The sequence below is a fragment of the Euleptes europaea genome, chromosome 19, assembly GCF_029931775.1.
Source record: "Euleptes europaea isolate rEulEur1 chromosome 19, rEulEur1.hap1, whole genome shotgun sequence".
NCBI classification, from domain to species: Eukaryota; Metazoa; Chordata; class Lepidosauria; order Squamata; family Sphaerodactylidae; genus Euleptes; species Euleptes europaea.
The window spans coordinates 12,123,756-12,195,468 of NC_079330.1; the positions used below are offsets into that span (position 1 = coordinate 12,123,756).

Here is a 71,713-nt window from a genome sequence, read left to right on the forward strand (position 1 = left end):
AGAACCGGGTTGGATTCCCCACTCGTCCACATGAGCGGCGTAGGCTAAGCTGGCGAACTGGATTTGTTTCCCCACTCCTCCACATGAAGCCAGCTGGGTGACCTTGGGCTAGTCCCAGCTCTCTTAGAGGTCTCTCAGCCCCACCTACCTCACAGGGTGTCTGTTGTGGGGAAGGGAAGGTGATTGTAAGCCGGTTTGATTCTTCCTTAAGTGGTAGAGAGTCAGCATAATAAAAACCAACTCTTCTTCATCCAGATTCAGCGTCAAGAAGAGCAAATTTCTGCAGCTTGGATGCATTATTGAAACTGGGAATATCTGTATAATTTTTACCTGATTTAATTTGGTTTTGCTAATCCTGGGGGGAGGACCAAGAATCTCGGCGACACAATGCAGCTCTCCATCCTGCCCACTGGAAACCTTATTCAGCAACTTCCCCAGCTTCTTTGATTTCAGGAGGCATTGTCTGCTTTCCATCCATACAGAAGAGGGATGGAAGTTCCATGCTTGATCAAGCTCACCCCCCAATTAAAAAAAAAACACATTTTGGGACACCAGCTCCTAGGCGAAATTAACAGGGGTCAGGGAGGAAAGACAGAAGATGGGAGTCTGGAGAAAGTAGCAGGAAGTACTCATGTGGAGAAAGGTGTGGTGAGGATAAAAAATAAGATCAGGAAATGACTGAGTAATTAAAGGGTCGATTGCAGTTATGCCCAGTGACCAGGAAGCAATTGTTTGTTCCCGTTGCTCCGAATGGGACCTCCTCCTGAGTAAATGTACTAGGGGTGGGGCTTAGAGATTAAGCAGAACAGCCAGTCTAGCCAAGCTCGATCAAGCTGGGCAGTAGGGAGTCCTTCGGCCCTCAAATCGCCCTCTTGGATTCCAGACTAGAGGATCCAGCTTGAACCCCCTCCCCCACCCAAGAACAGAAGAGTTTCCATCTAGGCATTAGGAAGAATTTTCTAACAGAGCGGTTCCTCAGTGGAACAGGCTTCCTTGGGAGGTGGGTAACCTCTTCTTCCCTGGAGGTTTTTAAGAAGAAGCTAGATGGCCACCTAGCAATGCTGATTCTATGACCTTAGGCAGATCATGAGAGGGAGAGCATCTTGGCCATCTTCTGGGCATGGAGTAGGGGGTGTGTGGGGGAGGAAGTTGTGCAATTCCTGTATTGTGCAGGGGCTTGGACTAGATGACCCTGGTGGTCCCTTCCAACTCTATGATTCTATGAATCCCCCCCCCAAGACTGCAATGAAAGCACAAGACACGGTTGCAGGCTCTCAAATGCTCATGTCATTTATTCTGTCCGTACAATCTTCTCCTCTCTGTACGTTTATTTCCCCCCCACCCCCTCCTATTGGCACTTTAGAAAGGAGTTTGGGACAACACTGCCTCAGACACAGCAAAATTAGGGGGTCTCCCCCCCGTTGTTGCAATTTTTTTTGTTCTTCCTAAAAAGTATGTTGTCTTTTGAGTATAGTCGCACACACGCTTTAAAAACAGACAAATAAATAAAAAAAGTTGATTCTTAAATAGCTGGGACCTTTTTTTTCTTTTTCCTTTTTTGCAAACTTTCCAGGCGCTTCTAGCAAACACACTCGTTCTGGGAGCCAGGGACCTTTAAGGGCTTGGGGTGTTTATGCTAAGAGAAAAAAAAACACATTCTAAAAATTCAGTGCATTAGTTGCCACTACAGTGCAGGTAAGTTATCTATACAAAACAAGGTCATTGTACAAGTCTTCCATAACAGTTGCTATAGAAACTACATCTGTTTTATCATACAGTGTTGCATATAATTCAAGAATATTTACAGTAAGTTGCTTGTCAGTCAGAAACCACACTATAATTTAGTGCACTATTAACACGGTGGAACAAAAAATATATATATAATATAAATATTTTCCAGTCTATACACAGTAAGCAGGAAATGTACGCAGCCATTTTCACTGATTCTTTTGGTTCAGCGAGTCCAGGGTTTAACGGGCCAGGAGAGGACGCTTACAGAGAACGTCCCGGCCCCCGAAACAGACACACTAGAACTGTGTCTTTATGGGACCTTTATGTATGGCGGGGTGGCCCTCTTGGGGAGGGGGCAGCTTTCAATATTTCAATAAGTGAGGTTTGGGGCACATCGTTTGTTAGGGCTCCTTCCCGCTGGGAGGAATTCTTCACACAGTTCATAACGAACGTATGGAACTCGCCGCCACAAGAAGCGGTGGTGGCTTTAAAAGGGGACGAGACCAATCCACGGAGGAGTGGTCTGTCAATGGCTATTACCCATGACAGCTAAATGAAAACGGCAGGCTCAGACAGTGTCCTAGACAATGATTCGCCCTGACCTGGATGGCCCAGGCTACCTCGATCTCATCAGATCTCATCAGATCTCAGAAGCTAAGCAGAGTCGGCCGTGGTTAGTACTTGGATGGGAGACCACCAAAGACATCCAGGGTCGCTACACAGAGGCAGGCAATGGCAAACCACCTCTGTTCACCTCCTGCCTTGAAAACTTTAAGGGGTCGCCACAAGTCAGCCACAGATTGGATTTTGCAGGTGATGGGTTTGAGAACACGGTGGGGCGAGAACCACGTTTTCAACGAACAGTGACCTTTCCCACCCCTGCCGGACATAAAGACCAGTTTATATCATTTAATAAAAATATCACTGCAGGATCAGAAGCAGCCATTTTGCTCAAAGCAACCTCACGATCGTGGGGGAAGGAATCAGCACAGAGTCCTTTGAAGGGAGCTATCAAACTCACTTCAAATTCCCTGTGGGAGGGCACTGGTCCCGCCCCAGAGAAACTCATTTGCTCTCTCACAACGCCTAAACACCCCCCCCTTTTATTTATGTGACTTCTACCCCACCTTTTCCCCAACCAAGGTTGGGAAACTTTGAAATGGTAGCCATTTATTTTATTTTTTAAAAAAAACATCATTTAAAAATCAAATTTGGATATATGAGATTTCATCTAAAAATAGTTTTCTTTTGCTTTTCACGATTAAAACGGTTTTGTTCCTAGTGCTGCAAATGCCACGTGCAGTCTTTTTCCTGCTTTATTTTTTCCCCTTAAAACGGGGCCGGGGCGGGGGAGAGAGAAGAGCCGCCTCCCAAGAAGAGGCGGCTCAGCCTGAACGGGAAGCGGTTGCTTCTGAATTGGTTGGCATTGAAATCCTGGACGTGAAACCAGCTAACCGTTCCTAGCGAAGGGGGTCAGTTCATTACCCAGAAACCAGGCGGCTGCCCCGGAGAAGCGGGCTCAGGTGCCTCTTTCACCTCGGACCTGGCTTCTGTTACAAGCATCAAGAACAGACAGGGAAAGAAGAGTGAAGCATGGAGGAGGAAACAAAGGTCTCTTGGGTCCTAGACTTGGGAGTCGGCTCCCAAACTATGGAACTCGTCCGGCGTCTTGTTGTCAGCCTGCCCGGCGCCCCCCTGGCGGAACCCGGACGCTATCTCGTCAAAGGTTCGGCCCTTCGTCTCGGGCACCTTGAAGTAGGTGAAGATGAAGAAGAGGATGAGCAGCACCATGAAGATGATGAAGACGTAGGCTTTGCAAAGTTCCTGCGGGGGAAAAGGGAGGGACACTGTCAGAAGGGAGCCCTTTGCGCGGGGCGAGTCAGACCCTTGGTCTGCCGAGGCCGGTATCGTCTGCTCGGACAGGTTAGCAACTCTCCAGGGCCTCAGGCGGAGGCCTTCCATGTCTCCTGCTACCTGATCCTTTTAACTGGAGATTGAACCTGGGACCTTCTGCATGCCAAGTAGATGCTCTACTTGGGAATGGAAATCCCTAATCTCAACCAATCTATGGATCCCACAGCACACCTTTCTGTCCCAGGTACATTTGTGCACACATGCGTTTCTGGGGTCACCTTCCCACCCTGTGTTTTAACTCAATGTGCAAAAGCCTTCTGTACTCACACACTCCTTCCCCTAGGTTTGCCAACCTCCAGGTGGGGCCTGCAGGAATTACAACTGGTCTCCAGAATACAGAGATCAGTTTTTCTGGAGGAAATGACACCTTCAGAGGGCGGACTTTATGGTATACCATAGTGGCTAGGAGAAACAGAACTCCCAGAGCTACATTACATCCCTGCTCAGCTCCCTCCCCAAACTCCATCCTCCCCAAATCTCCAGGAATTTCCCAACCTGGAGTTGGCAGCCCTACTCCTTCTTCTGAATAGTCTTATTCATTCCCCATTGCCTCACTGTTTCCCAGTTCCCTCTTGCTCCCTGGCTCCATCCTCCTCTCTGCCCACCTTCTCCATGCCAACCACCTCCCCCTTTGCCACCACCTCCATCCGCCAAACGAAACAGCTGTAGAGACAGGGCCCTTAATAATCTAGCCATCCTTCTCTTAGCAACGAACGGGAGTTTGCAAAGTTACCTCGAGGTATTGAAAGCCCATCCCCACGATGAAGTTTGACGTCCAGTTTGCCAGGCCGGCAACGGCGAAGGCAGAGGGGCGCGGGCCTTGGCTGAACAACTCCGCCACGATAAACCACGGAATGGGGCCCGGGCCGATCTCAAAAAATGCCACGAAGCCAAAGATGGCGATAATGCTGATGTAGGACATCCAGCTCAGTTGGTCCTGGCACCAGGAGAAGAAAAAGAAGAAAGATAAGACGGGTACAGACACATGAAGTGCCCTGGTGTTCGTTCTCACCCCCTCCAACATCATCTCTATCATTTTTCTGTCGCTTCTTCCCTCCGAGATCAGTGCAGTGTATCTGCTTTTTTAAATTTTATTTTCCAAGCCAAGGTGAAAGATAGCTATCAGCCCAAAGTTTCCCTCTGATTTTGAATATTTGTACCCAGGTCACATGAACAAATGCAGCTGGTTTATACTGAATCAGATTCTCGGTCCGGCACGGTCAGTATTGTCTACTCTGGGTGGCAGCTGCTCTCCAAACCACCGCTCTTAACCACTACACCACGCTGGCTCCTAATCTGGCCCTTCTCAACAGCTACAGATCAAGGTGCCCGTCCCTCTACCCAGATCATTCAAGGAGTTTTTTCCCCAACCCATAGTTATGCCTTCCCCGCTTACCAGGAGAGCCAAGGCGATCGTCATGAGGACCGCGCAGCCTGCCATCCCAGCCAGGCCGATGAGATGGAGCGTCCTTCGCCCAGCCCGTTCCACTACAAACAGCTGTCAGAGAAGAGACAGAGAGAGGGAGGAACAGAATGAGTGCCTGGTTTAGTAGAGGGAAAGACACGGAAAGGCCAAACTTGGTTCTTCCCAAAGGTGCTTCAAGGAAACGGCTAGAGGGCTGTGAGAAATGATCTCCGTCAAATAACTAAAGGCATCAAGGAGCCCAAATTGCCTCTTCTGTAGAGAAGTTTGCCTGCTCTCTCTCTCTCTCTGTGCATGAAAACGTTGGCTTTAACCCTTTAGCCTTCATATCTTCAACTGAAATAAAGGTGACGCTCCCTCCATTCATTCACCTCCTCCCCTCCTTCTGTTCACTTCCCTGTCAAAAGCCTGGCTGTAAGATCCTTATGAGCCCCATGGCATAGAATGGTAAGCTGCAGTACTGCAGTCCAAGCTCTGCTCACGACCTGAGTTTGATCCCAACAGAAGTTGGTTTCAGGTAGCCAGCTCAAGGTTGACTCAGCCTTCCATCCTTCCGAGGTCGGTGAAATGAGTGCCCAGCTTGCTGGGCGTCAAGGGAAGATGACTGGGGAAGGCACTGGCAAACCACCCCATAAACAAAGTCTGCCTAGAAAACGTGATGTGACGTCACCCCATGGGTCAGGGGACCTTTACCTTTTTAAGATCCTGGGGGCAGAGACCTTGTTTTTTTTTCCTTTTTCAGTCAGGTACCTTGGTAGTAACATCCATCATCACCATTTCAATTTAAACACAAGTTCCAGTATTCAAAGTTGGCCAGGGCATGAGATAACTCCCCCCGCACACACACACACACACACAAACAAGCACCATTCTCCCAGCTACACCCTCTCCAACCAGCAAACTTAGGAGACACTCACTGAAACAACTGTGAAGGCTGTGTTCACAACCCCAGCGCCTATGGTAGCGTAGACCGGCTCCGGCACCCCAGCTTTCGAAAAGATTTTTGTAGAATAGTAGAAGACCTGAAAAAGATAAATGTGCAAGCTGTTAAGGAGCATACGGAAAGTGCTGGCATCAGGCGGAAAGGACCGAGGCGAAAGAGCCTTCATAGCCACCAAGCTGGCTCGGACCTGTGATGTTTCCACCCCGCTCTCCTGTGCTCGGCAAGCGATCAGTCCCAGATGTCTTTCGGGGCCCTAATCCAAAGTTTCCGTGCCATCATTCAATTTTCATCCGTTTTTCAGATCTTGTTGGAGAACCACTGAGGTCCTGTATTACTATTTATCTACTATGGATTATTTGACTTGATGCACTGTGGCTGAAGAAGCCCACAGCGAAACGTGTCTAAAACGATCTAGGCAACACGAACCGTTCTTCTGCTTGTTTCCGAACCTGAAGGAAAGGTTCTCTGCTCTTTTCTCTGCGATTTGCGCAAGAGCACAGCAATGGTATAGCGCACAGCTATGGAATAGCGCAACGACATTCAGTATTTTCATCTATGGCCGTTTACTGTGGACTTTTGGCATTAATCTACTATCTATAGAGTAGTTATATTGTTTATTTCATCAGGCTTGGAACAAAGGGATTTCCCCCCCTAGTTTTTTGTGCATGTATATTTCTTTCTTGTAAGTGTTGGTTTGTTCATTTTTGTTTTGTCTTTGGTGCTTTGCATTTGTATATTTGTCCAACTGATTAATTACAATTTATGTGTTTATTTAACATTATATTGTGAATTTGGTGCTGTTTTTTCCTGTTGTATCATTCAGTTTCAGGCAAATCTGCCAAAGCCCTCCATCCACAGAAACCCGTGAGATGGGATTCAGCAAAAGGGATCAAACTCTCAGCCGCTGTCTCAAAAGAACGCCCAGTGTTTCTTATAAGAAGCCAGGGTTTTCAAGGCAGGAGACTAACAGAGGTGGTTTGCTAGTGCCTTCCTCTGCATAGCGACCCTAGTATTCCTTGGTGGTCTCCCATCCAAGTCCTAGCCAGGACTGACCCTGCTTAGCTTCTGAGATCTGACGAGATCAGGCTAGCCTGGGCCAACCAGATCAGGGCTCTCATGAACACATGAAGCTGCCTTATACTGAATCAGACCCTCGGTCCATCAAAGTCAGTATTGTCTACTCAGACCGGCAGTGGCTCTCCAGGGTCCCATGCAGGGGTCTTTCACATCACCTACTTGCCTAGTCCCTTTAACTGGAGATGCCGGGGATTGAACCTGGGACCCTTCTGCATGCCAAGCAGATGCTCTACCACTGAGCCACAGCCCCTCAGCAACGTGTGCATGTGTATGTAAAGTGTCATCAAGTTGCAGCCAACATGGCGACCCCTTATGGGGTTTTCCAGGCAAGAGAATAACAGAGGTGGCTTGCCGTTGCCTTCCTCTGCACAACAACCCTGGTAGTCCTCGGTGGTCTCCCCTCCAAATACTAACGGGGGCCAACCCTGCTTAGCTGCTGAGATCTGACAAGATCAGGCTAGCCTGGGCCATCCAGGTGAGGGCTCTCTGCAACGTGAAGCATGGTAAAGACAGATGAACTCGTTTGCATGGCTGTACTTACAGCGTTGATCCCTGAGAGCTGCTGGGACAGCTGGAGGACAATGGCGATAAGGATGGGCTGGCGGTACATGGGCGAGCGGAAAAGTTCCAGGATTGTCACTTTCTTCTCCCGCATCATCTGCCGGCTTTCCTCCTTCATCTCCTGGAGGTCGCTGCTGACGTCGGTCGTCCCTCGGAGCTTCTTCAGAACTGGGAGAAGCAGTAGAGAGGAGAGGTCAGGCAAGGCGATCTCAATCTCACGCACGTCAGAGATGCTCTAGGCTGATCCTGCCCCAGGATGTGGTGATGGCTGCCAGCTTGGAGGGCTTTAAGAGGGGAGTGGACATATTCATGGAGGAGAGGGGTATTCATGGCTATTAGTTAGAATGGATGCTAGTCATGCTGCATACCTATTATCTCCAGGATCAGAGGAGCATGCCTATTGTTTTGGGTGCGGTGGAGCACAGGCAGGATGGTGCTGCTGCAGTCGTCTTGTTTGTGGGCTTCCTAGAGGCACCTGGTTGGCCACTGTGTGAACAGACTGCTGGACTTGATGAGCCTGGGTCTGATCCAGCAGGGCTTTTCTTATGGCTGCCAACTTGGAAGGCTTTAAGAGGGGTGTGGACATGTTCATGGAGGAGAGGGCTATCCATGGCTACTAGCAAAAATGGATACTAGTCATGATGTATGCCTATTCTCTCCGGGATCAGAGGAGCATGCCTATTATATTAGGTGCTGTGGAACACAGGCAAGGCAATGCTGCTGCAGTCATCTTGTTCATGGACTTCCTAGAGGCCCCTGGTTGGCCACTGTGTGGACAGACTGCTGGACTTGATGGGCCTTGGTCTGATCCAGCAGGGCCTTTCTTATGTTCTTATGAGCAGGGGGTTGGACTAGATAGCCTGCATGGCCCCTTCCAACTCTATGATTCCGTGAGGCTGGTTAGATCAGGGTCCAGCAAGATCGAGTCCTGCTTCTACCAATGGCTAATCAGAGCCAAAGCATAAGCAGAGCCAAAGGACACCGCCCTCTCCTGGTGTTTCCCTCACCCTCTGAAATGGAGGTTCCATTTAGCTGTCATGATGGACAACCATCAACGTCCCTCCCCTCCACAGTGAATGGCCTCTCAAGCTGCCTTAGACCATGTCATGCCAGAGGTCTGTCTAGCCAAGAACCCGCATTGGCTCTCCAAAGTCTCAAGGTGATCTTGCTCAGCTCTGTTTCCCAAGACTCTTTGAGAGGGAGGTACCGGGGACTGAACCTGAGACCTTCCACATGCAAAGCAGGTGCTCCACCACTGAGCTGCAGACACTGACAAGAAATTGCACCAGCCAACCCAGACTTAAGCACTTGCAGCCCATGATCCATATGACTCCGTGAGGATGCCTTCTAATGAGTCATACCCTTGGTCTTTCAAGCTCAGCATTGTCTACTCAGCCTGGCCAGGCTTTCCAGGATCTCAGGTGGAGGTCTTCCCCATCACCCGCTACCTGATCCTCTTAACCAGAGACTCCGGGGACCGAACCTGAGACCTTCCTCCTACCAAGCAGATGTTCTTCCATTGTCCCACAGCTTATTACAAGTCCAGCTTACCGCTCTTGGCTTTGTTCTCCTCATTGCGGTTGATGAGGAGGAAACGAGGGCTCTCCGGGGCGAAGGGCAGCATGATACATTGCATCAAGGCAGGGACGAAGATGAAGCCCAGCAGAAGCGGCCACAGCGAGTCGCTCCCCATGATCTGCTCCATGCCAAAGATCTACAGAGAAGGCACAACCAACAAGTTCACAAGGGGTGGTGGTTTCTCCAAACCCAGGATTTCTTCTAAGGTGCTTGCCTGCCCCCTGACAGCAAAGCCCTTCTGTGTTTTGGGGGCCATATATTTCTTGGGGCAGTGGGCTGGATCCAGCAATCTGTCAACAGAAAGTGCTGAAGGTCATGGATCCCTAGAACTTCTTGAACTAGCAAAGAAAGGTTCTCAAATTACGGTAGGAGGAGTTGGAGTTGGTTTTTATATGCCGACTATCTCTACCCTTTTTAAGGAGAATCAAACCAGCTTACAATCTCCTTCCCTTCCTCTCCCCACAACAGAACACCTTGTGAGGTAGGTGGGGCTGAGAGAGTTCAGAGAGAGCTGTGAGTAGCCCAAGGTCACCCGGCTGGCTTCATGTGTAGGAGCGGGGAATCAAACCTGGTTCTCCCGATTACAGTCCACCACTCCTAACCACTACACCATACTGGCTCTCTCAAAGTGGTCCCTGACGTGCCTTTGGTCAAATGTTGAAGAGCCAAAGGCAACCTACAAGGCTTTGTATCACTTGAATACATGAAGTTGCCTCATGCTGAGTCCGCTAACTGGCCTACCGTGGTCAGTATTGTCTACTTCGACTGGCTGTGGCTCTCCTGGGCCACAGACCAACCTTTCACAAACCTGTTACCTGAGCCAATTAACTGGGGATGCCAAGGACTCAACCAGAGACCTTCTGCACACAAGGCAAATACTCTACCACTGCACCATGGCCCCTCCTTAGGCTGAAGAGGCACTACTGTTCGGCTTAAAATATGAACAGATTGCCTCTGCAATGGGGGAAGCATCTGCAGTGAAAATTTATAAGATCTGAAAGGAGCCCTTTCCTGGCGTTTCCCTCAGCCTCTGGTGTTCAGTCATAGCTCCTCTGAACATGGAGGCTCCATGTAGCTGTCATGACTGACAGCCATCAATCTCCCTCCCCTCCATTGTAAATGAAACCACTCTCCTCAGTAAATTCCACTCTTTGCTCTAAAGATGAACAGGGCTTTTCAGTGGTCTTTTTTGGTGGTTTTTGCAGTTCTGCCTCTTTAACAAAGGCACATGTGCCGGTGGGACAGATGTTTGCCCTCATCAGCAGAGACCTGTATCCAAACGTCTATGATGGGTCCAGCCTTCCCAGTCCCCAGCAGGGGGCGGCGACAAGAGCCGCTCACCTGTGCTATGAGGATACCCACGACGACGGCGAGCTGATGAAGGGTCCCCAGAGCCCCTCGAAGGGCCGTGGGTGACACCTCGCCCACGTACATGGGCACGAAGCCTGTGGTGAGGCCCGAGTACACCCCGATTACGAAGCGGCCGAGGATCAACATTTCGAAGGAGCTGGCCATCTTGGAGAAGCCCATGAGCGCAGAGGCGATGAAGGCGAGGCTGTTTGACATCAACATAGAGTTCCGCCTGGGAGAGGAAAAGGGTCAGAACTTAGTCGGGAGATGCTCCAGGTGACGCTCTTCCTGCCTGTATATTCTCGGGGCAGGGCCTGACGCGGGAGCCAGCGGATTACGCAGGTTGTCCAGGAAAACACCACCAGAACTCCTTGCTACTAGAAAAGCAGTGCTTGTTTATTTTACAGTGCACAGGTATAATACAAACTCCTCTTACACTCTTACACTCATAGCATCCTGACACATAAGCTTCCATTCTATACAGCATTATACAATATGCCATCTCAGGCAACCAATCACAGTAGATGCTAAGTCATTCACCTGTTGCTAATACATTGCATCAGCCATCTGGCCCAAACCGGTTCTGGCCAGATCCCACAGGCAATCCAGGGACTTTCCAGACTTATGACATCATTACAGATCTACCGTATTTTTCGCTCCATAAGAAGCACCTGACCATAAGACGCCCCTCCCCCAGCTGGCCGTTGGATCGGGGAACGCCAGCTCGCGCCGTCCCAACGTGCCCAGCGGGCTCTGTGCGGGCCCGCCCGCCTCCCAGCTGGCTGTCGGGGCGGGGAACGCCTGCTCGCACCCTCCCGACGTGCCCAGCTCTGTGCGCCCCGCCCGCCTCCCAGCGCGCCGTCCCAATGAATCCAGCTCTGTGCGCCCCGCCCGCCTCCCAGCTGGCCGTCGGGGCGGGGAACGCCGGCTCGTGTCGTTTCAACGCGCCCAGCCGGTTCTGTGCGCCCCGCCCGCCTCCCAGCTGGCCGTCGGGGCAGGGAACGCCGGCTCGCGTCGTTCTGGCGCGCCCAGCCGGCTGGCGGGAGGAGAGGGGGTCCCTCCGCCCGGCTCTGGGAGTCCCGGATAAACCAGGCTAGGGTCCATAAGATGCACATTCACTCCTTAAGACACACAGACATTTCCCCTCACTTTTGAGGAGGAAAAAAGTGCGTCTTATGGAGCGAAAAATACGGTACTTGATCTCAGTGCAACCTGTCAAACTAATCTGACAGCCTTGCATCTCTGACAGGGCCTGCCTTCATGCACTTTGTCAAGTACCGTGCATGTTGGTATTGCATCATTATTTATTAGCAACTCTAATTGCCCGTAATGTGCATAATTAATATAGTCAATACAATAAAACATTGTCATTGTTGTTGTTGTTATTGCCCCAGAAGGTCAGACCAGAACCAATGGATTGAAATTTTGACTTAATCAAGAGTTTCCGTCTAGATATAAGGAAGAACTTTCTAACAGTTACAGCGGTTCCTCAGTGGAACAGGCCTCCTCAGGAGGTGCTGAGCTCTCCTTCCCTGGAGGTTTTAAAGAAGGGGTAGATGGCCATCTGTCAGCAATGCTGATTGTATGACCTTAAGCAGATGATGAGAGGGAGGGCATCTTGGCCATCTTCTGGGCATGGAGTAGGGGTCACTGGGGGTGTGGGGAGGGGAGGTAGCTGTGAATTTCCTGCATTGTGCAGGGGGTTGGACTAGATGACCCTGCCAACTCATATAAATAATAACAATAATAATAAAATTATAAAAGAGCACGCAGTCATTCTTAACTTTCCACAGAATTTAGCTATCAAAATTTTCTTCCAGCGATCAGTTTTCCTGTTATATATTTTTAGTTCTCCATCTGATGCTGGTTGGATCCCACCAGCATTTCAGCTGGGGGCGGGGGAAGGAAAGTGACATCTTCTTTGACCACCCCAAAAGGCTTTGCTAAGGGTCATGGGACCTGCATGTAATATGGGTCTGTAATATAGAGAGGACCTCACCTGGATGGCCCAGGCGGACCTGATCCACCAGGGTCGGCCATAGTTAGTACTTGAAAGGGAGACCACCAAGGAAGTCGCTACACAAAGGCCGGCAATGCCAAACCACCACTGTTTACCTCTTGCCTTGACAACCCTATGGGGTCACCATAAGTCAGCTGTGACTTGACGGCACTTTACTCACACAATATGGAGGGGAACTAGATGAGACTGAGTGAAAGCAGCCGGCTGGATCGAACCCTAAATCTCCCAAATGATTTATTTGAATATGTTACATGATGGTTCTGGAGAGGGGAGGGGGAGTGTAGAAATGAAAAGTCTGCCCCAAGAGTAGAAACAGAAAGTTATGATACGGATGGAACCACTTGTAAAATAGGTCCGGCACTCTGTAGGACCAGGGTGGAGAAAGAAGGCCTGGAGGGAGGGAGACTGTTGTACGATGTTGAAAATAAAATGTTAATTCCACCCCGAAACAATGAAAAGCGGTAAGTTAAACGAACGGACAAGAAAGAGGGTTATGTGCTCACCGTCCAAAACGGTTGACAAACAGGCCAACGGAGAAAGCTCCAACCATCCCTCCGATAGAGAATATGGACACTGAGAGGGACCACAAAGTAGTGAGGGTGCTGCGGGTGATGTACTCCCCGTAGCGGTCGTTCCACGTCCGATTGTAAAAGCTTTCAATCACCTGTGAAGGAAAGCCAAGTGGGGGGGGGGAGGAAGAAGAAGAAGAAGGAGGAGGAGGAAGAAGAGTTGGTTTTTATCAGCTGACTTTCTCTACCACTTAAGGGAGACTCAAACCGGCTTACAATCGCCTTCCCTTCCCCTCCCCACCACAGACACCCTGTGAAGTAGGTGGAGCTGAGAGAGTGTGACTAGCCCAAGGTCACCCAGCTGGCTTCATGTGTAGGAGTGAGGAAACATATCCAGTTCACCAGATTAGCCTCCTCTGCTCGTGTGGAGGAGTGGGGAATCAAACCCGGTTCTCCAGATTAGAGTCCACTGCTCTTAACCACTACACCACGCTGGCTCCCAATCCACTGAATTGGACTGCATCCACTGGGTATGTATGCATGACTGCTTGGCTTTTAACGAATGAAATGAATTTATGTACGATTGAGGGGCGGGTTGGAAGCTAGCGGGTTTCTTGGCCACTTTTCTCCTGGGTGAGCTGAGACACCAGGAAAGGGCTCTTGCCAGCTGCTGGTTCACAAGCAAGACCCCTGGCAAATGAGGGTGGGCAGTACACTGTCAAAATCTCTGTTGCCGTTTCACATTGGGGGAGATAAAGAGGCAGACAGAGGGTGAAAGTTGTCTTTGGCATACCCTCAACCTGGCTTGCCAGCTCCGGGATGGGAAATACCTAGAGATTTGGGGGGGGTGGAGCTTAAGTAAGGAGGAGTTTGGGAAGGGGGAGGGACTTCGGTGGGGTATAATGCCATAGAGTCTCCCTTCCAAAGTGGCCATTTTCTCCTGATGTACCAATCTCCATCGCTGGGAGATCAGTTGTAATCCCAGGAGATGTCCAGCCACCACCTGGAGGTTTACAATACCAGAAGGGGAGTGGTACCTGGGACACACATATACATAAAGTTCCACTGCTGCACATAATATAATGGTTTATGTGGTTTCAAAAACACTGTTGGGATTTTTTAAAAAGATATACGTAAGGAGTCACTACTTTGATGTAAGGGAGGAGTATAGGAAAACTCTGGTGTGATACAGACATAATTAAGAGAACAGCTGCAGTCAATTTGTGAGTAGATGTATGGAAACTGAATGTTGGTTATCGCAGACCGTCTAAACAGAGGCTTGAGGACAAAACAGCATGGTCTGCTGATATAGTTAATCTGCTTGGGTAAGTTAAAATTGTGTTACGGTAAAACTATATTGACTGATGTTAAGTTTTAAGGGATTAATGTATCCATGTCTGTTTTAAATTCTGTTTTCAAACAATAGGAGCAAAATCAGAAAGTCAAGATTTTCCTGTACAGTAGCAACAGACGTCTGATGAAGCTAATGCAATTCGAGAAACAAGGAAAAGATTCGCGAAACCTTGTAAACTTGCATAGATTGTTGCGACTTGTATAAATTGTTTTGTCGCATAACTTGAATCATTCATTGGAAATAGGGTTGCCAAGAGCCTGGTGGTGGCGGGTAAAATCCCGCCAATCCACCGGGCACTGTGGGCATGCGGGCACGCGTCACTTTCGGGTAAACCCAAAAGTGACGCAGACATTCTGGGAATCTCGGAGAAAACTCTATGGGAAGAGTTTTGCCCGAGATTGCTAGAGCGTCCACGTTGCTTCCGGGTAAACCCGGAAGTGATGCGGGCGCGTCGCGCAAGGTGCACGTGCACATCGCGCACTACAGCCATGGCCCCAGAAAGCTCCCGCCGGTGGAGCTACGAGGCCTGGCAAGCCTAGTTGGAAATCAAGTTTTTTAAACCACATAAACCACTATATTTGGTGCATCAGTGGTACTTTATGTATATGTGTGACCACCTGGAGGTTGGCAACCGTAAACAGACACCACCAAGGTCACCAAGTCTCACCCCGTTCAAAATAGAGTGGAAAGAAAAGTTATGGATGTATATGCGGATGGCCAAACTTACAGATTCTTTACATGGTAAAGACATGGATGGATTTTAAAAAATATGGTCAAAGGCCGCTGCATATTGGGATAAATTGGCAAAAATTGATTTTACAGGTATAGTTAATCAATTATAGATTAATGTGTTTTTTAATAAATGATTATAATAATAGGTTTTTATATACTGTCATAACACCGCTCCAGAAGTCCAAGGGTGGAGGGCACAAAGGTGGGTGGTGGAGGTTTGGGCACTATGTATTTTACAAAGGATAGTAAACAGTGTATTAGCAATGGATGTAATAGTGCTCTGTGCGTGTTTTTGTATATTTTATGGTTTTTTTGTATTGAATTATGATTTTGTTTTTTAGTGTTTAATTATAAAAAGCAATAAAATTTAAAAAACAAAACAAAAACAAAATAGGATCCAAACTTTAGAGGCGAGTAGCCGGCCGGAGCTCTGCTCTGCCCGCCCCACCGGAGGCATTCCTTTCTGGTTTCATCACCCTCCCCGGCCACCGACAGTGTGCCGCAGGCCTGCCTATCTGTGGACTTTAACCTACTTGGGGATCTGTCAGCCTCAGCCGCCAGACGAGACAGAGAGAGACGGAACGTATCGCCCCCAAGATAACACCTCGCTGCGAGATGGGGAGACGCTTTCTCCACTAGGTGGTGGCGAGAGTCGAACCGGCACCAGGCCAACCCATTTCACCGTGACCTGTCAGGAAATGTGGGCTGTATGAGGGGGCAGCACGTGGCTCAAAACTGAAATATGCAACATCAAATGCCAAAAAAATAGCGGTTGGCTATATTTGAGTTGTGATTGTAAGCAATATTCGCCTTAAGCCCTGCGAGGCTACCACGAGTATTTGGTTTTGTTGTTAGTGCTTCTTTTAATAATTTAATAATACATGCTTACAACTTTTTTTGGCATTTGATGTTGCATATTTCAGTTTTGAGCCACGTGCTGCCCCCTCATACAGCTTTCACTATTTGCAGCATAGGTTTTTTATATCTCTAGGAAATGTGGGCTGGCTGGTGCTGCTGATAAAACACCAAAGAAGGGCTTCCCGGCGGTTGAGTTACTTGCTGAGTCATAGTGGCCAGGCAAGAATGAAGGGGGGGGGGAACCATACGGGGAAAAAAGGCAGCTAGTACTTCCTTCCTAAGCTGCCGCATCCAAATTCCCAATTGGCTTTCCTTCCCCAAAACAGGGAAATCGCCGTTCTTATAGGCCTGCCGCCCTGACCTGGATGGTCGAGAGTTAGGGCTGCCAACCTCCAGGGGTTAGCTGGAGATCTCCTGCTATCACAACTGTTCTCCAGCCGATAGAGATCAGTTCACCTGGAGAAAAGGGACACTTTGGCATTTGGACTCTATGGCACTGAAGTCCCGCCCCTCCCCAAACCCCCGCCCCTCCTCAGACTCCGCCCCAAATACCTCCCGCCGGTGGTGAAGAGGGACCTGGCAGCCCTATCCAGGGTAGCCTGATCTTGTCATATCTCAGAAGCTAAGCAGGGTCTAGAATTCTTCTATTTTGAAATAAAATTGGGAGGGGGGGCAATTATTTTGGCATGGTTCGGTGACTTGCAATCCAGGTCAAACCCTTACAGGAACTCTGGGTGTGCTTAAATTCAGCTCTAGAAGCTGTCCCTGGGGACTCAGGTTTTAATCCAAATCGGGCTGGCATTTATACAACAGCTTTCCCAGAGATCTTTCAAACACAACGTTCAGCACAGAGCAAAATTTTAATTCTCCTGGGAACCTGCTAAATAAATCCTATCGGATCTAACAGTAAGCCGGGTAACTGGACATGTTATTCCAGTGTGGCGGGGGGGGCACATTTCTATCCTGAACAGCGGGTTTTTTCTTAAAGTTGTCATAGACTAACCGTGCATAAAAAAGCCGACAAGATTTTCTAGCAGACTAACAGAATTTTGCTAGCTAGCTATCTACCCATTTTTGTAAAAAATTCTCACTTTATATCCCATTTTTCTTCCAGCAGAAAACCTGATGCCATAGGCATAGGGTTGCCAACTCTGGGTTGGGAAATACCTGGAGATTTGGAGGTGGAGCCTGAGGGAGGGAACACTGCAAAGCAGGCAGACACCAGGGTAGGGCTTCCTCATTCAGCAGGTGCAGATGAGAGAGGACCCCCCACCCATCCTTAGTTAAATCAGGGCAACATCTTGCTTGCAATTCCTAAGGGATGCATGTAGCCAAAAACAAATCACTGAGCTGATGATGAAGAAGAGTTGGTTTTTATATGCCACCTTTCTCTACCACTTAAGGAAGAATCAAACCGGCGTACAATCGCCTTCCCTTCCCCTCCCCACAACAGATGCCCTGTGAGGTAGGTGGGGCTGAGAGAGCTCTAACAGAGCTGTGACTAACCCAAGGTCACCCAGATGGCTTCGTGTGTAGGAGTGGGGAAACCAACCCGGTTCACCAGATTAGCCTCTGCCACTCATGTGGAGGAGTGGGGAGTGAAACCCAGTTCTCCAGATCAGAGTCCACCGCTCCAAACCACCGCTCTTAACCACTACACCACACTGATCTGGAATGGACAGACGCAGGACTCCAAATCCCAACCGTGTCCTGAGAGAAGGGACATCTACCTCATTCGGTGTGGGCAACCATACAAAGCCCAGAGGCCCATGAAGGTGCTGCCTTTGTGGACTCTTACAAGGTGCATCTTTCCTAGGGCCATCTTAGGGTTGTCAATCTCCAGGTAGTGGCTGAAGATCTCCAGCTAGTACAACTGATCTGCAGGCGACAGAGATCAGTTCCCCTGGAGAAAAATGGCTGATTGGGAAGGTGGGCTCTATGGAATTATACCACACTGAGGTCCCTCCCATCCCCAAAGCCCACCCTCCTCAGGCTCTGCCAAAATCTCCAGGTATTTCCCAGCCTGGAGCTGGCAACCCTAGGCCTTCTGGTGACAACACCAGCCCCGAGGTAAACTTTTGTACAGTTGGGCGGTTTGTGTGGGTGTTGGCGCAAACATGGATGCCTTCATTGGGCCATAAGCAATAAAATGGATTTCAATAAGGAGAAGTGTAAGGTACTTCACCTAGGCAGAAACAACATAATGCACAGGTACAGGATGGGAGACAGTTGGCTTGACAACAGTACATGTGAAAGAGATCTGGGAGTCTTAGTGGACCACAAACTGAACATTAGTCAACAGTGTGATATGGTGGCTAAGAAGGCCAATGCAATTCTGGGCTGCATCAATAGGAGTATTGTGTCTAGATCAAGGGAAGTAATACTACCACTGTATTCTGCATTGGTCAGACCTCACTTGGAATACTGTGTCCAGTTTTGGGCTCCACAATTTAAGAAGGATGTTCACAAATTGGAGCGTGTCCAGAGGAGGGCGACCAGAATGGTCAGAGGTCTGGAATCCATGCCCTATGAGGAGAGACTTAGGGAGTTGGGTTTGTTTAGTCTGGAGAAGAGAAGGTTGAGGGGTGACATGATAGCCATGTTTAAATATTTGAAGGGATGTCGTGTTGATGAGGGAACTAGCTTGTTCTCTGTTGCTCCAGAGACTAGGACATGGATTTAAACTAATAGAAAAGCAATTCCACCTAAACATTAGGAAGAACTTTCTGACGGTGAGGGCTGTTCGACGGTGGAATGCGCTGCCTCTGAGGGTGGTGGAGTCCCCATCTTTGGAGGTCTTTAAGCAGAGGTTGGATGGCCATCTGTCAGGAGCCCTTTGATTGTGGGATCCTGCATGGCAGGGGGTTGGACTGGATGGCCCTTGTGGTCTCTTCCAACCTTGTGTGATTTTGTGATTTGTGCCTTCCTTACCTCCTGAGGAGCATTGATGACTCCAGTGTTGTAGCCGAACTGCAAGGAACCCAAGACTGCTCCTCCGACTGCTAACATCAGCTGAGCCGTCATCTGCAAAGAGGGGACAGAGAAAACAGACCAGAGCTCAGTTGACAGTCAAAGCCTTGCAGCTCTGACAACAGGACATGACGCCACAGGTCGTCACCTGAAACTAAAATCCAGGGATGAGGAAAACCAATAAACTGATAGCCCGGTTTGTATGTTCCTCTAAGGCAGAGGTTCCCAAGCTGTGCTCCAAGGAGCACTTGGTGCTCCGCGAAGCATCCCCTAGTGCTCCGTGAAGAGATTGGAAAGAAAAATACCACCGTCGTTCGGTTTAGTATATAGGTGCTAGGTGAAAATTAGTGCTTCGTGATTAATTTCTCTCCCGAAAAGTGCTCCGTGGCTCAAAAAGTTTGGGAACCGCTGCTCTAGGGATTTCCATATACCTGGGCGGTGTGCTGCTGTACCCATCTCCGACCCTGACATGCTCAAAGGGCCTATGCGCATATCACCTATGGGATTATACGTTCACGGACAGCGCATGTATTGAGAGCCTGAACAGGTATGTTATTATCATGCAGGTTTATGAAAAGAAGCCCAGGAGATTCATCTCTATTAGACAGTCTGTCAGGCCAGAAACACAAAGGAACAGAAATGCTGTCTGTGAAAAGCTGCTTTATGCTTTCTGACAGAGATCAGCGGCCAAGCAGTAAAGAAGAAGGGCCAGGCCGAAAGGCCCGCTTGCAAGGGCACCTTAACAGCCATGATAAGGTTTTGAATGATGGAGTTGGGGGGGGTCAACACTGGCCAAACCAGAAGAAGAGGAAGACGAGTTGGTTTTTATATGCCGACTTTCTCTACCACTTAAGGAAGAATCAAACTGGCTTACAATCACCTTCCCCCCCCCAAAAAAAAACAAGACACCCTGTGAGGTAGGTGGGGCTGAGAGAGCTCGAAGAGAGCTGTGACTAGCCCAAGGTCACCCAGCTGGCTTCATGTTTAGGAGTGGGGAAACCAACCCGGTTCACCAGATTAGCCTTCGCCGCTCACGAGAAGGAGCGGGGAATCAAACCCAGTTCTCCACATCAGAGCCCACCGCTCCAAACCACCGCTCTTAACCACTACACCACGCTGGCTCTCCGGCTCACACAGACCTGCATTCCGACGTCACAAGCAGGTGGCCGTTCTTATTCCCCAATCCAACTGTGCTTTTAGAACCACACGAGTAAAGCGTATAGCATTGGCTTAAATCAAATGTTTCGGATTCTGCTGTGCTTCAAACAAAACCTAATGAAGACTCCTGCAATTGCACATTATGCCAGTGTGGATACCCCTCCCTTCCCAGTCTCTGAGTTGGTCAGGTCTCTTTGCTCGACTTTCTTATCTGCAACAATGAGGCCAGCAAGGTTAGCCGTGAGTGTTTTGCAAATTAAATGTTTCATGCAAACAGAGTTTTTAAATAGCAAGTCAGAATTGCCTTCGGGGTGAAAAATGCTCTTGAACATTAGAAGGCACATGACCATCAACTGAAATAAATGACTAATCCAGGTCATACGTGGGCAGATGGGCTAGTAAAAAAAATGTGGACTAGTAACATTTGCAGACTGATTGGCAAGGCTGGAGCACAGTAGTAATCCCTGACTCTGCTTGCAATCATTCTGAAGAATGAATGTCATCAAGGTGAGAGGTTCAGAACAGCTAAAAGTATTTCTTCACACAATGCATAGTTAAATTGTGGAACTCCCTGCGCCGGGATGGGGTGATGGCTGCCAACTTGGGAGGCTTCAAGAGGGGAGTGGGCATGTTCATGGAGGAGAGGGCTATCCATGGCTACTAGTAAAAATGGATACTAGTATCCTAGGATATTAGGATACTAGTATACCTATTTTCTCCAGGATCAGAGGAGCATGCCTATTCTATTAGGTGCTGTGGAACACAGGCAGGACGGTGCTGCTGCAGCCGTCTTGTTTGTGGGCTTCCTAGAGGCACCTGGTTGGCCACTGTGTGAACAGACTGCTGGACTTGATGGGCCTTTGGTCTGATCCAGCATGGCCTTTCTTATGTGAACACATGAAGCTGCCTTATACTGAATCATACCCTTGGTCCATCCAAGTCAGTATTTTCTACTCAGACTGGAAATGGCTCCCCGGGGTCTCAGGCTGAGGTCTTTCACGTCACCTACTTGCTTAGTCCCTTGAACTGGAGATGCTGGGGATTGAACCTGGGACCGTCTGCATGCCAAGCAGATGCTCTACCACTGAGCCATAGCCCCTCCCTGTCTTACAAAACCCAGGAAGGCATTAGGAGTTTCCTCCAATCCAAGTGCAGGATTCCAGAATCCAACAGGGTTTCCCGTCCTTCTTCATCTATGTCTCACAAGATGTCCCCCTCAGCCGAAGTTCAAGTCCCTACCTGACCTTGGTTGTAACTAGAGAAGATGGAGGTTAGCTAGGGACGTGACTTCCAGGAGAGGGTGGGAAGAAAACGAGCCTTTGTTCATCCATAATCAACAGAGAAAAGCCTTTGGACTAAACATCCCTCAACTCCTTGGCAGAGCCTACTTCCCAACCTCCTTTCTGCCTAAGCCCAAACAACAATTGGGGGCTTGTTCCAACTGGAGGTCAACATGGACCGTTATAGTTGGACGCTCGCCCACTCATTTTCGACAAGTGGCCGTTCCTAGTCCTGTTTCGGCGGCTAGGGGGCAAGCAAAACAGGGATCCAGGCGTCACAGGCCAACCTAAGCCGCTTTGGAATATTCACGTGGTGCCCAAAGCCCCCTCGACGACGTCAACTCTCTCTCTGTTGCGGAGCAGGGCCAGGTACGTGTGCCTCGGTGAATTGCCAAAGAGACCATTTTCTAAGAAAAAGAAGGCGAAAGAGCCATGTGAACGAGATTTTGGTGGCTGAGGACGCGACAGACAAGGACGGCCCGATTATTATCCTCACGTTCAGCGATTTGCACACTCCTAGAATGAGATGGTTCTAGGCTAGAGACCAGGTCTGGGAGGGGGGACACAGGAAAAACGTTTGAGAGGGGGAGTTTTCCCCGCTTGGTATCAAAAAAAGGTGAATTTTCTTTTTCAGAATAAATAGCAAAATAATGTTGATTGTACTATGCCTTGCAATGGCATCAGCCAGCAAAAAAAAACCCACCACTTTCATGCCCATTTTCCTCTAAATTACACGAATGTGCTTTTTCTGCAGAATAATAATGTGAAGAAGAAGAAGAAGAAGAAGAGTTGGTTTTTATATGCCGACTTTCTCTACCACTTAAGGGTGACTCAAACCGGCTTACAATCACCTTCCCCTCCCCACAACAGACACCCTGGGAGGTAGGTGGGGCTGAGAGAGCTCTAACAGAGCTGTAACTTGCCCAAGGTCTCCCAGCTGGCATCGTCATCTATTATTTCTAAGCTAAAATGACAGCTTTCCCACCAATGTTAAAAATGAGGCAGGTGAGACAAATTTTTCTGTCATCGGGAGGGCAGCTTTGACCAGAAACCTAAAGGCCAGGACTTTAAGCTGAGCGTGCAAATGAGTGTGTTGGTTGTGATATCTTTATTCTAACTCACACAAGAACCATTTTTTAAAAAAACCAAAGTATTGATGGTTTCTGTTATCAACCTTTATTTACCTTCTGTTTGCCAACAAAAGAGAAAAGGATACGCTTAAGATAGCTTCAGGCAGGTTTGTAAATCATCACCCGGGGTTGCATGTTGTGAGTAAAGGGCACATGACTCCATGTGAGCAGGAAACCTTTTAAATAGGAAAAGAATACGTTGCTTAGGATGACTTTGCCCTAAATACTGGTGGCACCCTGAATCACGTCTCCCCATTAGACTTTATTGCATGGGAGGAGGAACAAATATGGGAGAAGACGGTCTCTCAAGGGGTGTGTGTAACAACCATAGAGCAAGAGTGAATTCCACACAATACTGAGCGGAAGATAAAGTGGTGCATAATCAGGATCCTTGCCTCTGGATTGTGACAACTCAAGCAGTCAACCCCACAAGAAGAAGCCAGCATCAACAATAAATCTTCCTGGAGATTGACAATAAATCTTAATAAACAAGAAATTTATTTATACATATACTTTTTAAAACCAATCCAAATTGCAACACATTTGTATTTTTTTAAATAAAGTGACTGCTCTTTGTGCCAAGGATTTGTGCCAATAATATATTTAAAGCTTAATTGCTACATGCAAGCTTCTGAGAATGCATTCAATGTGCTATTAATAACTGAGGTTATTAATATTTTTAATATTTATTTTTAGAAGTTGTTCAAAGAACTGTATATTAATACTTTTTAATATTTATTTTTAGACGTTGTTCGAAGAACTGGTATGTGGCAACCTTTGGCCACTTGTGCAAAATGTGCGTGCCACCAAATTATTTTTGTTCTGTGATTGTCATGCCTACGTCTCTTCGCAAATATATTTTTTGAAGACCATTGTCCTATTTTTTAAATTTTTGGTGACTCTCCCCTTCTACCTTCAGTGTGGGACTCTTCCTGGTGGTACCTGTATGTGGACCATGGTGAAGACAGAAACTGATAAATTCACACAAGACCTATGAGAACTTTTTGTATATATGTAATTAGGATTGGATTATTTCTGTATCTACACTTTGACTGTCTTTCAATAGACTTTGCATTTCACTATTTATGCCTGTTTCTGTACTGATTTCCAAAACCTCCAGGTACTAGCTGGAGATCTCCTGCTATTACAACTGATCTCCAGCCAACAGAGGTCAGTTCTCCTGGAGAAAATGGCCTGAAAAGTTCGGGAACCACAGTACTAGGGTCATTTAAAAGGCCTGTAAAGGTTACATGCAGACACAGGGAGAAATACACTAACCGCTGCAAGAATTTCACGGGCTAAATTTTTTTGAAGCCAAGCCCATCACCATAACTGTGTGTGTATTAAGTGCCGTCAAGTCGCTTCCGACTCATGGCAACCCCATGAATGAAAGTCCTCCAAAATGTCCTATCTTTGACAGCCTTGCTCAGATCTTGCAAATTGAAGGCTGTGGCTTCCTTTATTGAGTCAATCCATCTCTTCTTGGGTCTTCCTCTTTTCCTGCTGCCCTCAACTTTTCCTAGCATGACTGTCTTTTCCAGTGATTCTTGTCTTCTCATAATGTGATCAAAATACGACAGCCTCAGTTTAGTCGTTTTACCTTCTAGGGTCAGTTCAGGCTTGATTTGATCTATAACCCTCTGATTTGTTGTTGTTTTTTGGCAGTTCACAGTATCTGTAAGACTCTCCTCCAACACCCCATTTCAAAGGAATCTATTTTCTTCCTATCGGCTTTCTTCACTGTCCAGCTTTCACACCCATACATAGTAATAGGAAATACGATCACCATAACTACAGAAACATAAAATGTGGGGCATTATGCTTACGAGTAAACTTGACCCTTTTAAATACAATTTTGGAAAGGAAAAGCTGATTCCAGTGAAAACTTTTTGGGGCAATGGTACCTCTTTCTTCAGTACTGGAACAGAACAATCCTAACAAAAATGTTAGGCAAAAAGTATTTGGTTTTATTTAAATTGCCTGGAAGACTAGTTATTTAATCTATTTATTTGTCCCCCATGACTTATTTTTCCCCCTCCCTCCCTCCGTCCCTCTTTTTTGTGTGTGTGTGTGGTTGTGTCTGACTTTTGGTGTACTCTTGTAAAAATTTTGGACAAAAAAATAATAACCTGGTTTTGAAATTGCAGTCCTGGCTTATGAGTGGGAAGACACAGAACCTTGTAACCAAGACTAGACACTTCAAGCTGGCCCTTCTTGATGGCCAAGCAGAAGGGTTACATAAGGAATCCTTTCCACATCAGATTGTCTGCTGAAGAACCCCAGTGCATCGCCAAGGATTTTGGGGCATCTTAGGACACCTTCTGTGGGGCTGTTTCACAGTCAGTCCTGTCTGAATACACATAGGGTTGCCAATCTCCAGGTAGTAGCTGGAGATCTGCTAGGATTATAACTGATCTCCAGCCGACAGAGATCAGTTCACCTGGAGAAAATGCCCACTTTGGAGGAGGAGGAGAAGGAAGAAGAAGAGTTGGTTTTTATATGCTGATTTTCTCTACCACTTAAAGGAGACTCAAACCATCTTACAATCACCTTCCCTTCCCCTCCCCACAACAGACACCCTGGGAGGTAGGTGGGGCTTAGAGAGTGTGACTTGTCCAAGGTCACCCAGCTGGCTTCATGTGAAGGAGCGGGGAAACCAACCCGGTTCACCAGATTAGCCTCCGCCGCTCATGTGGAGGAACGGGGAATCAAATCTGGTTCTCCAGATCAGAGTCCACCGCTCCAAACCACTGCTCTTCACCCCTACATCACGCTGGTGGATTCTATGGCATTACAGCTCATTGAAGTCCCTCCCCTCTCTAAACCCCACCCTCCTCGGGCTCTGCCCTGAAAATCTCCAGGTATTTCCCAACCCAGAGCTGGCAACCCTAGCTCTGCAGCTACCCTGCAACGCGCCACTGAATACACCAAACACTTCCTTTAGTGCACATTGCAGGGGAAGAGCAACCATTGCTGATCTTCTCCTTGAACAAGCTTCTGAGGAACGTTAGGATTTCCCGGCATACAATTTGGAAAACCATTATTCTGTCAGTCTGCCCACTGCGGGGGGAAAAACTTCACACGCATAACTACTTAATTGCTACTACAGCCGCAATGTTATGTTTGCAGCCCATCTCCTTAGACCCAGCAAAAGGCCTTAGGTATGTGCCCCGCTGCCAAGAAAGGGTGTTGGAACAGAAAAAAGTTATCTCGGTGTTCGTATTTCCTGATTTGGCTTCCATCAAAGCAAGCAAGGAACGGTCTCCTGCTGCCTTCCCTTTTCTAATCTCAAAGGCACCATCGCAGCTGTAGGAACCTGGCAAAGCTTAACAGAAAACCTCACAGAACAGCAACACCGGCATTGTCCATCACACTGAGCCCCCCACCCCCAAATGAAGATAAAAGATAGTTTAGAGACCTCTGCCAAAATAAGAGAATTAGGACATAGCAAAAAGGTGCAGGAGGGGACTGCTGGGGGCCACGAATACACCCACATTCTACCGTTAGCAAGGGGACCAGGCGGGGGTGATGGGACATGAGGCTGAGGACCTGCTAAGCGGTGACAATTGAGGGGAGGGACTGAGGGGGTGTCATCATCCCCGGCCCAATCCATTTGGTATGAGTTCCTAACGGAACCTCTTCCCATCATTGCCAAGAGTTGGCATCGTTGGCAAGAGCTAGGGGAGGGGCTGTGGCTCAGTGGCAGAGCATCTGCTTGGCATGCAGAAGGTCCCCGGCTCAATCCCTGGCATCTCCAGTTAAAGGGACTAGGCAAGGAGGTGATGGGAAAGACCTCTTCCTGAGACCCTGGAGAGCCATGGAGAGGGGCCGTGGCTCAGGGGTAGAGCATCTGCTTGGCATGCAGAAGGTCCCCGGTTCAATCCCTGGCATCTCCAGTTAAAGGGACTAGGCAAGTAGGTGATGTGAACGACCTCTGCCTGAGACCCTGGAGATTCACTGCCAGTCTGAGCAGACTAATCTGCTAATCCACACATTAGAAGAGTTGGTTTTTATACCCTGCTTTTCTCTACCTTTAAGGTGTCTCAAACTGCCTTACAGTTGCCTTCCCTTCCCCTCCCCACAACAGACACCTTGTAAGATAGGTGGGGCTGAGAGAGTTTAGAGAGAACTGTGACTGGCCCAAGGTCGCCCAGCAGGCTTCATGGGGAGGAGTGGGGAATCGAACCCAGTTCTCCAGATTAGAGTTCACCGCTCTTAACCACTACACCACACTGGCTCTCACACAAGTAGCAACACTTGGCAGAGAATCTGGAAGAGAAACGGGCTATTTAATTCTCCTCAGAGCAAACTGGAGAGTTGGCCAGATAATGTCACTGGCACTGGCATGAACATGGCAGCATCTCAGAAAACATTACTTTTGCTCCATTGAATTTCCTTCTGCATGCATGAGAATTTTCTTTAAGGAAAGAAAAATTTCCCTTTTAGACTTGGTTTTCTGAATAACAAGAAGGGGCTAGTTTGACTCTCAAGAGCCCTGTGGCGCAGAGTGGTCAGCTGCAGTACTGCAGTCCAAGCTCTGCTCACGACCTGAGTTCGATCCCAACGGAAGTCGGTTTCAGGTAGCCGGCTCCAGGTTGACTCAGCCTCCCATCCTTCCGAGGTCGGTAAAACGACTACCCAGCTTGCTGGGGGTAAAGGGAAGATGACTGGGGAAGGCACTGGCAAACCACCCCGCAAACAAAGTCTGCCTAGGAAACGTCGGGATGTGACATCAACCCGGTGCTTCACAGGGGACTACCCTTACCTTAGTTTGACTCTCACTACACATCAACAACTAAGGCTGCAATCCCAGGCATGTTTACTGGTGAATGAGCCCCACTGACGTTTGTGGGGCTTACTTCTGAGTAAGCATGCACAGCCTCCAATTGCCATCAGCGAGGCCGCAGGGACCTAGCCCCAGAAACTGCTCTTGGTTATATTTAAAACAATATTGCTGGTTTTAAATCGCTATATGCCACAAAGGAAGACAAACTGGCAGAAAACAACACGGGATTAAAAATACAAGACAATCTATGGAATCTACGTCCCATTCCTGTTCACCCTTCTAGCACAAATGCTTCAGAATCCAAGGTAACCACTGCCCGAGCATGATGTGCCAATGTGAAAGCACAATGCAATGTGGCTAGAGGGGACAGCCTTTAGTCAGACTACGCAGGGAAGCCCACAGGTAGAGCTGTATAGTTTCATTTTCCTAGAGCGGACAGCAAGAGCCAGTGTGGTGTAGTGGTTAAGAGCGGTGGTTTGGAGCGGTGGACTCTGACCTCGAGAACCGGGTTCGATTCCCCACTCCTCCACGCTGAAATGCCTGGTTGTCTTATAGTGTCCAATGATAGACAACAAGGAGGAGGTTAAGTTAAAGCAACAGTTCTTTATGTAGCTAAACACAGACCTGGGGTGAAATAACCACAGATAAGATGCAAGGTTACTCACCAACGAACAAAGGAAAGTCAGTATCATTTATGCATTCGGATGGGGCAGGCCCATAGCTGCTGACAAGCAGATTGATACACAAAAGCACCAATACACGTTAGGTGTCTATAGCATAGCCTATAGATATTGCCCAAAGGGGTTCACTGAGCGAGTGCTTGATCTTGTGAGCTTGTAACTAGAAACCACATTCCTGAGGTTGAAGGTAATTTAGAGCTTTTTCTCTACTGGTGTGAGGCCGTACCAGGCCCAGAGAGCATGATTTGTTGGTTCATGGCTCCTGGATGCCAACTTCCCCAAAGATCCCATGTGTGTGCATATGAGTACATAGTATTTTATACCAGCCCTTATATCTGGGCATTACAACATGAGTGGCTGGAGGCTAATCTGGCAAACTGGATTTGTTTCCCCACTCCTACACATGAAGCCGGCTGGGTGACCTTGGGCTAGTCACTCTCTCTCAGCCCCACCTACCTCACAGGGTGTCTGTTGTGGGGAGGGGAAGGGAAGGAGATTGTAAGCCTGTTTGATTCTGCCTTAAGTGATACAGGAAGTCGGCATATAAAAAAACCCAACTCTTCAACTCTGCTTCAACTACCAAGAAGAATACAGCTGGAGTAGAGGCGACATTTTGTCTGCGTTCCTGCTCTCGGTGCCCCAACCAGCGATGGTTTGCTGTGCAGAAGTGATACATCGCTGGCCCCCCAGGTGCAGAGACAATAGCAGAGGAAGAGAGGGGTGGTGGTTTCCTGTTGTCTCTCTCCTTGTCGCGGGCTCTTTTGAGTGAGGCCAGTTTTGCAAGAGAGCAGAACGGGGGCGAGAGAAGCTAGGAACAACCCTCCACCTATTTAAGCTGTTTTGGGTGAGGGGAAAGAGCAAGGGATGTCTCGGGAGGAGACCAGGTGCAAAATCACCTGCTGGAGGTGAGAAGGAAGAAAACCAAACCCAGCCTGGTAGCTGCTCTCGAGCCTCTTCTAGGGATGATGGGTGGAAAAATAAGAGCATCTGTGCAAAAATGGGTGAGGGTTTCAAGGTTCTGTGATTTCCTGTTCAGCAATCCTGGTTCTGGCACCAAAGCATCTCCAGGTATCTGGCATCTCTGGGATGGAGAGCAGCTATTTTGGCAGTATCATAGAATCATAGAGTTGGAATGGGACTACCAGGGTCATCTAGTCCAAACCCCTGCACAATGCAGGAAATTCACAACTACCTCTCTCACACACACACACACACACCAGTGACCCCCTACTCCATGCCCAGAAGATGGCCAAAAAAAAAACAACCTTCCAGGATCCCTGGCCAATCTGGCCTGGAGGAAAAGTGATTCCTGACCCCAAAGTGGCGATCGGCATTACCTTGGGCATGTAAGAAAGGGCCATGAAAGCCAAACACCGATACAGCCCTTCTTGCTCTCCTTCTCATGATCTCACTAAGTTCACAGAATCAGCATTGCTGAAAGATGGTCATCTAGCCTCATGGAAGGGGCCATGGCTCAGTGGTAGAGCGTCTGCTTGGCATGCAGAAGGTCCCAGGTTCAATCCCCGGCATCTCCAGTTAAAGGGACCAGGCAGGTAGGCGATGTGAGAGACCCCTGTCTGAGACCCTGGAGAGCCGCTGCCGGTCTGAGTAGACAATACTGAATTTGATGGACCGAGGATCTGATTCAGTATAAGGCAGCCTCATGTGTTCATGTGCCACTTATTGTTTGCTGCCTGGACCAGCACCTGGAAATATATAGAGAAGCAAAAGATTTCTGAACTTACTTTGGATTAGGTGTGGATATATGTGTTGCAATACAACACCAACCCATATGATGGTGTTGTTTCAGCCCGCCCAGCCAGCTTACGTAAAAACAACTGCTAAGTCATCTGTGTACATTATAAATCACCCGCTGAGGCACAGAGGATGGGTTGGATGTTCCTACGTGGGCAAAGAATATAAAAATTAGACCAAAGTCCATCTTGGCGATCTCTGCTAGTGTGTCCCGAGAAAGAAATTCTGTTTTAAAACACTCTGATGAACCCAAGGAACTCACTTGCAGAAGCGGTTGCCTGGTGCCTCTCTACAAGATTTAATGCTCAGGCCTTGTCAGATTCTTCTGGGCAGGTTGTTGAAGAAGAAGAGTCGTGTTTCTTTATATGCAGACTTTCTCTACCACTTATGGCAGAATCAAACCAGCTTACAATCACCTTCCCTTCCCCTCCCCACAAGACACCCTGTGAGGTAGGTGGGTCTGAAAGAGCTCTAACAGAGCTGTGACTAGCCCAAGGTCACCCAGCTGGCTTCGTGTGTAGGAGTGGGGAAACCAACCTGGTTCACCAGATTAGAGTCCACCACTCCAAACCACCACTCTTAACCACTACACCACGCTGGGTGAATAGTTCTGTTGCATTTCTGCACTGGATGCAATAAAATTATCCCGGCCTTCACTCAGAAGATTACTCAGTCACTTCAGGTGCAAAGAAAGATTAGATTTAACTGTTCTCAGAAGAGGCTTCCCATTGCATCTCTGCATGAGTCCCCACTCTGTGCTTTCCAGTTAGGAGGCATGTGCAGAACGGTGCCTCGTATAGAAACAGAAGAGGTGGATTCGTCTGAGGATGGATCATTTTTTTCCACATTCTATTAAACTTTTTTGTATTTAAGAGTGAAGTCTGTCTCCAAAGTTGGTCTGATCCAGCATATGTTCTTAACCTAGCAATCTGTTTTCCTGCACATGCACTGACTGTACGTGGTAAGCATGTGCCCTAGTGATAGGGTTGCCAACCTCCAGGTACTAGCTGGAGATGTCCTGCTATTGCAACTGATCTCCAGCCAATAGTGATCAGTTCCCCTGGAGAAAATGGCCACTTTGGCCACTGGGCTCTATGGCATTGGAGTACCTCCCCTCTCCAAACCCCGCCCTCCTCAGGCTCTGCCCCAAAAACCTCCTGCCGGTGGTGAAGTGAAAATGTAGCTTAAAAAAAAAAATTCCAACTACATTATTTTTTAAAAAGACACCGCTAGCAACCAGACTTACACCATAAAATTCTGGCACCAAAATGTGCTGAATTTGTGCGTGCGTGTGTGTTTGGGGGGAGGGAGGAGATTTAAGTTTTAAACCACTTCGAATGCAGAGAAGTTACTGCACATTTTCTTTTTAAAAAACACAGATAAACATAAACAGGCCCAAATTTGTCATACATGCATCAGACACCAACACCCAGTCTGTTTCCTATGCTTGTGACTCAGTCCTTTCAAAGCAGCCAACTTCAACTTCGGACGCAGAGGGGCGGCCACCTTTTCTTCTAAAAAGCCAACACTTATCTAGCTTTTAACAGCTTTCGAGGAGTTCTCCCCAGACTCCCCACACACACATACACACACACACACCGGTCTCGTTCTGCAGGATGAAAATCCCGCCATGTTCATCGCACACAGGAGCAACTGTGTGTCATTTACACAGCGTTTCTTATTGTGCAAAGTGCTTGACAGGATATCGGTCCCGATTCTGCCCATTTTACAGAAAGAGAAACCGAGGCCAGGAAAGGGCAACTTGGCCTAGGTCATGCAGGTGCGACTTTAACCACATGGCCCAGGCTATGCAATAGAAGGAGGAGGAGGAGGAGACAAGTTGGTATTTATATGTCGATTTTCTCTACCTTTTAAGGAGAATTAAACTGGCTTACAATCACCGCCCCCTCCCCACAACAGACACCTTGTGAAGTTGCTGAGGCTGAGAGAGCTCGAAGAGAACTGTGACTAGTTGGTTTTTATATGCCAGCTTTCTCTACCACTTAAGGAAGACTGAAACCGGCTTACAATCACCTTCCCTTCCCCTCCCCACAACAGACACCCTGGGAGGTAGGTGGGGCTGAGAGAGCTGTGACTAGCCCAAGGTCACCCAGCTGGCTTCGTGTGGAAGAGTGGGGAAACCAACCCAGTTCACCAGATTAGCGTCTTGTCGCTCATGTGGAGGAGTGGGGAATCCAACCCGGTTCTCCAGATCAGAGTCCACCGCTCCAAACCCCACGCTGGCTATAGCATTGAGATAGGATCTACTGAAAATGCCAGTGGAATGCACTGAATGCCTAAAACCGGGCACTGAGAGGGTGGGAAGAGATCAGCTTGCAGAAAAAACAAAGCTTGGCACTGGCTAGAAACTCAGTCAAGGTGCAACTTGGGACAGGGAAGGCCAACAATCCGTCTATTTATTGTTGTGTAATAGCTATTTACCACGATCACATGTCTGGGGCTTTGCAGAGATGTAAAAAGACGCGGCCGTCCTCCCCTGACAAAGCTTATGATGCTGGATTAGACCACGCTGAGAGAGGGCTAGCGTGGCGTAGATTGCTCTGCCAACCAGGCAGGCACCCATTCAAATCCTGCTTCTGCAGGAGTGGCTTCAGACAGGCCACAACCTCTCTGCAATATGGGGGATTCTTAGGGTTGCCAGGTCCCTCTTCGCCACCCGCAGGAGGTTTTAGGGGCGGAGCCTGAGGAGGGTGGGGTTTGGGGAGGGGAGGGACTTTGATGCCATAGAGCCCAATATCCCAAACGGCCATTTCCTCCAGGGGAACTGATCTCTGTCGGCAGAAGATCAGTTGTGAAATAGCAGGAGATCTCCAGCTAGTACCAGGAAGTTGGCAACCCTAGGGATTCTGTCCCACCCGTCAGGGCTGTTGTGATTAGTGAGATGCAAAGAAAAGAAATAGCTATCTATGTCCAAAAACAGTCAGTACTGAACTCACAGACTGGCTACTTATATAATAATACCGCATTTATTAACAATCAAAAATAGTGAAATCTAAACACACCCGTGAGTCCTATATGTGCTACGCAAATGAAACTTAACACACTAAAACATACAAGCATAGAAACCTATACAAACAGAGTTTTCAAAGATGGCTGATTGCCTATTTTCAATGTCCACAGTTGTAATAAAAATAATGAGGTGTAGTCTCATCTGAAAAACACATCAAGACGGACCATCTCTAGAGGCACTCAAAGCCGTTTCGTGTATAAAACACCTCTTCGGTTGTATTCCATGTCATTTCCATTGAGAAGCGTATTGTTTCTTGCCCAGTTTATTTAGTAGTAGCTACTGCTTACAGTTTTCTTTCTTCCTTGCTAAACACGAAAACTGTTAAGCAGTAGCTTAACGAGTTGAAAAGCTGGCAGGATCCAGCCCAATAAAAACTAGCCAGGAAACGGCGCGCAAATACACAAAACCCCGCAACGATCTTTTAACAATGGCCCCAGATGTGAGAATCTTACTCAGCAAAAGGCAACCACTGCACCAATTACCAAAAAGTGGCACTTATTCAGTTATCACTTTTATTGCAAAACATGCATAAACAGTATTAAACAGTATTCCCCACCCAAATGCTCCACATACTTTATCTAAGTGATCGCAGCATCAACCCTGTGAGGTAGGCCAGTATTACCACCAAATTAGGGATCGGTTGAGGAAGAATAGAGGCTTCCTCAAGGCCCCCCTGACTTGCACATCCTTGGCTTATCAAGGTCAGTTTTGTCTACTCTAACTCACAGCGGCTCTCCAGAATCTCAGGCAGAGGTCTTTCACACCACCACCAACCTGAGTCTTTTAACTGCAGATACCGGGGATTGAACCTGGGACCTCCTGCACGAAAAGCAAAAGCTTTTGAGCCACAGAGTCATTCTGTTTTTGAATGGAGGTATATCTTAGTTCTAACACTACAATGTCCTACACGCTTAGTGGCTGTTACTTCGACTCCAAACTAAATGTGAAGAAGAGAATCTTCTTTTTCGAAGAGGTCACCTTGGAAACCTAATGAAAATTAACTATGAAAACACGCACACACACACACACACACACACACACACTTTTCTTTTCTTACTAGCAAAGGAGAGAAACAATCAGAGGCTTAGAAAGGAGGTCTTTTCCCACACCGCCTGCAGAAATTAACCCTCTCCTTCCTTGGACTGCATCCCACTCAAAGGCCTTGGTGCAAATTCCAACCCTTTGCTATCTGCAAATTACACCCTGCACTGAGCATGGCCTTGGTACATCCCTTCCCCCCCCCAGCCCCAGATTGGACTCCCCCACACCCTGCTCCCAGATTGTGGGCTCCTGGGGGCTCGTCCCCCCACAGCCAATCAGGATCAAGATCCTGCGCGGAGCCACGCCCCGGCGCTGGAGCATGGAGTTCAACTTTCGCCTACAGGCAGAGTGGACTCCCTCTCCCCACCAGCAGTAGCTCAAGGGAGGAGCTGCCCAGCGCCTGTCAGCAACTCCCTTCCCAACAGAGAATCAGGCAAGGGAAAATGAGCCTGCTGAGCTGGGGCAGTAGAGTGGCGTGATGCTTTTATTTTAATTTGGAAAGCGGCCTCCTTCAGATGGGAGGCTCGACTCTTTCCAATAGGAACCCACTCCCGTTGGAAAAAGTCGAGCCTCCAGTCAGAAGCGCAGCAAGAAAACAACAACACACACACACCTTAATTTTTCCACCACGACTCTTTCAGGCCTTCCTTTGCTCCCCCCCCCAAAAAAAAAGTTCAGGGAGGTTACCAAAAATGATTACATTAAGAGAACATAAGAAAAGCCCTGCTGGATCAGCCAAAGGCCCATCAAGTCCATCAGTCTGTTCACACAGCCAACCAGGTGCCTCTAGGAAGTCCACAAACAAGACGAGTGCAGCACCATCCTGCCTGTGCTCCGCAGCACCTAATATCATAGGCATGCTTCTCTGATCCTAGAGAGAATAGGCATGCATCATGACTAGTATCCATTTTGACTAGTAGCCACCATGGATAGCCCTCTCCTCCATGAACATGTCCACTCCCCCCCCCCTTAAAGCCTTCCAAGTAGGCAGCCATCACCACATCCTGGGGCGGGGAGTTCCACAATTTAACGATGCATTGTGTGAAGAAATACTTCCTTTTATCAGGTTTGAATCTCTCACCCTCCAGCTTCGGCAGATGACCCCGCATTCTAGTATTATGAGAGGGAGAAATGCTTCTCTCTGTCCACTCTCTCCAAATCATGCCTAATTTTATAGACCTTTATCATGCCTCCCCTTAAGCACCTTCTTTCCAAGCTAAACAGCCCTGACAGCTATTCTGCCATTGGCCTTTCAGACCGAAATTTAGCAGCTCAGTGTGAGCACCAAAGTTATAGCAATGATCTTTTGCATCCCTGACGCAAATAGTGTTTCAGCAAGCAAGCAAGCTTGGGGGGGGGTCACACTGGATTCTTCCTCAGATATTCTAGCAGGTTATATACAGTTCCAAATGAAGCCTGCCTCCACGTGCTTTTTGCATTATTCAAGCCAGAAATACTGGCACCAGCAGCTGTCTTGAGCAATGCATTAAGCAAACACGTGAGAACTGGGATTGGGGAAGCGGATGCCTTCCAAGGCCATGATTAAATACATTCTGCAGCCAGGTTCTATGTTCTGGGTGCTTGGTTTTGTTTTCATACAAACATAAGTCCTGACACTTCCTTGTAATATTTTTGTTGTTTTTGCCGTCAAATCACTGCTGACTTACGGCAACCCCACAGGGCTTTCAAGGCAAGAGACGTTCGGAGGTGGTTTGCCATTGCCTGCCTCCATGTCACACCCCTGGTATTCCTTGGAGGTCTCCCATCCAAATACTTTCCAGGGTTTGTAATATAGCTGAGGAAAATTGGGACAGTCCATGATAGTTAAGGGCCTGATTCAGTAGAAGTCAACTTCATGTGTGTTCATATGATGAGCCATTCCAGACAGCCCATGAAGATGAAGAAGAAGAGTTGGTTTTATATGCCAACTTTCTCTACCACTCAAGGAAGAATCAAACCGGCTTACAACCACCTTCCCCCCCCTCCCCACAACAGACACCCTGGTGGGGCTGAGAGAGCTGTGACTAGCCCAAGGTCACCCAGCCTGCTTCATGTGTAGGAGCGGGGAAGCGAATCCAGTTCACCAGATTAGCCTCCACTGCTCACGTGGAGGAGTGGCGGAATCGAACCCGGTTCTCCAGATCCACCGCTCCAAACCACCGCTCTTAACCACTACACCAAGGTGGCTCTCTGTTAAGCATTTGTATTTATTTATTCACATCCTATCTCTCTGCAAGGCCCGAGGCAGCTAACAAAATGTAAACTGCACATAGTGGAAACAGAAGAGTTGAAAGCACGTCATCAATCAAGTTCAAACAAAAATAACCAGCTGTGGTTATTAAGAGTTCCTTCCATTCCAGAATTCAGTGTAGCATGAACAAGGCCAATTTGTCTGATACAAAGTCCTTGTAGCCGCCAATGTATCCAATGTATGGTGGAAGTTCTGTGCCTTGCTGAGGCGTGCAGGTCTCGATTCTGATCCCAACCGTGACACATCCAAAGAAGGGGCTTCACCGCCCCCCTCCCCAGTGCCGCTTTCACATCCCAAAACAGCCCCATTTATTCCCTTGGGAAACTTAACGCAACTTATATTGTGACGCATAATTTTTGCAAGGAAGCAAATGCTGGCAGTATGGGGAGCGCACCGGAGGGGAGACGGAAGGCCCTTGAACACATGAAGCTGCCTTATACTGAATCGGACCCTCGGACCATCGAAGTCAGTATTGTCTAAGACCGGCAGCAGCTCTCCAGGGTCTCAGGCAGGGGTCTTTCACATCACCTGCTTGCCTAGTCCCTTTAACTGGAGATGCCGGGGATTGAACCTGGGACCTTCTGCATGCCAAAGAGATGCTCCACCACTGAGCCATAGCCCCTCCGCTTATATAAAATCCAACTCTTCTTCTTCTATTGCCACAGGTTATTTCACCACAATGTTATCAGCACTGTCACCTTTATCATTGAGACAGGTCTTTGAGATGGTCTATTGGTTGTTAAGGACGGCCAGTCAGAATGTAGGAAGCTGTGAATTGACTAGAAACAGAGATGCCCTTGTGGAAGAATCACACCCAGCCAGGAAGAAAGGAGAAGAGAGCTCCCCCATGCCACCCCTGACCTCTGGGCACAGTCCCTTGCCTGAACAAAAAAATGTACTTCACTAATCTGGGGTGGCAGTCGAAGAGATCCTCAAAGTAATGCACAGAACTAAAAAAGCCTTGGGTGACGGGGTGGAGGGGTGAGTGGGGGGTGGACCGATCATGCCACCAGCTACCAAGAAAAAAGCAACCGTAACACTTCATTTAATAGATCACAATGGGCAGCCGTGTTAGTCTGCCTGTAGCAGTAGAAAAGGGCAAGAGTCCAGCAGCGCCTTAAAGACTAACAACATTTCTGGCAGGGTGTGAGCTTCTGTGAGTCACAGGTCACTTTTTCAGGCATTTCATTAGCCTTTAAGGTGCTACTGGACTCCTGCTCTTTTCTACTTCATTTAATATTTCCCTTAGGTCATAAAAGCACAGAAGACAGCAAAAAAAAAAAAAAAAAACCTGGGGAGAAAATATTTTTAAAATTTAGAAAATATATCATTCTATCTGTTCGGCTCTATATTTTGTCTCTTGCATCTTGCACGTGCAGTTGAAGCAAATATAGTCCCTGTACCTTCAGAGTATGCATTACAATTTTAAAAAATAAAATAAAATTGCAGGAGGGGGCATTAAAAAAAAAAAATGGCACTTGACCTCACTAAGCTGTAGAAGCACTAAGCCCATTCAGCCCCCAACCTCAGGAATGGGCTGTTTAACAAGTTTAATCCATTTTCCCTACTTCTCCAAGTCGATTTGACCCCTTTTTAGGTGAGAGGCTCAAATCGCCTCCTGAAACTTTGGAGAACAAACTGTGTCTTCTGGTGGAAAATCCCCAGCAAACACGCCCGCCTCTGGCCCATTATTGTCTCCGGACAGGCACAGGATCTGTGGAGCCCCTTACAATCCTGGCGGCCAACAAGGACAAGAATGATAATAAATAACGGCGAGGAATATTTATTATTATCCCCTTTCTCGACAATGATCGGGGGCAACTCCCTGCAACCTGAGCTAGCCCAAAGCTGCCTCTGTCCGAGGGATCAAAGGCCCTTCCATTGTGCGCCAGGCCACTTTGATGAGGGAGCAAAGAGATTCCGCCTTCTTTAAAAGTTATTTGTTTTAATCCTATCAGTTTCCTAAAGAGCTGCCTCTTGCAAGGGAGGGAGGGGAAGCAGGCTGGCGAAGGAGCCCCACGTTCCTGCAGAGAAGGCCTTTCCTTCCTTTCCCTCCGGAAAGTGTGCTCCCGTCCGTCACGTCCCAAGTTCCTGTTTCAAATCCCCACCTTATGAGCCACCAAAGAGTCAACGGTGCCAAAATCCCTCCCCGGCTCTTCCTCCCCCTTCTCCCTCCCACCCCAGGCGGCACGAAACAGATTTGCCATCTGCAATCGAAGTGTCAGGCTCCAGCTCCAACCACTGCGACAAGCCCCGAGCGCAACCCCGGAGCAGGGAATGGGAAGAAAGGAATCTGAGGACAACCTTGCAAAACTGAGCGTTGCAAAAGCATCCTGACCCAGAAAGGAGGGGAAAGCTGTCACCTCAAATGCCCTCTGATGTGGGCAGGGCCTCTGCTCAGCTTGGCTGGCTTCCGCCTGCCCTCCCAGAGACGCAGCAAAGCAGGAAGGAAAGAACACATGCATGTTGAAATCGGGGGCCGCTTTTTAAAAATTCAGACATGCAACGGTGGTACCCGGGGGGAGGGACCACCACGGGAAGCCAGACGGTTTCATTTAGAAGAAGAGGAGCTGCAGATAAATAGTTAGATTAATGCATAATGTATTTACAAGCTAAATGGAATTACCTGTGTTGGATTCAGAATAGTACATTATTAAAATAAAAAAATTTTTTGTAAGGCTTAAAAAGAGTGTTTTTGTAATGGCAATTGTTTACCGAAAACCCTAGAAGTGTTAACAGACTGTATGTGTGAGCAGGAATGAAATTGTTGTTTTTCTATGTGAAATTCTTAATAAAATGTTTTTAAAAGAAGAAGAGGAGGAGGAGCTGGTTTCTATATGCCGACTTTCTCTACCACTTAAGGAAGAATCAAACCGGCTTACAATCGCCTTCCTTTCCTCTCCCCACAACAGACACCCTGTGAGGTAGGTGGGGCTGAGAGAGCTGTAGCTAGCCCAAGTTCACCCAGAAGGCTTCATGTGAAGGAGTGGGGGAATCAACCCGGTTCACCAGATTAGCCTCCGCCACTCAGGTGGAGGAGTGGGGGAATCAACCCCGGTTCACCAGATCAGAGTCCGCCGCTCCAAACCGCTGCTCTTGACCACTACACCACGCTGGCCAATCCCTCCTGGATACGGCACACTACAGAACAGTAATGCGCGGGAAATATTTCCTGACCGTCAGAATCAGGCGATGAAGCTTTCCACTGCCGAAGGGGGTGGGGAAGTGACTCTCCCCATGGCTTTATAACGTTATAAATGGAGGGGAGGCTTTGCATGCACGCAGTCCCGTGGCATCCCCGGTTGAAATCTTCCAGGGAAGTGGGGGGGAAGGATTACCCCCCCCCAGCTCACATCTGGAGGGCTGCTGTCTGGGCTTCGATCGGCTGGCCTCCAATATTCTGCTCCTCAAAAAGGCCCTTGAGTGTGTGGGGCCTCGCAGCGTAACCCCAGAGCTTCCTGGAAGTAGGGATATAAAACGTTCAGTGTTTAAATGATTGCAGAATAAGGATTTGTTTACTGTGAATACATCGCCGTCAATGTTTCGGTGTTTCCCAAGGCACGGAAAACCAGCAAAGAGAGATCTGGCTTGACCGTTAATCGCATGAGTGCAAAAAAATGATACTCACAGCAGCATGTTTTTTCTTGAGAAAAATCAGTAGCTGAACTGATAATATGTAAAAATATGTATGTATCCAAACAAGAAGAAGAGTTGGTTTTTATATGCCGACTTTCTCTACCACTTAAGGGAGACTCAAACCGGCTTACAATCACCTTCCCTTCCCCACAACAGAAACCCTGTGAGGTAGGTGAGGTTGAGAGAGTGTGACTTGCCCAAGGTCACCCAGCTGGCTTTGTGTGTAGGAGTGGGGAAACAAATCCAGTTCACCAGATTAGCCTCCACCGCTCATGTGTAGGAGTGGGGAACCAAACCCAGTTCTCCAGATCAGACTCCACTGCTCCAAACCACTGCTCTTAACCACTACACCACACTGGCTCACTACTATTTGGGGATGTGACTTGTTAACTCTAGTTAAGCGGGTTTGGCCTGTAAACCACCTGGATGGTTGACTTTCTGGGAACCTCGAGTAAGCTCAGTAGGTTGGAGGAAAAGTGGGGGAGAAGCGTCATAAACAAATAATTAGGTCACCAGTTTTACAGATGGTGAACTGAGGCCAAAATAGTGACTGGCTCAGAAACACTGAGGGAGTTCATATATGATGCAAGATTTGAGATCCAGGCCCAAAACACTACCCACTGCCTGTCCCAATGGTTCTTGACAATTGGAGGTGGGGGGGGGGGGGAGAGAGATTTATTCTTCCAAAGAAATCTTGGTCATGAAGATGGCCAAGCAGAGGCTAGATGGCCATCTGTCAGCAATGCTGATTCTATGAACTTGGGCAGCTCATGGGAGGGGGGCATCTTGGCCATCTTCTGGGCACTGGGTGTGTGTGGAGGAGGTAGTTGTGAGTTTCCTGCATTGTGAAGGTGGTTGGACTAGATGACCCTGGTGGTCCCTTCCAACTCTATGATTCTATGACACTCCTAAAGAGATTTTTTTTTAATTTGATGGGGCAATAGATTTAAAACAAAGAATAAACACTATTTTAATTCATTAAGAAACAACGATATAGTCAGGGGAAAAAGACTGAGCAGAAGGATCTTATAGCATCACCGTTAGCTTAGGGCAGAAAGACCAATTTCAAACACTGCCTTGGGTGTTTACTGCACAGAAGTCATTCTTCCCTGCAAACCGAAACATCAAGATAGGAGAATATTGAAATATTTAGTATTTTGTTCCAGAATCACAACACACCTCTCTGTTTCTCAAGGGAAAGGAAAGGGGAAGGTAGTCCCCTGTACAAACACCAGAGCATTACTGACCATGTCCGCGGGGTGGTTTGCCATTGCCTTCCCCAGTCGTCTACCCCCAGCATGCTGGGGAAAGAATCGTTCTAAATTCACACTTAAATTACACAATTGCATTTTCCTGGAAATAGAAGATGTTAAAAAAGCAGATAATTGGGACATCTGAGTTTCAAAAAACTCCTCTGGGGGCATAAGTCACTCCCAAAACAATCTGAACAGTCGTTGACATTTACACACATACCCCCAAAAAAGCTGAAATACTACCTCACAGAGTAATTCAGCTGTCAAACTGGGAAGCCAGGTTTTCAATTTGTATTTCAAAGAGCAGAGAGACCTCTGCCAGAGTATAAAACATTTGAAAATTATGTTGAGGATATTACTTCCTTCTCCCAGTTGCCAAATTGTATCAGCTACAAATGGAGCCTTAAATCCAAAATCGACCGAGTTATGATGGGATAAGCTTTTTGGAAATATGGGCAAAAGCCTACATTCTTAAAGAAGGAAAAGATAGGTGTCCCCCCACCACCACAATACACAAAAATGCTAAATAATGAAAAGAAAATGATGAAAATAAATATTTCCCCTCATCATGATAAATGAAACAAACTTTCAAATATAACTACTTTGCCTCAAAATGCTTTTTCATATAACAGTCAGACGTAAATACTCTACAGACGGAAGTTATCAAAGCAATTTCTCCTTCTGCGTCATATAATAAACACATTATCTTGGTTCCTTTAATCTAACTGATAACTATAAAACACTGAAGTTTATATACTCCTATCAACATTCCTTTGAATTCCTTGCATCCCTTTCTTTAATGAGGCACTTAATGGCACATTGATTGGCTCAATCCTGCTAAAGTTACCATGCAATCCTATGCAGAGTTACTTCAGACTAAGCCCATTGAAATGAACAGGATTAGACTGGAGTAATTCCCTTTAAAATTCCATTGTTAGTCATGGTGAACTTGAAATGAATGGGTTTAGACTGGAGTAACTCTCTTTAGGATTGAACGATTAGTCATGGGGAACTTCACTCTGATTTGCACGCAGGGGATCTGAGTCATACCTAACTGGAGATGGATCGGGGCTGCTGTGTTTAATTGTTTTTTAATGTCTCTATCTTTTTTTTTGTTTAAAAGGCTTGCTCCCCATTCCATGTAATCAATTTAAACAACTGTTAGCAGAGAGAAGCGTTACTGCTTTATTTAAAAAAATATATTTATATTATTATTTTTTAAGACTGCCAACTAGATTTTGGGGGGTGTGAGCTTTGACTCTCGAAAACTCATACTCTGGAAATCTTGTTGGTTTCAAAGATGCTTTTGGAGTCAGATCTAGCTGTTCTGTGTGTGTGTGTTAAGTGCCATCAAGTTGTTTCCGACTCATGGCGACCCTATGAATCAGCGTCCTCCAAAACGTCCTATCCTTTACAGCCTTGATCAGATCTTGCAAATTGAGGGCCGTGGCTTCCTTTATAGAGTCAATCCATCTCTTGTTGGGTCTTCCTCTTTTCCTGCTGCCTTCAACTTTTCCTAGCATGACTGTCTTTTCCAGTGACTCTTGTCTTCTCATAATATTTCCAAAGTATGACAGCCTCAGTTTAGTCACCACCCTAACTCCTCATCCCTAACAGAAGCTAAACCCAAGCGAAGGCAACAGATCCCATTCATCCTCTTTTTGCCTGGGGCAAGGACCTCAAAGAGGGTTGTGTACTTACAGCCATTCTGTAAAGCGGCAAGCCCATTGAGGGAGATGCTCAAAAGAACAAAGTACAGATTTGCAAACCAAGCATTTCATATTGCTCACATCAGAGCTGCCCTTGGCATAAATCCCTCTTTCCCCACCAGGTTACCAGAGTGCAAATGTTGGGCCAAAATGGGGGGATGAGACAGTCTCCCTCCCCAGTCTGGAAAAGCACACTGCCAGCCATGGGGCGACCAGCGGCCTGCTCCTCAAGCCAGTTAAGCAGAAGCCCCTGAATGAAAGAAACTGCATCCTGTAGAAGCAGCCTTAAGTGAGGACAGGATGTGGTGTTTGCTGTATTTGCCCAAGATGTATTTGGCTATAAAATGTTTAGGAGGGGGGCAATTTTTCATCAACGGAGCACAGGGGTGCTTTGCTGTCTACATCCCTTCAGTCCCCTCCCCTCTCTCTTTCAGGTGCTTCTCTCCCAGATATATTATGTTCAATGCATTTGGGATCAGGAAGGCAACGGCAAACCACCTCTGCTCATCTCTCACCTTGAGTTGGAAGGGACCACCAGGGCCATCTAGATCAACCCCCTGCACAATGCAGTGGAAATTCACCACTATCTCCCCTCCACACACCCAGTGGCCCCTACTCCATGCCCAGAAGATGGCCAAGATGCCTTCCCTCTCATGGTTTTTAATTATTATGATTGGTCGGTTCTTAATGATTATGATCAGAGTTCAAACGGAGGAAAAGCACCCTAGGAGAAGGGCTGTAGGGAGATAAGGCTCACTTCTTCTGCTCAAAATATCAATCCCCTACTGAAAACTGGGGAAGGCACTGGCAAACCACCACATAAACAAAGTCTGCCTAGAAAATGTCGGGATGTGACATCACCCCATGGGTCAAGAATGACCCGGTGCTTGCACAGAGGACCTTTACCTTTTACCTTTGTGTGTGCGTAAAGTGCCGTCAAGTCGCAGCCAACTTATGGCAACCCCTTATGGGGTTTTCAAGGCAAGAGACTAACAGAGGTGGTTTGCCAGTGCCTTCCTCTGTATAGCAACCCTGGACTTCCTTGGAGGTCTCCCATCAAAATACTAACCAGGGCTGACCCTGCTTAGCTTCTGAGATCTGATGAGATCAGGCTAGCCTGGGCCATCCAGGTCAGGGCACCTTTACCTTTACTGAAAACAAATTTTAAAATCCCCACGGTATGCGATTGGGTCAGATTCATGTTTCAACAAAAGGGTTTGACTGCCACTGTGTGCCGTTTGAACCTTGACCTGAAATTTTTTGGCACACTTACTGGGCAATAAACCTCACCAAACCCAGCAGTATTTACTGGCCTATATGACCCCTGTGGCTATCTCTAGTGGGACAAAATCCATTAGACGTACATTGTAAACCGTCACAAGCCCATAGCACACGCAGATCCACCATCTTTCTCCAAAACTGCCACTCAGTCAGCCTGAAAACCAGTGCCATGTATTGGAAAGAGTTTGACCGAGACGAAGACGGCCCGAGTTCAAATCACAACGCTCACCGATTCATCAACCTAGCCTACCTCGTAGGGGTGTTGTGAAGACAGACCGGCATGGCCCTGACGGTGTTGGAGGAAGGGCCTAATACCATAGTAAATAAGCGAGTGCTTCAGTTGTCACAAATAAAAACTTTATCCAAAACTAAATTGTTGGGAGGAAATACTTATAAGGCTAAGGCTAATCCAACTGCTGGGTCACGGCTATAAAAGAACTGAAATTTGACCATGGGGGAGGCAGGAAGTTCTCCAGCGGTTTATTCCAGTGAGTAATACCATCATCATCCAAGATGCTCAGAACAAGATGGTTGAAGCGCTGGATATTTTCAGTGGCCCCTGTTTTCAGGAAGCCAAAGCACCTGAAGTTCTGGAAAGGGCCACCCAAAACACAACCAAGATCATAGAATCATAGAGTTGGGAGGGACCACCAGGGTCATCTAGTCCAATCCCCTGCACAATGCAGGAAATTCACAACTACCTCCCCCCCACACCCCCAGTGACCCCTACTCAATTCCCAGAAGATGGCCAAGATGCCCTTTTTCTCATGATCTGCCTAAGGTCATAGAATCAGCATTGCTGACGGATGGCCATCTAACCTCTTCTTAAAAACCTCCAGATCTTACTTTCTCTCATAAAGGCCCACCTTTTTGGGGGGGGGGTTGCTTTGCGGGGCCCAGCGTGTGCAAAAGAACCAGATCCCCACACTCCGAAGCTCTTTCCGGTTTCCTCAAGCGGGAAACCCAGCAGAACCGCTTGCACACGACCGCGGCCATTTTTGCAGGGAAATACTAAAATTAAGGACAGCGATTGCCCATAGAGACTGCACGACTGCCAATCGAGAATGCATTATTGCCAATTGAGAATCAGGCAAAACACACTTGCCCACTGAGAATAAGGGAAACCATGCTTCACCCATAGAGAAACAGGGAAACTACGCTTGCCCATAGAGAATCTGAAAACTAAGGACAGCAATTGCATGATTGCCAATAGAGAATCAGGCAAAACACGTTTGCCCTAGAGAATAAGGCAAACTATGATTGCCAATTGAGAATAAGGCAAACCACACTTGCCCATAGAGAAACAAGGAAACCACACTTGCCCACAGAGAATAAGGGAGACCACGCCTGCCCACAGAGAAACATGGAAGCTATGCTTGCCCATAGAGAATCCGAAAACTAAGGACAGTGATTGCATGATTGCCAATCATACTAAAACTAAGGACCAATTGCCCATAGACAATACACGATTGCCCATAGAGAGTGCATGATTGCCAATCGAGAATGCATTATTGCCAATCGAGAATCAGGCAAAACACGCTTGCCAATTGAGAATAAGGCGAACCACACTTGCCCATAGAGAAATAAGGAAACTACACTTGCCCATAGAGAATCCGAAAACTAAGGACAGCGATTGCATGATTGCCAATAGAAAATCAGGCAAAACACGCTTGCCCATCGAGAATAAGGGAAACCTTGCTTGCCCATAGAAAAACGGGGAAACCACACTTGCCCATAGAGAAACGGGGAAATCACGCTTGCCCATAGAGAAATGGGGAAACCACGCTTGCCCATAGAGAAACGGGGACACCACGCTTGCCCATAGAGAAACGGGGACACCACGCTTGCCCATAGAGAAACAGGGAGACAACGCTTGCCCATAGAGAAAGAGGGAAACTATTGCCCATAGAGAATCTGAAAACACCGATTGCATGGTTGCCAATAGAGAAGCAGGCAAAACACGCTTGCCCATAAACAGGGAAACCACACTTGCCCATCGAGAATAAGGGAGACCACGCTTGCCCATAGAGAAACAGGGACACCACGCTTGCCCATAGAGAAAGAGGGGAACTATTGCCCATAGAGAATCTGAAAACAGCGATTGCAAGGTTGTCCATAGAGAATCAGGCAAAACACACTTGCCCATAGAGAAACAGGGAAACCACGTTTGCCCGTAGAGAAACAGGGAAACCACGCTTGCCCATAGAGAAACAGGCAAAACATGCTTGCCCACAGAGAAAAGAGGGAAACTATTGCCCGTAGAGAATCTGAAAACTAAGGACAGAGATTGCCCCAGACCAGGGGTGTCCAATCTTTTGGCTTCCCTCCCGTTTTTGCAAGTGGAGACAAAACCAGGGCGAGGGGAACGCGGGCCAGGGAGTCCCAGGGGCGCTCGGTCCCCCGGGGTCCGTTAGCCACGCGGGCGCGTGCACGTGGCCGCCGCCGCCGCCGGGGGAAGCGGCAGCATTTCCCCCGCGCCCTCGCGCAGCCAACCCCGGATCTGGCTCCGGCAGCCCAGGGGGCGGAGAGAAAGGCCGGCTGGCGGGAGCCGGAGGACCGGCGTGGCCTTTCCAGGGCAACCGGGAGAGACTCGAGAAGCGCGGAAGGCAGGGAGGGATCCGCGGGAATGGATCGCGGGGGTCACTGGGGCTGGGGTGTGTGTGCGGGGGGGGAGGCGGTTGTGAATTTCCCGCACTGTGCAGGGGGTTGGACTAGATGACCCTGGGGGGTCCCTTCCAACTCCATGGCCATTTATGCCTGGGAGGTGCCTCTAGGTTTGCCGCTCTCTAGATGCACGTTTTCCCCCTCCGAATTCTTAAAACTCAACAATAAGCCCCCAGGTAGAGTTTTGAGAATCCGGAGGGGGGAAATGTGCATCTAGAGAGCGGCAAACCCAAGGCGAAGCATCCCAGGCATAAATGGCCTATGGTTCTATGACCCCCAGGAAGCTGAAATCGATGAATAGCAGTGGGGGCTCCTAGGACAGATTGGAGAGAGGGGGGCGCAACAAAGTCCAGTCGGACTTGGCGAAGTTATCGGAGACGGCGGGGGGTTCGCCTCCCTCCCCTACGGCCAGGTTTCCGCCCCCCCCCCGCCCATCAGAGGATGTCTGCCCCAAACCATTGCAATGGAAGAACCAAAGAAGGGGGGCGGCTAAGAAAAGAGAGGAGGGAAGGATGTTCCCCGCTTAGGGGCCCCGCTGGGGAGAAAGGCGGGGTACAAAGGACGAAAGAAAGAAAGGATGGAAGAAGAAGAGTTGCTTTCTATATGCCGACTTTCTCTACCACTTAAGGAACCGGCTTACAGTCGCCTTCGCTTCCCCTCCCTACAACAGACACCCTGTGAGGTAGGTGGGTCTGGGAGAGTGTGACTAGCCCAAGGTCCCCCAGCTGGCTTCGTGTGTGGAGAAACCAACCCGGTTCTCCAGATCAGAGTCCACCGCTCCAAACCACTGCTCTTAACCACTACACCACGCTGGCTCAAAGAAAGAAAGAGAGAGAGAAAGAGGAAAGAAAGGAAATAAAGGAGAGAAAGAAAGAAGGAGAGAAAGGAGAGAAGGAAAGAAGGAGAGAAAGGAGAGAAGGAAAGAAGGAGAGAAAGAAAAGGAGAGAAGGAGAGAAAGAAAAGAAGAATGAAAGAAAAGAAGAAGAGAAAGGAAAGAAAGAGAGAAAGAAAGAAAGAGAGAAAGAAAGAAAGAAAGAAAGAAAGAAAGAAAGAAAGGAGAGAAGGAGAGAAGGAAAGAAGGAGAGAAAGGAGAGAAGGAAAGAAGGAGAGAAAGAAAAGAAGGAAAGAAGGAGGGAAAGAAAAGAAGAATGAAAGAAAAGAAGGAGAGAAAGAAAAGAAGAATGAAAGAAAAGAAGAATGAAAGAAAGAAAGAAGGAGAGAAAGGAAAGAAGGAGAGAAAGAAAGAAAGAAAGAAAGAAAAGAAAGGAGAGAAAGAAAGAAAAGAAAGGAGAGAAAGAAAGAAAAGAAAGGAGAGAAAGAAAGAAAGGAAAGAAGGAGAGAAAGAAAGAAAGAAAGGGAGAGAAAGAAAGGAAAGGCGAGAAAGAAGGAAAGAACTCCCCCAGTAGCCGGCAAGCGGGGTGGGGGGGAGCCTTCCCGGCTTTGACGCACGAGGGAGCCGCCGCCTGACCCCCCGCCCTCTCCGCCTCCGGGTCCAGCGACGCCGCAGCGCCCCCTCGGCAGCCCGATCGAGCGGCCCCAAGCGGGGGGGGGGGGAAGAAAGGACCCGGGGAGGGAGGCAGGAGGCGCCGGGACCCCGGGCCCTCCGCCCGCCCGCCCGCCGGCCGCCCGGCGCGCTCACCTTGCCGCCGGACTCCATGGCGCCGCGCCGCGCGCCTCCGCCTCTCCCTCGGTCTCTCTCGAGCCTCCCGCTCCGCCGGCCACGCGGCTGGCTGGCTGGCTGGCCGGCCGGCCGGCTGCTGCTGCTGGAGGCGGTCCCGAGCCCGATCGGCCTGGCCCGAGGCGCGTCTGGCCTGAGGTCCCCGAGCGGCCGCTGCCTGGCTGCGCTGGCTCCGGCTCGTGCGTCCTTGCGCGCCACGCCGCGATGCTCCCGCAGAAAAGCCTCCCCCGGGGAAGCGCGCCCGGCCGGGCTTAAGTGGCGCCGTGTGTGTCACGCCAGGCCGGCCCCCATTGGCTGCGCCGCCCGGGGGGTGTGTCGGGGGTGTGCGGCCGGCCGCAGGAAGAAGGAGGCCCGGACCCCGCCGTGGCGCGCCCCGCCTCCCCGCCGGCTCTTGCGTGAGACAGCGCACGCGAGAGATGGCGATCCGGGAGGAGGGGAGGGAGAGGCGGGGAGGGGGCAGCAGGCCCGGCTGCGGCAGCCGGAGGCGGGAGGGAAATCCTGCAAGACGCAGAGGCCATTTATGCATCGGATGCTCTCTAGAATCGAGAGTCATGCTAGGAGAAATTGAGGGCAGCAGGAAAAGAGGAAGACCCAACAAGAGGTGGACGGACTCAGTAAAGGGAGCCACGGCCTTCAATTTGCAAGATCTGAGCAAGGCTATCAATAATAGGACATTTTGGAGGACTTTCATTCATAGGGTCGCCATGAGTCGGAGGCGACTTGACGGCACTTAACACACACACATCACATGTAACAATTTGCAAGATCTGAGCAAGGCTGGCAAAGATAGGACATTTTGGAGGACTTTCATTCATAGGGTCGCCATGAGTCAGAAGCGACCTGACGGCACTTAACACACACAGAGAGAGAGAATCTAGAGATTAATTCATGCCGTCCTATTCCCTGTTCCTATGTATGGGTGTGAGAGCTGGACATTGAAAAAAGCTGATAGGAAGAAAAGAGATCCCTTTGAAATGTGGTGTTGGGGGAGAGTGTTATGGATACCGTGGACTGCCAAAAAAACAAATCAGTGGGTCGTAGATCAAACCAAGCCTGAACTGACCCTAGAAGCTAAAATGACTAAACTGAGGCTGTCGTATTTTGGTCACATTATGAGAAATCAAGAGTCACTGGAAAAGACAGTCATGCTAGGAAAAGTGGAGGGCAGCAGGAAAAGAGGAAGACCCAACAAGAGGTGGATGGACTCCATAAAGGAAGCCACGGCCTTCAATTTGCAAGATCTGAGCAAGGCTGGCAAAGGTAAGACGTTTTGGAGGACTTTCATTCATAGGGTCGCCAGGAGTCAGAAGCGACTTGACGGCACTTAACACACAGAGAGAGAGAATCTAGATGCATATTTTTCCCATCTGAATTCTCAGAACTCTGCACTGGGGCTTATTTTTGAGTTTTGAGAATTCGGATTGGGGAAATGGGCATATATAGAGTGGCAAATCCAAGGCAAAACCTCCCATGTATAAATGGCCAGAGAGAGACACAGAGTGACTTGCATCCTAGATTTGGTTTCCAAATCCATCCATTGCCTTTGGAACCTTTCCTTTTCCTTTATTCCTTTCCTTTATTCCATTCTTTATGTTCGTGGACCAACAGGTCATGAGCAAAACAAATTCAATACATTCCATAATACATCATGAGAGGGGATATGATAAACATCTTCAAGTGCTTGAAGGGCTGTCATAGAGGATGGTGCCGAGTTGTTTTCTGTTGCCCTAGAAGGTCAGACCAAAACCAACGGGTTGAAATTAAATCAAAAGAGTTTCCGGCTAGTCATTAGGAAGCATTTTCTAACAGTTAGAGCGGTTCCTCAGTGGAACAGGCTTCCTCGGGAGGTGGTGAGCTCTCCTTCCCTGGAGGTTTTTAAGAAGGGGCTAGATGGCCATCTGTCAGAACTGCTGATTCTATGACCTTAGGCAGATGATGAGAAGGAGGGCACTTTGGCCATCTTCTTAGCATGGAGTAGGGGTCACTGGATGTGTAGTTGTGAAATTCCTGCATTGTGCGGGGGGTTGGACTAGATGACCCTGGTGATCAAGGTCCATCAAGGGCACAGTGGAAATTTTGCAGCCGTTGGCAGCCACATGTGCACACACGTGTTGCTAACGGACTCACAAGAACATAAGAAAAGCCATGCTGGATCAGACCAAGGCTTGTCAAGTCCAGCAGTCTGTTCACACTGTGGCCAACCAAGTGCCCCTAGGAAGCCCACAAGCAAGACGACTGCAGCAGCATCCTGGCTGTGTTCTGCATCTAATGTAATAGGCATGCTCCTCTGATCCTGGAGAGAATAGGTATGCATCATGACTAGTATCCGTTTTGACTAGTAGCCATGAATACCCCTCTCCTCCATGAGCATGTCCACTCCCCTCTTAAAGCCTTCCAAGTTGGCAGCCATCACCACATCCTGGGGCAGGGAGTTCCACAATTTAACCATGTGTTTCATGAAGAAAGTGGGAAAGCAAATTTGGAGAAAGGTAGAGGCACCTTGGTGGCACATTCAAAATGATTTGTTTTAAGAGCCTCATAACAAACCAGAGATTCTTCTGAGGAAAGAATCACACGGGGGAGGCCAGACGGCCCTCCTGCCCTTAAATGGCACTGCTGAATTTTGAAAACCTCACACTGGCTAGTGTGAGCTAAACATTTCCCCAGAGGCAAGGGCCACTGAGTTCCACAGAACTAAACTATGGAGAAAGTTTACAGAAGGTTGTGGCCCGCAGTTTAATTCTTTCGCTTTTCCTCTCTGGCACAGATCCAATGCTGTTACATTTGCTTGAATCACAGATACAATACAATTGGCACAATCGGTCGGCAACTTCCAAACGTTCTCTGCAGTGGGGGGGGGAACCCCCTGAAGCGGCCGGCCACCACCACACACAAAAACACACCTTTGCCAAATCTTGGAAACTGGACAGAGAACACCTTTTTGCTCTCCTGTGCTAAGGTCAGGCTCTGAAACCTGCCTCTTCCACACCTTGGCACGCCAGACAGTTGGAGAAGATAGCCCTTCTCGACATGTTCAATATGCTTCCTATCCGTTCCCATGCACCCATGTTCAAGGGCAGTATACCTTTCTATACTGAAGGCATACCATCACCTTCATGGTTTGCTTGTAAGCACTCCAGAAACAACTGGCTGGCTACTGTGGGAACAGAATGCTGGACCAGGTGGACTTGGGTCTGATCTAGCCATGCAGTTCTTATAGAGCCCTGCAAAGAAATTCAGAGACATTAGCACCACCATACCTGCTTTGACCCCTCCCCGATTAATATTAAATTAAATTATTAACTGTGGATGTTGGCATCTCTGCATGAATCACTGCTCTGAGCTTGTCTCCTTCCCCTCAGGAGATGTGCCAGAAGCTCATGAGGAGAGCTGCTCTCCAGGTGATCCGTTCTAGAGAAAAGGGGGAAATGCATCCCGTTTTGCTCATGGAATTTGATTCCACATGCCATAATCAGTAAAAATGGATGTGCCAGCAAAGGGAAGAACTGCATTTTTACCTGTGCAAATTATTGCTTTGGGGATGCTTGGAAGGTTCTACATCGTGGCAACAGAACTGCTCCACTGTGCGAAGTCTGACTACTGCTGGAAAAGATGATGTGCAAATTATTGCTTTGAGAATGCTTGGAAGACTCTACATCCTGGCAACAGAACTGCTCCACTGTGCGAAGTCTGGCTACTGCTGGAAAAGATGAGTGCCTGAAACACGCTGTGGGGAGGATCAAGGGGGATGCTTATGTAGGCCTTGGTCGGCACCCAAAATTATTTTTTGTACTATTTTTACCACCTCTCCAACATTTTGCTCAAAGTAAAAAACAAACAAACAGAGAAACAAGCACCGTCAAATCACGGCATCGCAACCAAAAACTGTAAAACAGCAGCAGCAAAATGGCTAAACAATGAAACCATCTTATTGGGTAATTTAAAAAAACAAACATCTAAACCACATTCGTATAGAACTCAGCATGTGTCTTAAAAGGATGTAAAACTAAAGTAAGAACTTTCAAATCCAATAACCAGCAACCGGCTGAAAGATCTAAGAAACAGGAACCTAAATAGTCTTAGAGTGCCAACACAAACACAAACATTAACCAAATTCACAACCTGGGTGGATTTATTCTTTTAAGTCCCTTTGTTACTTTCTAGCGGGACTCTTCTCAGCCCTTTTGCAAGTTGTGGAATAGGAAGAGACAGATGCTAATCTTCTGCAACCTGATATCTGTACCGGTTTTTCTCCTTCCGGTTCCCCCCCCTTCTCTGGGAGTTTCTGGTGAATGTTCACCTGCATAAATACACCATTGTTTGCCCGGACGGAAGATGGTTGGAGCTGTACCCCCTGGAACCTGAATCCCACAGTCTCGGGCCAGCGTCAAATGAGAAATTCCCTTGAGAGTCAAACCAGATTTTGGGTGAAAGGTCCAAGCCCAGGATAGCACCCCTACCATCAAACAGCTGCTATGGGGTGGGAAGGAAGACCAGTGCTAGAAGTAGGGTTGCCAGCTCTGGGTTGGGAAATACCTGGAGGTTTCTGGGGTGGAGCCTGAAGAGGGTGGTGTTTGGGGAGCAGTTGGCGGCAGAGAAGACCTGCCTTGCTAACCATCACGTCCAAATAAGGTTGCCAGGTCCCTCTTCACTACCGGCGGGAGATTTTTGGGGCGGAGCCTGAGGCAGGTGGGGTTTGGGGAGGGGAGGGACTTCAGTGGGGTAGAATGCCATAGAGTCCTCCTTCCAAAGCAGCCATTTTCTCCAGGGGAACTGATCTGTCGCCTGGAGATCAGTTGTACTAGCGGGAGGTCTCCAGCCACCACCTGGTGGCAGCCCTATTATGAAGCCAAAGGGGAGGTGGTGTACTTCCCAGAGCAATCTGGAGGATCAGTGAGGGTGGACTCTTGGGCATTCTACCCCACTGAGCTCCCTCCCCTCCCTAAACCCCACCTTGCTCAGGCTCCACCCCGAAAATCTCCAGCAATTTCCCAATTTGGAGTTGGCAATCCTACTTGCAGGTTCAATTTTTAGTCAGTCCGTCTTTTGTTCGGAGATGCCTCAAATACACAGTGGGTTTCCTGTGGCTGGCCCTTCCTATGCCACTGACTGCAATTAAGAGTTGTTCACGCAAGCAGTGTAGCGCCTTGACGGGAAAGTCCTTAGAAAAGGTGCAATGCCCCCAGCCCTGAATGGAGTTCTCATGTTCTTGTCCACTTTCAGTAACACTATGTGGGTTGCAACACCTGGGAAGGGACAGGGGTTACTGTAAAGCACCTCAGGGGGAGAAGAAGAAAGGCAATTACACATGGTCTTCAAGGCCAGAGAGTTTGCATGAAACATTTCAGAGCTTTCGCCATACAGTTTAGACCGGACGTAGAAGTCCCTTTTTGCCGATTATGGTGTTCATTCATTTCGCTCTTGCCTCTAGGCAACAGGGCTTTGGCAGGCTGCTTTATGTCCTGTCCATAGGGTTGCCAGGTCCTTCTTCACCACTGGCGGGAGGTTTTTGGGGAAGAGCCTGAGGAGGGCAGGGTTTGGGGAAGGGGAGGGACTTCAATGCCATAGAGTCCAATGGCCAAAGTGGCCATTTTCTCCAGGGGAACTGATCTCTATCGGCTGGAGATTAGTTGTAATAGCAGGAGATCTCCAGCTAGTACCTGGAGGTTGTTAGGAAACAATCGCAGGAGTGAATATATGTAACAAAGTGCAAAATGATATATTAAATAAGCTACACAATTTGAAAAACAAGGTAAGTAACAGTATTCTTCCTAATGTCTAGATGGAAACTCTTTTGATTTAATTTCAACCCATTGGTTCTTGCCCAAGAAGGTCAGACCAGAAACAACGGGTTGAAATTAAATCAAAAAGAGTTTCCGGCTAGACATTAGGAAGAACTTTCTAATGTTTAAAGCGGTTCCTCAGTGGAACAGGCTTCCTCGGGAGGTGGTGAGTTCTCCTTCCCTGGAGGTTTTTAAGCAGAGGCTAGATGGCCATCTGTCAGCAATGCTGATTCTATGACCTCAGGCAGATGATGAGAGGGAGGGCACCTTGGCCATCTTCTGGTCACTGGGTGTGTGTGTGTGGGGAGGTAGTTGTGAATTTCCTGCATTGTGCAGGGGGTTGGACTTGATGACCCTGGTGGTCCCTTCCAACTCTATGATTCTATGATTCTAGTACAAATGTACATCTATCCTAATGGATTTTGACAGCAAGGTGAGTGACAAAGCATCTCTGAGGCTATCCTAATAAGATTCCATATATAGCAAAAGTTCAAGTCTTGTACAAATTGCTGCAAAGGGTTTTGCTTATCTTCTTATTTTCAGTTGTCCTTCAGCAAGGTACAGAAAAAAAGCAGGTTCCACTGTCAGGAAAAGAAGAGGAGACGGCCGTTTCCTATTCTTCATCAGTCCCTCTTCCAATCAATACATAGTTGAATAATGTCTCCTCTCAATCGAATAACGGAACCACTTGTAGTATTATTGCTTTCTTCCTCATTCCATCATTAGGATAGCCTCAGAGATGCTTTGTCACTCACCTTGCTGTCCAAATCCATTAGGATAGACATACATTTGTACTGTTACTTACCTTGTTTTTCAAATTGTGTAGCTTATTTAATATATCATTTTTCACTTTGTTACATTAATGTTCTGTCTACACACAGAGGTGTCTTTTTCAAGTACCTAGAGGTTGGCAACCCTACCTGTCCGTTCAAAATGGCTCTTTGACCTGAGTTTTCTCAGGAAAGCGGAGAAAGGCACTCAGCATGAGTCAGTGCGCACAATTCCAGGCTAATTTAATACTACCTGTCCTACAAAACCGCGGTTCCTAGGAAGGTTGATTTGGGGGCAGATTTCTGTTTCATATCTGAATCTGAGAGGATTTGCAATAAAATAGCTGATGCAGAAAGCAGGTGGTGACAGGTCTTTTAGCAAATGGGTTTCCGTTGGGACAGGCGCGTGCAGGCACGGCCAGGCAGGCCAGGAAAGACTGTGGTGTAAGGATTCTACCGCTGCCTCCCCTTCCTTTTCCCTCTACCAATGTATGTACATAGACCTATCTTCTTGGGGAGGGGCTGTGGCTCAGTAGTAGAGCATCTGCTTGGCATGCAGAAGGTCCCAGGTTCAATCTCCGGCATCTTCAGTTAAAGGGACTAGGCAAGTAAGTGATGGGAAAGACCTCAGCCTGAGACACTGGAGAGCTGCTGCTGGTCTGAGTAGACAATACTGACTTTGATGGATCAAGGGTCTGATTCAGTGTAAGGCAACTTTGTGTGTGAAATTTGAGGTGGGACTGTGGCTCAGTGGTAGAGCCTCTGCTTGGCATGCAGAAGGTCCCAGGTTCAATCCCTGGCATCTCCAGTTAAAGGGACCAGTATTAAGTGATGGGAAAGACCTCTGCTTGAGACCCTGGATAGCTGCAGCCCATCAGAGTAGACAATACTGACCTTGGAAGAGCTGGTGGTCTGATTCAGTGGGGAGGGGCCATGGCTCAGTGGTAGAGCATCTGCTTGGCATGCAGAAGGTCCCAGGTTCAATCCCCGGCATTTCCAGTTAAAGGGACTAGGCAAGTAGGTGATGGGAAAGACCTCTGCCTGAGACCCTGGAGAGCTGCTGCCGGTCCGAGTAGACACTACTGACTTTGATGGACCAAGGGTCTGGTTCATGTATTCATGTGTGTTCTTTTTGGACCTCTCAGGCCTCTGCCAAAGCTGATGAAGCAGTATATCAGTTGCCTTTCTATCCACTATCAATGTGTGATTTCAGGCTTACTTCAGATTTGTAGACTCAGGACAGACAAGCGAAAGAGCTTCCCATAGCACACAGTTGACTCACTGCCATGGGATGGCAAGAGAGCCACTAGCATCAATAGATTTCAACAGGAATTAGACATATTCATGGAGGATAGGTCCATCAGTGGCTGTTAGCCATGATGGCTGCATGGAACCTCCATGTTCAAAGGCAGTGTACCTGCTCAATCAGTTGTCTGGGGGCAAGACAAGGGGGACATTTTGGGCTTTGTGCCCTGCTTGTGGGCTTTCCCTCAACCTCAGGTGTTCAGATAGGGTTGCCAACCTCCAGGTACTAGCAGGAGATCTCCTGCTATTACAACTGATCTCCAGCCAATAGAGATCAGTTCCCCTAGGGAAAATGGCCACTTTGGCCATTGGACTCTATGGCATTGAAGTCCCTCCCCTCCCCAAACCCTGCCCTCCTCAGGCTCCGCCCCAAAAACCTCCAGCCAGTGACGAAGAGGGACCTGGCAACCCTATGTTCAGATAAATTCCTCTGAACATGGAGGTTCCATTTAGCTGTCATCAATGTCCCCTCCATGGTAAATTATCTCTCAAGCTGCCTTAGAGCGTCTCATGATTCTATGATCCTACAATTCTAGATGTAGACTCGGTCTAATGATCCAGCAAGGAGATTCTTCTGTTCTTACTTTGTTTCGCCTGGAAATGAGGACTAAGGGGTTAAGTCAAAGATGTCACAGAATTTTTTTTCCCCCCAGGAAGTAGCAATAATTGTCTTTTAGGTATGACCTAGGGAGAGGTTTCTCAAGGAAGCAGAGATGAGTCCTTCTCTTAGGGGCGATGTGTCAGGATGCACGATTCCAAACTGAGCAAATCTCTGGGCAAGCTCATATTTGCTGACAGCCGCAAAAGGTTAATCAGATAGCACAGGGCGTGGGGGGTTTTCTTGCTGGCACAATGTTCCATGGGATGAGCAGGGCACCCCCTGGGAAATCTTGCATTCCTCCCCAAATCTTCGTGAGATGGTTGGCCAGTGCTAAGCAGCAGATGGGGGGTGGGCTGGGCAGCAAGGGAGGGGGCTTTGCCCTGTCGACAAAGGGTCTCTTCTTCCAAATGGCAGAAGTCGCTCCCCTAGTAGGAAATGTGAAGAAGAAGAAGAAGAAGAAAAAGTAGTAGTAGTAGTAGTAGTAGTAGTAGTAGTAGTAGTAGTAGTAGTAGTAGTAGTAGTAGTAGTAGTAGTAGTGAAAGACCTCTGCCTGAGACCCTGCTGGTTTGAGAAGACAATATTGACTTTGATGGACCAAGGGTCTGATTCAGTATAAGGCAACTTCATGTGTTCATCTGTTCAATGATCTTTTTTCATTTGTTTTCATTTGGCTATTGATGCCCAGCTTTCCCCCCCCCCCAACAGGGACTTACAATATTGTTCTTGTCTTTATTTTATCCTTACAGCAACAACCCTGTGAGGTAGTTTTGGCTGAGAGTGTATGGACTGGCCCAAGTACCCAGTGAGATTCCATGGCAAAGTGGAGATCTGAACTTGGGCTTATCCTATTCTGACACTCTCCATCAGGTCCCTCTTCGCCACTGGTGGGAGGTTTTTGGGGTTTGGGGAGGGACTTCAATGCCATAGAGCCCAATTGCCAAACAGCCATTTTCCCCAGGGGAACTGATCTCTATCGGCTGGAGATCAGTTGTAATAGTGGGAGATCTCCAGCTAGTACCTGGAGGTTGGCAACCCTATCTTATCAGCTTCTTTCCATAATGCTAAGACCTGCTTGACCTTCCAACAGAAGCCGACAAAGGGCCTCAACAGTCCACTTTCTCTCCCACCCCTCTTATTTGTTTTATAACATCGAGCCTTAGGGCTAGGGTTGCCAGGTCCCTCTTCGCCACCGGCGGGAGGTTTTTGGGGCGGAGCCTGATGAGGGTGGGGTTTGGGGAGGGAAGGGACTTCAATGCCAAAGAGTCCAATTGCCAAAGTGGCCATTTGCTCCAGGTGAACTGATCTCTATCGGCTGGAGATCAGTTGTAATAGCAGGAGATCTCCAGCTACTACCTGGAGGTTGAAAAAAAGGGCACTAGGTACTTATACGGGGATCGGAAACCAAGTAAAGTACCAAACAACAACTGGAATGCAAACACAAATTTAGTGCAAGTGAGACATAGTGCAGAAAGTGAAACAATAACAAACATCACAATACAATCCTAGAATATATTGCTCCCAAAGGAGTCTTCAATGAGAACGTCTAAGACTCTTTGCAAAGGTCCCAAGGACTTCATATAATAAGCAACAACCTGGAGGTTGGCAACCCTACTTAGGGGGCATTCGATAGCACTCAAAAGCTTGCTGATGGTTTTGTGTTATTTTGGTTGGTTTGGTTCATCAAGGGTGTTACATGGGTATTATTTTTGGATCCTCCTTCACAGTTCATGGCGGAAGCCTAGTTTGATACTAACTAAATAGTGCTGCTATGAAATATAACACAACAAATGAAATCAACATAGACGGCCAACCTTAAATTACCAACTGCTATATATTAACATGCAAGCATCTAATAGTCTGAAATTGACAAATATACAATAAGTCAACCAATACCAGGTAAGTACCCAGGGTAATTACCCACAAGGGAATTATGTACAGCAGGTACGGTAAGTCCATTAAATTCCAAAGCTATTATAACGTTCCAAAGCGATATCCACAAAACTATATTAGAAAAGAACTCCAAATTGGACTGCTGAGGCGAAGAAAATTAGCTCTGTTTCATCTGATGACTTCTTCAGTTCCATTAATTTTTTCTTATATATATATATATGCCTTCTTGTCTCAAAACAGCTCACAATAATGATGCAACATTCACTTACAGCTATACATTTTCAAAGTTCCAATCTGGATACTCCCTGGTTGTGAAGGCTTGAATCCTAGTTTGAAGCCTAGTTTGGACATGAAGCACAGTGAGGGTCGCCAACTCCAGGCTGGGAAATTCCTGGAGATTTGGGGGCGGAGCCTAGGGAGAGTGGGGCTTGGGAGGGGAGGGACCTCAGAAGTCATAATGCCATAGAATCCATCCTCCAAAGCAGCCATTTTGACAAGGGGAAGTGATCTCTGTCATTTAGAGATGAGTTGTAATTTCAGAGGATCTCCGGGCCCCACATGGAGGTTGGCAACCCTGGATGAGGTGGCAGACTCCTAACTGGGCAAAATGGACCAATTTTTCTCAGGCAGTTGGTGGCAGAGAAGAGCTGCCTTGCTAACCATCACGTCCAAATAAGGTTGCCAGGTCCCTCTTCACCACCGGCGGGAGATTTTTGGGGCGGAGCCTGAGGTGGGTGGGGTTTGGGGAGGGGAGGGACTTCAATGCCATAGAGTCCAATTGCCAAAGTGGCCATTTTTCTCCAGGTGATCTGATTTCTATCAGCTGGAGATCAGTTGTATTAGCAGGAGATCTCCAGCTACTACCTGGCAGTTGTCAACCCTAAATCCAAAAGAATGTCCTTGACTGGCTTGTAAGGCCTTGAGTCTGGAAATTCCTATAATGAGCAACATAAGTAGGGGATAAGTCTAATTTGCATTTCCAGGTTAGCTTCAGGATTCTGTTTCCCGTAGAGTCAAAGAATCTTGTTTCTAGTCTTGAAGGGGCCTACATTGGACAACAAACATTCCCCTTCCTGCAAGGCTCCGAGCATCCTATTTGGGCTCGCTTTCCTCCCTTTTCTTTAGAACTGCTGGGCCCTGGATGAAAACCAGAAGCGGGTTCTGCCAAATTGGCCATCTGCAGGGCTATTCAGCAACATATGCAAATCAAGCAAGGGTGCAGATTCACATTTCTCCTCTTCTGCATAGTTTATGGCACACATTTTTCCGTCTGTGTATAATCGTGTTTGCTTTTGTTAGTGATGGGCAGGGCAAAGTTCCTGAAGCCCCACCCGAACGGCTGCAGTTCTTGACCTGACACCTGTTGCTGTCTGAGCAAACAGTGGGGAGGGGCTGTGGCTCAGTGGTAGATCTTCTGCTTGGAATGCAGAAGGTCCCAGGTTCAATCTCCGGCATCTCCAGTTAAAGGGACTAGGCAGGTAGAAGAAGAAGAAGAAGAGTTGGTTTTTATATGCCGACTTTCTCTACCACTTAAGGGAGACTCAAACCGGCTTACAATCACCTTCCCTTCCCCTCCCCACAACAGACACCTTGTGAGGTAGGTGAGGCTGAGAGAAATGTGACTTGCCCAAGGTCACCCAGCTGGCTTCATGTGCAGGAGTGGGGAAATAAATCCAGTTCACCAGATGAGCCTCCGCTGCTCATATGGAGGAGTGGGGAATCAAACCCGGTTCTCCAGATCAGACTCCACTGCTCCAAACCACCGCTCTTAACAACTACACCACCTGGCTCCCAGGTGATGGCTCGCAGGTAGATGATGGCTAACCACTACACCATGCTGGCTCCCTGGTGATGGCTTGCTGGCTCTCAGGTAGATGATGGGAAAGACCTCTACCTGAGACCCTGGAGGGCTGCTGCTGGTCTGAGTAGATGATACTGACTTTGATGGACCAAGGGTCTGATTCAGTATCAGGCAGCTTCATGTGCTCATGGCTTAACTACCCCCTATATGCTTCCAAGAACTTTCTTCAGCGCCATAAGCCACAACTTGTTTGTTTGTTTGTTTGTTTAAAAGAAAGCAGAGCTTCTCCAGACAGTCAGTTCTGTATTCCTGGCAACGTTCTCCAGATCACAGCATCCACAGAAGCGCCCTGCTCTGTTGTACGTGCTACACTGTGCCATCCTTACTAGAGTTACACCCTTCCATCTCCATGGAAGGCAATGGACTTCGAAGGACTCAGCTCTGTTTAGGATGGCCTTGTTGTTGAACTAAAGTTGGCTATGCTCGTGCCCCGTCTGGAATTTATTCCTGCTCCAGGTGAGCAGACAGTCCACCTGACGCAATCCTTTGGAAAGGGATGACTCAGCTGCCGCCTCCTCCTCCAACCAGACTCACTGTCATGTGAGCCAGCTATAGAATGACAGGGAAGGTGTAGGAGGAAAGCAGATATTGGTATTTGGTAATACACACACTTGCGTTCTTTTGCCCAAAGAAGGCCAAGCCGCGCAGGTGACGCCCCAGCACCGGCCCTTCTTGGGCTGCCGCTGTACAGGAAATTCAACTTCTTCCCATTGCTGCAGGAAGAGATGAGAGCCAATTTCACAAGCTCCTCTCCCTTCCGATCGCCTTGACCATCACCTTTGCTGCCGGGCTTGTTGCTGAGCCCGCCCTCCACCAACGCATCTAGGTTGATTTGTGTGTGTGTGTGTGTGTGTGTGTGTTAAAAATTTTAAAAATCAAGATGACAAATAAGCAATGATTTATTATGTTGAATAGTAAAAAGCAGTTAAGAACATTGGCTCTTAATAATGTGCGTGTGTGTAAAGTGCCTCAAGTCGCAGCCGACTTATGGCGACCCCTTTTTTGGGGTTTTCATGGCAAGAGACTAAAAGAGGTGGTTTGCCCGTGCCTTCCTCTGCACAACAACCCTGGTATTCCATGGTAGTCTCCCATCCCAATACTTAATAATAGCAGCTATCTTATCCTATGAGAGTAATCTACTGATATGTGGCCAGTATATTGCTAGTACTCAACATCCTTTGGAAGGTTTAATACACTGGATGTATGGACAGTATGTATGATATTTCTTTTTTCTTTAATAAAAAATTATTTAAAAATCAGCTGACAACAGTTTTTGGAGATGTTATTGAGACACAGGAGATACTGACGCAGGTATGGAAGATTGAAGAATTCCTCCTGTGTATGCGTAAAGGGAGCGACTGCCCTATCAGGAGCGGTTAAAACCCTTGGGGCAGTTTAGCTTAGAAAGAAAGGGGTTCAGAGGAGATATAACAGATGTCTATAAAATTATGCATGGTATGGAGAGAGTCGACAGGGAGAAGCTTTTTCCCCTCTCTCATAATATCAGAACGTGGAGTCATCTGCTGAGGCTGTGTGTGTGTGAGAGAGAGATTCAAAACAGACAAAAGGAAGTATTTCTTAACACATAATTAGGGGAACTCCCTGCCCCAGGATGTGGTGATGGCCAGCAACTTGGAAAGCTTTAAGACAGGAGTGGACATGTTCATGGAGGATAGGGCTACCCATGGCTACTAGTCAAAATGAATACTAGTCATGATGCATGCCTATTTTCTCCAGGATCAGAGGAGCGTGCCTATTATATTAGATGCTGTGGAATACAGGCAGGATGCTGCTGGAGTTGTCTTGTTTGTGGGCTTCCTAGAGGCCCCTGGTTGGCCACTGTGTGAACTGACTGCTGGACTTGATGGGCCTTGGTCTGATCCAGCAGGGCTTCTCTTATGTTCTTATGTTTTTATGCTGTCAAGTCGCAGCCAACTTATTGCAACCCCAGCAAGGGGCTTTCAAGGCAAGTGAGAAACAGAGGTGGTTTGCCGTTGCCTCCCTCTGCAGAGTCTTCCTTAGAGGTCTCCCTTCCAAGTACCGACCCTGCTTAGCTTCCGAGATCTGAGGAGATTGGGCTATATCATACCACCTTCCCTCCCATGACTCATATGCAGTCAAGTATATGGATGCACAGATATTTTGATAGCACATGCTGCAGTCTTTTATGCTGGAAGCTGCCTCATGCAACTTGCTCTGAGTACAAAAGAGGCATATTTTAAGTAAATAGTTGGGGGAGGGGTGTCTCCAAAAAAGATGACTTGATTCAGGTCAAATGTGGTGCACTCCTACGAACAATTTCCTAGGAGTCAGCCCTGTTGAATAGATCTGAACGGGATTCTGAGTAAACCTGTTTAGGATAGCATTGTCAATAGGGTTTCCAGGTCTCTCTTTGCCACCAGCAGGAGGTTTGGGGGGCAGAGCCTGAGGGGGGCGGGGTTGGGGAGGGACTTCAATGCCATAGAGTCCAATTGCCAAAGCAGCCATTTTCTCCAGGGGAGCTGATCTCTATCGGCTGAAGATCAGTTGTAATAGCAGATCTCCAGCTACTTCCTGGAGGCTGGCAACCCTAATTGTCAAGGAGGTGTCTTGATGAAAGTAAGAGCTGAGCTAAGTGCTATCGCCGTACTCTACCAGTTCATTGTTCCAGAGAAATGCCAACAGATCTCTCCCTAATACTGATTACTATTCTTTAAAAACAAACAAACATGCAGACAACTCTATTTCAATCATTTCTTGTTGGTATGCTTCTCAGGTGGCATGTGCAACAATTATGCTCTGGGTGTTCTTGCTGGGTGAAGGAAGAGGAATCTACTGACACCCACAACATCTTGCCTTCATTCTCAATGCCCTGTTCTAGCGGCCTGGCATCCTTCCATTTCCAAGCTTTTGAAATTGGATAGGAGGTATGTGCCATTCCTGTGCTCTTAATGAGCTCTTGGCAACTGGGCTCTTGGTCCGTAGCCAGGTCAATAACCAGTACGGGATGCAGATCTATAACCATAAAAAGATCTTCTTAACATATATAACGAAAAGCCTTTTTGTGTGTGTTAAGTCCTTTGCAAATAAGGGCTATCCATCTAAGGTTGCCAAGCCTCAACCAATCTAGAATTTCCAGTTCGGAGTTTCAGCTCTCCAGAGCAGTATTCCCTCCCAATGTGAAGGGAAGATTTCGTCTTGGTTATTGTACCCGTGTTCATGTTCAGCAATGCTGCTTTCTGAATCAAACATTTGAGGTTGCAATTTTTAGTTGACCGATCAGCAAACGACTGTTTGATGGATTAAAAACTGTCCTCACCTAATCATGGCAAGAGATCTTCCTTTCATTTAAAACGAATGTAATTATTTCTTAAAAAATAATCTTGGAGGCACCCTTTTCTCTCTTTTTTGCCCTGTTGAAGGCATCTGCTCCAGTTCTGGTTTGGGAAATTCCTGGAGATTTTGGGGGTGGAGCCTGGGGAGGGAGGTCTTTGGGAAAGGTGAGGCTTCAGCAGGGTCTAATGCCATAGAATCTACCTTCCAAATCAGCCATTATCTCCAGCAGAACATCTCTATTGCCTGGAGATTAGGTGTAATCCCAGGAGATCTCCAGCTCTTCTCCCCCACCCCTGCTTGAAATCTCACCCATCTTGGCACTCAGATGAAGAGTTGGTTTTTATACCCTGATTCTCTCTACCTTTTTTTAAGGAAAATCAAACCGGCTTACAATCGCCCTCCCTTCCTCTCCCCACAACAGGCACCTTGTGAGGTAGGTGGGGCTGAGAGAGTTCGGAGAGAACTTTGACTAGCCCAAGGTCACCCAACAGGCTTCATGTGGAGGAGTGCGGCATCAAACCCTGTTCTCCAGATTAGAGCCCACCGCTCATGTGGAGGAGCGGGGAATCAAACCTGGTTCTCCAGATCAGTCTGCCGCTCTTAGGCATTACACGATGGTGTCTCTGCTTAGGGAAGGTGTGTGAGATTTAGACCAGCCAGAAGGAGCATCGGACAGCAGAAAGAAACGTTGCCACATTCCCCCTCCCCTAATAGAATGTGGGACTCTGCAAGAAGTGAAGGAACTTGTCTGAAATCCTACTTGTAAGAATGACCACTAACTATTGCAGCCCTGCATTCCTGTTATTTGAAAATAATAATGGCCTGTTGACACTGGAGAAACAAAGCGTCCCCTTTTCCTTCAGTACCATTGTTTTAATTCATACGCAGGTTTAATTTAGACTCGTACATCTACTTTGTCTTTAATGGGACCATAGGTCTACCAGCTGTCTACTCTGCCTGACAGACGGGCTGGCTTTGCCCATCCATGTTGGTGGGGAATCTCTCCCCCACACCCCAGTGCACCCTCACATTTGGCCCACGGGCATCTAGATGCAGCTAGGGTTGCCAACGTCCAGGAAGGGCCTGGGGATTTCCCGGAATTACAGCTCATCTCCTGAATACACTTTCAGTTCCCCTGGAGAAAATGGAAGGCGGACTCTATAGCAAGGGTGTCAAACGTAAAGCCTGAGGGTAGGATCCGGCCCCTTGAGAGCTCTTATGCTGCCCACAAGGCAGCCAAGGCAGCCACACACACCCTTACTCTCAATCTGGGCTGGTGAGGCATGGCCCAGCCCAACCAAGTGACATTTATGGCATATCCATAGGTTTGCCAACCTCCTAGTACTAGCTGGAGATCTCCTGCTATTACAGCTGATCTCCAGCTGATAGTGATCAGTTCACCTGGAGAAAACAGCTGCTTTGGCAATTGGACTCTGTGGCATTGAAGTCCCTCCCCAAACCCCGCCCTCCTCAGGCTCCGCCCCCCCCAAACCTCCAGGTATTTCCCAACCCGGAGCTGGCAACCCTACATATCCGGCCGTTGTAACTATTGAGTTCAACACCCCTGCTCTATAGCATTGTACCCCAATGAGATCTCTGTCATTCCCCAAGCTCCATCCCCAAATCTCCAGGAGTTTCTTCTTCTTCGCTACTTCTGCCATTCTGCGGATGTTGCCGCAGACTGCAACATTTGTCTTCCTGGATGTACTCCTGCAGCCCTGGACACAACTCTCCGTCACAAACAGTTTCGCTGCAGATACCAGAACGCAACAGGCTTCCTGTCCTTGGAGTGCCTTTCTGCAGAAGCTGGCTTCCTCCCCTCCCCGCATCTAGCTGTCAAACGATGAAGGTGATGTGTTGGAAAGAACAAGCTGGCACCTGAACTCTATAGCGTTCAAATGCTGTGGAGTGAATCTGTGTGGCCTGGCGAGCAGATAGATGGACTCGGACTGGGGAGGCTCGGATTCAGATATCCATTCAGGCATGAAACACACTGGGTGACTCTGGATAAATCTGTTACTTCTCAGTCTAACCGACCTCACTGGATTGCTGTAAGGACGACGTGCATGGGGAGAAGTCGGCTGCCTTAAGCTCCTTGGTTGAAAAGTGAGATACGAGGGGGACAGAAGAAATAAAACCACAAACTGTGGGAATGCTTAGCCCTGTCTTGTTTGGAGAACCACCGGCCCCGGTCCTCAGAGCTACTCTCTAGACATGGGCCTTTGTTGACACATCGCTCCATCCCACCCTTGCCAATTTGTGCTTCTTCTTCTCCCTGCTGAGTGTGGCTTGAAAGGCATCATCCCAACGGTCACGTAAGCAGCTGCCCTCGAGCGAGTCAGGGCACAGAACGGTTCTTCGCAACAGGAGCTTGGAAACTCTTTTTTGGCTCTCTCTCGCCAGCCGCCACCTCAGTTCCCTGAACGGAGAGAGACCATTCATTCCCTGTGGCAGATGCTGCGGCGGCTACTGAGCCATGGCGACGGCACCGCCAATGACAACCCAACCTCTTTAAAGCTGGTGTTTTGGAGCCGTCGTCAGGTAGGAGGGATGCCTACCCAGCCTGGCGTGCCCAAACCTTGCCCCAATTGTCGGACACGCTAACAGCTTGCCAGGAGCCGGAAGGCTTTATCTGACTGGTACAGGTTGTGTTCAGCTTCCTACTTAATTGACAGGTGAGGATCACAGGCCTGAGCCCGCAGGGGAGGGTGGCCAGTCCTGACCGTGCTCACCAAGATGGGGCCTGCGTTCAGGGCAGGCCATGACTTGGTATGCAAGGGTGGTGGTGAAGGTTAGGAGGAGATGCGCTCCAAACTGCAGGAAGTCATCCTGTGTTGGGTTTCAGCTTCAGACAGTGCTAGCTTGGCCTTTAAATAGGGTAGCCAACTTCGGGTTGGGCTAGGGTTACCAGCTCCCGGTCGGGAAATACCTAGAGATTGGGGGGGGTGGAGCCTGAGGAGGGCGGGGTTTGGAGAGGGGAGGGACTTCAATGCCATATAGTCCAATTGCCAAAGTGACCGTTTTCTCCAGGAGAATTGATTTCTATCAGCTGGAGATCGGTTGTAATTTATTTTTGAATTTATATCCCGCTCTATCCCAGCCAAGGCCGGGCTCAGAGGGGTTTGCATCATTAAAACCTCATTACATCCATCAAATAATACAAATTAATACAAAAATAATTACAATTAAAACTCCAGATCATAACTCCAAAATCCAGTGGCACATAATTTATAGCATACAGGGCAGCAGCCAGCAGGAGATCTCCAGCCATCACCTGGAGGTTGGCAACCCTAGGTTGGGCAATTCCTGGGGATTTGGGGGTCAAGTCTGGGGGCAGCATGGTTCGGGGAAGGGAGGGATCATGCCATAGAGTCCACCCTCCAATTCAGCCATTTCCCCCAGGGGAACTGACCTCTGTTATCTAGAGATGGGTTGTAATGCTGGCAGATCTCCAGGCCCCACCTGGAGGTTGGCAACCCTGCCTTTAAAAATGTGAGGTCACTCAAAACATTCTTTCCATGTCTGGCTCCAGTCAAGGAGGGCTTAAATGGGGGAATTTCACAGGCTGGGTGTAGAGGGGGCTGGTTGGACTCAGGCATGGATGGTGAGTAACATTGGCAGGTAGGGTGAAGCCAGTGGATTGGCAAGACCAGGCAGAAATACTTCTCAGTCTGCCTGTCCTGGCCTATCCACAGAGCACTACCTGCTGGCATGATCTGGAGATCTTAAAAGTCTAGATCTGGGTTGACAGTAGGGTTGCCAACCTCCAGGTGGTGGCTGGAGATCTCCCGCTTTAACAACTGATCTCCAGGCAACAAAGATCAGCTTCCCTGGAGAAAATGGCCACTTTGGCAATTAGACTCTATCATAGAATCATAGAGTTGGAAGGGACCACCAGGGTCATCTAGTCCAACCCCCTGCACAATGCAGGAATTTCACAACTACCGCCCCCCCACACCCCCAGTGACCCCTACTCCATGCCCAGAAGATGACCAAGATGCCCTCCCTCTCATGATCTGCCTAAGGTCACAGAATCAACATTGCTGACAGATGGCCATCTAACCTCTTCTTAAAAACCTCCAGGGAAAGAGTGCTTACCACCTCCCGAGGAAGCCTGTTCCACTGAGGAGCCGATCTAACCATTAGAAAATTCTTCCTAATGTCTAGCCGGAAACTCTTTTGATTTAATTTCAGCCCATTGTTTCTGGTTCGACCTTCTGGGGCAACAGAAAACAACTCGGCACCCTCCTCTATGACAGCCCTTCAAGTACTTGAAGATGGCTATCATATCCCCTCTCAGTCTTCTCTTCAGGCTAAACATGCCCAGCTCCTTCAACCTTTCCTCATATGATTTGGTCTCCAGACCCCTCACCATCTTTGTTGCCCTCCTCTGGACATGTTCCAGCTTGTCTACGTCTTTCTTAAATTGAGGGGCCCAAAACTGAACACGGTGCTCTAGTCGAGGTCTAACCAGAGCAGAGTAAAGCAATACCATCACTTCGCATGATCTGGACACTATACTTCTGTTGATACAGCCCAAGACCGCATTTGCCTTTTTAGCTACCACATCACACTATTGACTCTATGACATTGAAGTCCCTCCCCTCTCCAAACCCCACCCTCCTCAGGCTCCATCCCCAAAATCTCCAGATATTTCCCAACCTGGAGCTGGCAACCCTAGCCTACAGTCCTGGCTGAATCCCTGAAATGAAGTATCAGAGTCTGCCAAAGCCCCAATTTGACTTTTTGGTCCTGCCAGTGCTTGGCCAGACATTTATGTAGTTAGAAATTCATTACGTTTTCTATATATGGAGCCATCTGTGGAGACGACACTTCATAGAGGCCCCAAAGCCTCACGTTCTGGACCCAGGGAGCAACCAGAATATCACAAAACAGTGAGGGAGCTTTCGTCCTCTCCAGAATTCTTCCTCAAGGTAGAGATTTGGTATACAGAAAGAGTTGGGGAGAGAAAATAAGTGGTTTCAGGGCATGGCGGCATACAGCCAGGCAGCTGAAGCAAACTTGGCAGTGGGCAGGGTAGTCATGGATTTTGGCGCCTGGGTGAAGAGCGCCAGGCACAGGGCTTGGGCCCAGAGCAAATGCCCAATTTTTCCAATGGCCACTCCAACCCTGTGTATTCTTTCTTCCTGACAACCCTTTCATTTATCGTCTTTGTTCTTCGCCCACATTGTATTTAATCAATTGCTCATTAAGAATTATGCTTTAATTGCTCCAGCTGAAGTCCAATTTCCTTTCCTGAATTGTTTTCCCTGGGACGGAAGACAGGAGAGAGACTTTGACTGCGGGCCTAGACTCTGTTCCAAGGAGAGCGTGGTCAAGATCCGGATGCCCGAGTGCGGGAGATGGCCATGGAAGGCTGACGGATGGTAACCCCTGCTCGACAGACCTTAGACAGCGGGTCTGTGTCACAAGAGTGGGCACACATCCAGCGTGGTCCAGGATGCCAGGCTGGAAGCCACACCGACAGCCTTCTGGCATGATCAGAAGCTTGGCATGGAAGAACATGAAGAACAAGAAGAAGAGTTGATATTTATATATCAATTTTCTCTATCTTTTAAGGAGAATCAAACCAGCTTACAGTCTCCTGGAGGTTGGCAAACCCACTGGGAGCCCGGCCACCAAGCCAGGCTGGTTTCCCCTTGCATCTTTCAGTGCTTTGACTTCACAGAAATCAGCAGATGTCTTAATGCATTTTTCGATATTATGCTGTATGGGTGCTTTGGAGCCATTCTGCAGCACCGGTATTCGGCAAGAGGTGCATTTCTTTCATTTGGGAGTCGGTTGCCGTTTCATGTCAAGGGCTTTGGAGTGAACTTGGCCCGGTGACAAAACTGGAAACAGGGGAGAGTCATTTCTTTGCACATTATAAGTTTTGCCTTAGATCTTCCCGATAGGAGTGTGTGTGTGTATGTGTGTGTGTGTGCTGACAATTCACATTACATTCATTTCTCCCTGAAATAGCCTGTCAAAGCGCTGGCTTCTGAAGCAGAACTTTTCAATGTACAGTCCATAATGGTTCCATTATTTTTTCCGCCTAATTTCAAACCATAGCATGCTTAACTACACCCTGGAACTGGTTGTACTTAAGGCAGAATAGCTGCGACTGAAACCACCTTGGGAGAAGTGGTTGGGGGAGGGAAATTAATGGGAAGCAACATTTCGTGTGCACGTGCCTACATTTAGATGGGTTTTCGCATACGCCCAGGAGCCCCCGTGGCACAGAGTGGTAAGCTGCAATACTGCAGTCCAAGTATTGGACCTGAATTCGATCCCAATGGAAGTTGGTTTCAGGCAGCCGATTCAAGGTTGACTCAGCCTTCTATCCTTCCGAGGTTGGTAAAGCGAGTACCCAGCTTGCTGGGGTTAAAGGGAAGATGACTGGGCAAGGCACTGGCAAACATAGTCTGCCTAGTAAACATCGGGATGTGACTTCACCCCATGGACCAGGAATGACCTGGTGCTTGCACAGGGGACTTTTACTTTTTGGGGTTTTTTTGCATACATCACAACAGAATTTTGATGGATTTTCTCCGTGGCCTGGAGTCAAGATGTATCTTTCCCTTTCTCCCCACATTTCCTTTCCTTTCCTTAGATTTAACAGCCATTGGCTATCCATCAACCATTTCACACTATTACAAGGGGAAATGAAATTTCATTTTTCCTTGACGCTATATAGAGAAAAGTCGCCACATATCTCACGCAATTGACCGGTCTATTTGACAGCAGATAAAGTAGTATCTGCTTCTCAGAAAGTGTCTTGAGCTGTTTTATCCTAGGAGTGATATACTGATTTCATGCAATATTATTTTGGGACATGCTAAAACAATGTGGGCTATTTGATCTGGACAAAAAGGGCATTTTTGTTCTTCTGTAATAATTCTGTTGTATCGCCCTTGTGTCTCCCCACATTAAGCTTTGAGGAAAACCGAGAAAATTCCTGGTGCAATATGTACAAATGACATTTTTAGAATGCAGTGGGTTGCCAGAAACTGCCCCTAAGGCAGGGGTCAGCAAATTCATTAGTCAAAAGAGCCAAATATCAACAGTACAACGATTGAGATTTCTTTTGAGAGCCAAATTTCTTAAACTTAAACTATATAGGTAGGTACACTGTTTATTAACTTAATAAACTTTAATTAAACTTTTAAGTCTTAATTAAACTATAGGTACACTGAATAAAACTTGAAATCATACTTAATAGTGATCTTATTTATTGATAAAAATTAAATTGTAAGTCCCTGCCATTTCCCCCTCCCCATCCAGAGTCCTCGTCTGGAGGCCTGGTCTACCGCCATAAAAGCCTATTGGTGGACCTGGCCTCCAGCTGAGTCCCATTGGGAGGCCAGGTCTACCCATTGGCTTTCTTGGCAGTAGACCTGGCCTTCGGAGGCCCATAGAAGCCAATTGGTAGACCTGGCCTCTGAAGGGGGACTTTTCCCCCTCCTCGGAGTCCAGGTCTACCGCCAAGAAAGCCAGTGGGTAGACATGGCCTCCCAATGGGACTCAGCTGGAGGCCAGGTCTACCAAAGGAAGCTCGCCCCGCCCAACAGCTGATAGGCGGGGGGGCAGGAACCGCTGAGCCGCCCGCCCAGCAATCGCACGGCTAGAGGGGAGGGGAGGCTTTAGCCTCCCAACCATTGAGGGCAAGGGAAAGGGGGACCCTGCCATTCTCCACGGCGGGGGGGGGGGGGAGAGACAGCGCGCCCGCTCGCCCGCTCACTCTCTCAGGCGCGCCGGCTCCGCAGCCTGGCTGCCGGCGTGAGCAGGCGCAAGAGCAGGGGCTCCGAACCAAGTTCGGAGAGCCGCACTCAACA

At 48.2% G+C, this 71,713-nt stretch overlaps 1 protein-coding gene across 1 annotated transcript; it reads right to left on the reverse strand.

Moving 5' to 3' along the window:
* Positions 1 to 3,262: 3,262 nt before the first annotated feature.
* SLC2A1 (solute carrier family 2 member 1) lies at positions 3,263 to 48,343 on the reverse strand. The gene is made up of 10 exons (XM_056864891.1): positions 48,315 to 48,343; positions 18,982 to 19,074; positions 13,101 to 13,261; positions 10,569 to 10,809; positions 9,201 to 9,363; positions 7,630 to 7,817; positions 5,986 to 6,090; positions 5,042 to 5,143; positions 4,379 to 4,582; positions 3,263 to 3,555 (listed from the first exon to the last, which is right to left on the reverse strand). Exons 1-10 carry the CDS (start codon positions 48,330 to 48,332, stop codon positions 3,355 to 3,357), a joined length of 1,476 nt encoding a protein of 491 aa, XP_056720869.1. The 5' UTR covers positions 48,333 to 48,343; the 3' UTR covers positions 3,263 to 3,354.
* Positions 48,344 to 71,713: the final 23,370 nt, after the last annotated feature.

What these genes read in the sequence shown, in the direction of transcription:
- SLC2A1 (XM_056864891.1), bottom strand. An exon ending in GGAGAACAAAGCCAAGAGCG is followed by an intron (nt 7,818 to 9,200) that starts GTAAGCTGGACT and finishes TGCTTCTCCCAG; the next exon opens with TTCTGAAGAAGCTCCGAGGG. An exon ending in CGATCGCCTTGGCTCTCCTG is followed by an intron (nt 4,583 to 5,041) that starts GTAAGCGGGGAA and finishes TCCTGGTGCCAG; the next exon opens with GACCAACTGAGCTGGATGTC.